This window comes from Haliotis asinina, chromosome 3, assembly GCF_037392515.1.
Source record: "Haliotis asinina isolate JCU_RB_2024 chromosome 3, JCU_Hal_asi_v2, whole genome shotgun sequence".
NCBI classification, from domain to species: domain Eukaryota; kingdom Metazoa; phylum Mollusca; class Gastropoda; order Lepetellida; family Haliotidae; genus Haliotis; species Haliotis asinina.
The window spans coordinates 78,436,371-78,508,459 of NC_090282.1; the positions used below are offsets into that span (position 1 = coordinate 78,436,371).

At 39.8% G+C, this 72,089-nt stretch overlaps 1 protein-coding gene across 3 annotated transcripts; it reads left to right on the forward strand.

Moving 5' to 3' along the window:
• Nucleotides 1-10,299: 10,299 nt before the first annotated feature.
• Nucleotides 10,300-36,826, forward strand: LOC137278518 (uncharacterized). Of its 3 annotated transcripts, none has more exons than XM_067810896.1 (5): nucleotides 10,300-10,368; nucleotides 31,068-31,167; nucleotides 31,625-31,822; nucleotides 33,206-33,442; nucleotides 35,629-36,826. In XM_067810896.1, exons 1-5 carry the CDS (start codon nucleotides 10,339-10,341, stop codon nucleotides 36,201-36,203), a joined length of 1,140 nt encoding a protein of 379 aa, XP_067666997.1. In that variant the 5' UTR covers nucleotides 10,300-10,338; the 3' UTR covers nucleotides 36,204-36,826. The 3 variants fall into 3 exon arrangements, with proteins under 3 accessions (XP_067666997.1, XP_067666999.1, XP_067666998.1); XM_067810898.1 differs by lacking the exon at nucleotides 10,300-10,368 and adding an exon at nucleotides 24,054-24,168; XM_067810897.1 differs by lacking the exon at nucleotides 10,300-10,368 and adding an exon at nucleotides 29,186-29,230.
• Nucleotides 36,827-72,089: the final 35,263 nt, after the last annotated feature.

Consider the following 72,089-nt stretch of genomic DNA (forward strand, 5'->3'; position numbering starts at 1 on the left):
CCACGAGGAGGTGGCAGTTCACGGGTGCCCCATTGATCTTGTGAGTCATGTTACATACTTTGGGTATCGGCCGTCATGAATCTGTTCAGGAGACGTAATTCCGGCATATTTCGCATGTGTTTCTAACATGTACGCTTTGCATTGAACAGTTTAAAGGCATACAAGGTATGTACCATAGAACTGCGACGGAAGTAATGTTCTGCTGTTTTCCCATGCCTCCCTTGCTAGCTTGCAATCATTGTCAAGCCATGTTATAAGAATGTTAAGATTTGCAGAGGGCACAGGAACACATGCATCAGCTATTTTATTCAGACAAACGTTTCATAGGACCATAAACATTAGTTACAAGAGCAAGTATTAATTTGTATGATGTTTCTTTTTTAAAAAAGGGCCAGTTCAACCATGCTGAAAGAGGGACATGCACAACAGAAGTCGTCAGCAGAGCGGAATCTGAAAATAGATAAATCAAGAGACGAATACATTCCTCTTTCTGGGTATAGATAGGTTTTATAATTATCATTGAAACTGCACAATTCAATATGTGAAATTAAATCCTCTGATATCTTCCCTTTACTGTTTGTATTTGCACTTCCCCAATGCGGATTATGTTCATTTTGGTCGTCCGTAATGAATATTGAAGGCTTTGGAAGCTGATCATGCAGCGCCTGAAATTCAAGTTTAATGGCGATTAAAAGATGGGGAAATATTACCGCTTGGTCCGCTTGACGTGATCAAGTGATATTACGAAGGGGCGTACCTTTGTCAGTCAACATGTCCGAACAGCCGAGACAAGATCGCCGTTTAACATTCTCTGCTCTCCTATATGTCGCAGTTAACTCGACCTGCCGTTAGTGTGATTTGACCTTCCGGGTCATGAATATGTAGAGTAGCTCAGCATGTCAAACTGGACAAGCTGTTAAAAGAGTACAATGTAAAGACAAAGTGCACTGTCTCATGTACAGAAATATATTGAAAGTGGAGTATTTAGTGGAACTTCAACTCTGGAGGATTCCATGTTTCACTAAGACCGATTCACCTCTTGTTGTAACACCTGGTGGTGAAGAGAAATTACATCAATTATACTGTCGTACATCCAAGTGATCGGTAGGCTTCAGATACGTTTCTTGATGGCAAAATGTTGATGGCCACATTTCTGTACAAATAACTGTAAGACATTAATACTAATCTTAAGCCCTCTGCAGATCCACTGAATATTGTCAGAGGAGCTACTCACGGTGGCACGACTGGTGGTGTAGACTGAGGTGGAATTCCTCAACCATGCATAAGCTCCATATCAAGAAGCCCAAATGAGTTATGGACCTCTACATGGGGTGATTAAGAAGACGGAGCCTTCAAAGTTTTGGGCTCTTGGATCGTCTCTTCAGTTTCTTTCCCTTTAGCATTAATTGGTGTTTATTTCTGGTTCTGTGTCAGATTTAGTAATCTTGAGCTTTGAAACTAAGGTAGAAAATTGTGGATCATTGTAATAGTGAGTAGTTTCCTCAGATGTGGTCTGTTCGTCTTTCACCCAGGATATGATTGTTTGGCAACATTTCGAAACAGTAAGAACTCTGTGAACACGAGCTCGAGATGAGACTGTGGCGAGATGAGACTGTAGCAGTATTTGTTTTCGCAGAAGTAGTTAGTGATAGAGGCTTAAGCAGCCTCTTTTTTTTTGCTTCTTGGTAAGAAATATTTTTGTATAATATATTTTGAGAATGTTAGATTCCTGCACATATCGACAAAAATGTTTCGATGAAGCAGCGTGGCCATTTTCGCAGTTTGCACATTTGGTGTTCGTTGTTGCCACACAACCATAAACATTATTCGTGGAACATAACGACCACATTGATAATACGTCGTTCACATCGTTACATTAGTTGAGCTGATGACAATTTTATGACCTCTGTTACGCGTTTGAAAAATATATTTTCCAATATTTAAAACTTCTGTCAATTTACTCCTAAATTAATTATAAACAGATCGATTTAATATCTAGAAAAGTATTGATGATAAAATCATCCATGTGTCTTTGAACAATGTATTACTTTTATGTTTTCTTAATAAATAAGGAACAATGTCATATATTATTTGAAGATGCAATGCATGTTTACAAGATGATTATGGGCATGGAAAATCTCAGTTTTTAAAACCGACATGTTTCCATTGTCATACCATGAAAGTCTTTCACATGTAGATAAGGATGCTATATATATTTATTAAAAAAATCCATGAATGTTTAATAAAGATCAAACTTGCAAATAACCAAGTACCGTAAAATGGAGGTATAGTGCAATAGGTACAAGCATAACTGTTGCAACCTGTTATAAAACTTCCACTGTGTTTTCCCCTTGAGCAAGGTCATGACACTGCAGCAGGTGATGACAATATCCATTATCAGCTACTGAAACATTTGTCTGATCCATGTCTAGCCACACTTTTAGATATATTTGAAAAAGAAATATGGACATGTGGGAGCTTTCCGCCTTCATGGCGTAATGCCACTGTAGTCCCTATACCCAAACCTGGCTGGGATCACACTAATCCTTCCAATTACAGACCTTATCTTTAACCAGCTTAAACCTTATCTTAAACCATGGAACGAAAGGTAAACAACAGACTGATTTGGTATCTTGAAACCAATAACCTCATAACGAATATTCAATGTGGTTTCAGAAAAAAATCGTAGTACCATTGACACCACTGGTACCACTGGAATCCTTTCCAAAAATGCAATAGTAAATAAATATACATTATCAATATTCTTTGATCTTGAGAAAGCATATGATACTACTTGGAAGCGTGGCATTTTAAACGATTTTTCATGATTTCGGTTTGAGGTGTAGTTTGCCTACTTTTATATCGCAGGCAATTTAAAGTCCGCGTGGGTTCTGTGCTGTCTGACCATTACTAGCGGGGTCAGGGTGTTCCAAAAGGCAGCATTTTATCTGTGACTTTATTTAGCGTGAATCTCAACAGTGTGTCCAAGATTTTAACTGATTCAGTTGATGGATCACTTTTCGTGGTGCATACTATCTAACGACAACTGCAGTTGTGTTTGAATGAAGCAAATAAATGGTGTCTTGAAAAAGGTTTTAAATTATCTAAATCCAAAACTAGTTATATACATTTTTGTAAGAGGTATAAACCGCATAGAGACTCGGAACTGTTTCTCAATGGTACTCCCAACAAAGTTGTTAAGAGGGCAAGTTCTGTGGTCTAATTTCTTACTGTCACTTAACGTTTCTGCCGCATATTAAATCCCTTAAAACTAAATGCCTGAAGGCAGTTGACTTGTTGAAAGTTCTTTCCAATTCTAAGAGGGGAAGGGGTCAAGCCACTCTCCTACATCTCTGTCGATCACTGGTCCGTTTCAAACTTGAGTATGGTTCCATAGTATAAAGCGGAGCCTGCAAAAGCAACCTAAATCTTTAGATTCTGTCCATTACCAAGGTCTAAGGCTTTGTCGGGGCTCCTTTAGAACTTCTCCTGGTGACAGTCTCTATGTAGAGGCAGATGAACCATCTGTTACACAACGTCGTCGTATTAAATTGTCTCTGCAGTATATAACAAAACTCTAACGAGACTAAACCTGATTTGTACAGCAAAGTGCCTTCTCTTTTTCTGCCTCTTAGTTTAAGAATTAAACCATTCATTTCTGCTGCTGGCATTGAGCTGGTGAATATGTAGCTCCATCCAGTCTTCTTTCTTCTACCCCTTGACTGTTGGTGAGGTCACAAGTTGACCTAACAGTTACCACTTTCATAAAATCAGAAACCAATGACTTACCATATAAACAAGAATATAATCAATTAGGAGGTAAATTTACATTCAAAATGTTATTTACAGAATGATGGGTCCAATGATGGTGGTGAGGTGACATGTGCAACATCTTATCGACTACCACATAAGAGCTCTGTTTTCACAGCAGAAGCCAACGCTGTATTATCAGTTCTTAAATATATTAATAAACACATTTTTCTGATTCTGTTCAATGGCTTCAGGTCGTTAAAAATCGTTCTTGTGAACATCCACTTTTAATAAACATTTTTTAATTGTATAACGATCTTACTACTGGCCAATGTGAAATCGTCTTTTGTTGGTTACCCAGCCATGATGGCATTTCTGTGAACACAATAGCCGATTTTGCTGCAAAGGCAGCTTTCAACAAATCTGTGATGCCTCTTCTGACACCACAACTCTCTGTTTATCTCCTTACACGTGACTTAATCAAAAGTCACCAATCGGCTTAAAGATCGCCTCATAGTGCAGAAATAACCGTCAAATGTGTAGACCGTATGTTGACAATGGACATTCTGATGTACTTGTACCCCTTGGTTTGTCCGCTGCCTTTGACACAATTGATTCTACTTCAGCGTCTGATGAATGAATATGGCTTGACAGATACTGTTTTTAACTGGATGATATCATATGTCTCAGACAGAACTCAATCAGTTCATATAGCGTCATCGGTGTCATAAAGTCATACTCTTACGTGCGGAGTCCCCAGGGATCTGGATTGGGCCCATCCTCTTCAACCTGTATACGTAGCAGCTCGGGAAACACATTTCGATGTATGATGTAACATACAAGTTCTACGCTGACGATTCACAACTTTTTGACTGTTTCCAATCATCTTCAGAAATGCACCTCCAGTGCAAGAGCAATTTAGAGGCATGCCTGTCCAGTACACGATCTTGGATGTTGGCAAACAAGTTGAAACTGAATGATGAGAACACTGAAGCCATGGTCATCTCCACCCCTGTCTGACAGCATAAAGTCATCATCTCAGATATGGCTATAGGACAGTCATCTATTTAACTCTCTTTGGATCCTCAACTTAACATGGAAAGCAAGTCAGTCTACTGATACGAACATGTCATTTGAATCTAAAAATATTGGCACAATTCGCAAAGCTCTCCTTGTTCAAACTCTCATTCTATCGGGTCTGGACTATTGTAAGAACTTGCTTTTCGGCATACGTTCATCTCAACTTCACAGGCTTATAAAAATCCGAAATAAAACTGCAAGAATCATCATGCTTACCAGTCCTTGCTCCCACACCTCAACAGTTATGAGGATTTGTATAACAAAAAATGTCCTCTTGTTCCGTCTCTTGGCTTCAGAAATAAACCATTTATTGCTGATTCCGGCATTGAGGTGGAAACTATAGCTCCTTCCCTACTTCTTTCTTCTCCTCCTTGGCAGTTGGTTAGGCCACAGGTTGGCCTAACATTAACCCTTGTTATTGTGGCTTATGCCACTGTCATTTGATCCAGAACAGTTATCACCGGATAACAGCTCTATTTTTACAACTGAAGCCAAGGCCATATTAACGGCTCTTAAATATATTCAAAGACACCCTAATCTTAAATAGTATATAATCTATTCCGACTCTCTTTCTTGCCTTCAGGCTATTAAAAATATTTCTTGCTAACTGAAATCATGAATCGTATAATGATCCGGCTACTGGCCAGTACGGCATCGTCTTCTGTTGGTTATCCAGCCACGTAGGCATTTCTGGTAACACAATGGCCGATCTTGCTGCCAAGGCAGCACTCAACAAATCTGTGGCACCGCTTCTTATTCCATACACTGATTACAAAACTAGCATTAGAACTTACATCAGTGATCTGATGCAGAAGAAGTGGGACAACCAAGTAGGTATAAATACTTTACATGAAATAAAACCTTATATTGGTTACACCAACTTGGGCTGTCAGTCCAGATTTGAAGAGCTTATTTTACGACGATGTCGTATGGCCATACAAGATATGGCCATGCATACCTGTTAAAAGGTGAGGATCCTCTGTTTTGTATCCCGTGTGATAATAGAGTCACGGTCAAGCATATCCTGCTTGACTGTGTTGAATTCTCCATCACAAGGGATAAATATTTCAGTGTCAAAACTATTAAGGATCTTATTAGCAACGTTAGTTCTCATTGAGTTATTGTTTTTGTTTTCAAAAAAAGAAATTGATTTCATGGATGAATTTTGATTAATATGTTCTGAAGATAGATGTATTCTTATGATTGGTAGTTCATATTGAATTGTTAGTGGCTGTACCCTCAAAGGGTGTTGAAGTAGCGTAAAATTCTTGTCCTCCTGAGAGGGTATGTAAGTCCCAAAACATTCAAAGCCAAAGTAAACTTACCAGGATTTTTAAACGTAGTATGTTTGCTCTTTTAATTTGGCTAAAATTTCTTACAGTTGCCAACGACTGAGGGGATGGTGTAAATCCAGCTAGGATCCATGAAGGTAGCAAAGGTACTGTAAGTCCCCATCGTCCCTAGTGTGGTGATCTACCTTCTGTTGTTGGCGATCTATAGCCTACTTTTATATTGATAAATATCATAAATATTATAACTAAAATATTTTAGATTTAATTACTAGTTTTACTAGTTTTCGTCGAAAGATTCGTAAATATGCATATATTCCATTTAAGTCTTAAATGTTCTCGTCAAGATATGACTGAGATGTTGCCGATGTAACGTTAAATATTAACTCACTCACTCTACTGACGTAACGGCATTGCCAACCCTCACCTCTTTCAAAGCACGCTTCACGACCCACCTTTTTCGAAGATATCAATGAGATATCTGCCATTATTTCCATCCCTGTAGATTGTTCTGTTACGCTCAGGTAGCGCTTTGAGCATGGTCATGTGTTGTGGAATTAGCGCTATATAAATACCCTACTACTACTACTACTACTACTACTACTACTACTACTACTACTACTACTACTACTACTACTACTACTACTATTTATAATAATAATATGATGACATGTGTCAACCAAGTCAGCGAGTCTGACCACCCGATCCCTTTTGCGACCAGTTTGCATTACTGGAGGCGATGTCTAAACCGAATGTTCACTGCTCTTTAAATAACTAATATATAATGAGTAAAATGACCATACAAACCCTTCTTCACCCAAGTAGGCATTAATGTGACGCAGGGATATTTTATGAACGCTTCACTTGTTATCATGTTGGTGGAACCACAACAGGAGCAATTTGCATCCGTTTCGTGTGAAGATAAGATGATACTTTTCAGTTAGGCAATATCACTCATTATCTTAATGAATGCAAAGCACACTATATAGATTCCGTTTTCTTTTACAGAGTACAATCATTATAGCTTCACGGGACCAGATCTTAGCTGCACATATGTTACGGAAGTTATGTACCACATTGTGCATCTCTTAATTTTCTAGCCGATTTCTTTGAAAGTGCATCATCATTTCTTGGGTGTTTTGGGTGGTTTTGGAAAATGTAAGTAAGCATGGGTTGCTGCAGAACAATACTAACCCGGATGTTCACGGCTGTCCAGAACTGAGGATTCGATAACGAAAACATATTTTCATATGCTTACAACTGTAAGCTGGCTTGGTCATGTTCCGGTTAATAGATGAGCTATGGGAACGGAAAGAGCTGAAGTGAAACCCACTAACGTGCGTCTCATGTTCACAAAACATGGAAACTGTAGCTGAGATAAAACGTTTTTGGCTATATTGATCTGGATACATTTCCTAGGTACTAGTTTTAGTTCGTGTTTTTTCACTCTACTATGCAGACACAATGCAAAATATCTGCATAGATTTGGCGATATGAATAATTCATGTTGAACAGTCCGGCGTGTGATGAGACAGTGGCCGTATATCATTATGTAACGTTGCTCACAACTCGTCGTTACAAACCAGATAGACTATCCTTATTATATGAGCATTAACCATAAACCTTGATTGTATTCATTAAAATACTGATTCACTGCAAGCATAAACGACAAAAGTCATTCTCATCACACGAATGCGAAAGCAACTGTCCCGTAAGCTGGGGAGAGACGGTGGAATAGCCGGGTTCCATTCCCTACATAGGAACAAGGTGTGAATCTCATTTCTGGTGTCATTAGCCGTGATATTGCTGGACTGATAAAACGGCTACTCACTTACTCTTCACGTGGGGCCACAAAGCATGATAGGAAGTGAAGCGTTAATAACATATGTTATAGGTGTTTATCTGGACAGTCCGACCTGTGTCCAAACTGTCAAGTCTTCTATTATGTGTTTGTATTTTCTTACATGCCTTAATGGGCGATCTTTTTTTAACCTACATTTCCTTCACCATCATGCCCTTGTCCTCTTAACATTAATATTTCTTGACAAGCATGTGAAAATGGAATAACATTTATTAAGAAATACTGTGATGTCGATTTCACAAATGTCATTTCATTTAATATTATACAACAGTTGATGCACAAATAGAGCGTTTGTACTTTGGACAGACGATGCTATTTGACGGGGTACCAAATGCAACGGGTCGGCCGATATTTGTGCCAAACAGACAGGAATAGAGATGCGCCAGGCCGACTATCTCCTGTGCTTTGAAGTAATTAAAGTCAAATATTAATATGCTTTTGAGAGTTTGGGCTTGCCTCATCATTTGGGGGAATCTACGTTGGGTTTGAGTTCACGCCGTTAGTTTAAAAAATATACGTGTTCACCACTTACTAAATTTACTTTGGCTTGAGAGCAAATGACAGGGATTCTTCAAGATATGACAACTGTCGACAATTTATGATTGTGGCAACACCTGTGTAGTTGAGCTTCCCGCCCATTGAATACGTCTAAAAAACAAAAACATACAACATCTGCCACCGAATTATGCAGAGTATCAGCAGTGTCCGACAACAGTATCGGAAGGCCTAATCACAACGTCAGTACAAGCTTAAGCCTTCAATCAACAGAGACCAAGGATACATAGTCAACTGATAAGACAGACCACTTCAGCCACCATCTCTAATCAACTTTATTCTAATCAGTTGACTTCAACCAACAGTTACTGTAAACACAAATATCCATTGTTGTTGTTAATCTCTTACGTGAATTCCCATTTGCTATTTTTGTTGTTCCTAATTAAATCTATGTTACAGTGAATGTGTTACAAGTCAGACAGATTGGTACAGTCTTCCACAGATTGGTACAGTCTTCCACAGATTGGTACAGTCTTCCACAGATTGGTACAGTCTTCCACGGATTGGTACAGTCTTCCACGGATTGGTACAGTCTTCCACAGATTGGTACAGTCTTCCACAGATTGGTACAGTCTTCCACGGATTGGTACAGTCTTCCACAGATTGGTACAGTCTTCCACAGATTGGTACAGTCTTCCACGGATTGGTACAGTCTTCCACAGATTGGTACAGTCTTCCACGGAGAAAGCGTAATACCTCCAGCTGATGGACAAATGGAATATTCAAAGGCTGATCACCGACATGTTTGTGACTTGAAAAGTTGGATAACGATGGCACCTGACGTTAGCTCACAGATTTGTTACCCATGAAAGTCCCGGGGTAGAATAGGCCTTCAGCAACCCATGCTTGCCATAAAGAGCGACTATGCTTGTCGTAAGATCACTAACGGAATCCTGGTGGTCAGGCTCGCTGACTTGGTTGGCACATGTCATCGGTTTCCAGTAGCGCAGATCGATGCTCAGGTTGTTGATCATTTGATTGTCTGGTCCAGATTGGATTATTTACAGACCGCCGCCATATAGCTGGAATATTGATGGGTGCGTCGTAAAACTAAACTCACTCACTCACAGAGTTGTTCCATCCTCTTAGAACCAAACTCTATCTGAAACTATCATTCTTGTTATCACAGTCTCACTGACGAAAGGCCGACATTATATGTTACTACAGATATCAACAACTGTGTCATAAATATGCGCACGAATACATAATATGCATAATGTTCGTCAAAGACTGGAGTGTAGAAAACAATATTCCACGTATATCACAGTTACAATATAAAACATACAAATACGCTCGCGTGTACTTTCTATTATGGGCACATGTCCGTGTTTATCAATTGACATGTACTGTAGTATCCACACTGTGTCGGGCATGGAAAGAACTGCGTAAATCAAAGTAATCAAGCCATTCCATATATACAAAAAATGTATAAGAAACTCTGACAAAAGTGCAATCGATCGTACCTCACACACTGCAGCATGAACAAGTGCACTGATGCACAACATCACTGTACTGCACACTGTAAGATAACTGTGACGGATATGAAACACATAACGGATCTTACTAAATGAACTTTCTGTGTTTGTGAAAACCTGGAATTGTTTTCCATCGACCAGATCTTAAGTCGCCTGGCAGAATGAATGCGTAATTTTATATTTAGTAGTTATTGATTTGACAGACATATTTACAGGGACTCAGGGGTTCGTTATGTGTACGAATACATAGAAATGCTGGTGATGTACTCAGCAGGTGCTCTCGTGACGTAATTAAACATAACTGTGGTGAGAATCTGAGGAATTGGGAATGGACGGATATAATAATTACTATCTTACGGTAAGCAAGTTTGCAATCCCTGTGATTGAATTATTGATGATTATTGAGATGATGGTGAGATATGAGGTAATGACACGGACGCTGGTGAGCGTTGTTATTTGGCAGCATTAGACGTAGGGACGTGGTCAACGTAATGCCATTCATAGCGAGTTTGGAAGTCGGTCACAAACTTTCACTCCAAGTCTCCACTAACAGAAATAATGTTGTATATTAACTCATGGTGCACGTCGAATAAGAATAGAGATATTGATGTTTGGCTTGAATGTTGTTCACTCAATATAGGAAAACTAAGACTCTGGTGCACTGTTCAGAAAAAAGACTAAGAATTTTTAAACAAAGCGCTTTCTGCTGCCTGAAGAACAAAACCAGATGCTCACCATCCAGAACGCGAGGCTTCAAATGGTACCGAAAAATCTCGACTTCCGCATTACTGACAGACGTATAACATCATTGATATAGTTGATGTTAAGACAGTGACGGCTCACCTGAAATATCCGAACAAATGTTTACATGTCATCGTGGTTGAAATAGGATGATACAAGAGATTAATAGTGGGTCAGCATCATCTATGAAGACCTCAAGTAAAGAAAATATGGATTAAGGCAAATATATACAAAAGTGTGAAAGAAATATCTGCACAGTACCATGGGAATTAGAACTGAAACAGAAGTAGAGGTTTAAGTCCATGTTTTGTTATCCGCCCTTCCTTCTCCAAGTTCTAAACGTGTCTAAAAGATATGCTACCCACCAAGAAAGGTTATGGACTATACTTACCCTGTTGACGTATATCTGGTTTTAATACAGTTGGTGTGCTAATGACTGGACCCATTGTCGATGAACTATTAATTGGACCATTATAGTGAATTCTGTATTATCAGGCCATACACTTCCAATCGAGCCCAATAAAGCAAGTGCCAGTTGCTGAAGGAATATACCATGTATTATTTTACACACAAATCCGTTAGGACATGGGTTAGAACATTCTCTTCCCACAGAGGTTACTCCTGTCATATCTTCCTACGTAACCTCTGTTCTAATACGGCCCCTTCATGGTTCGAGTGTTCAAGACTCGCGATTGGAGGCGTTCAGAGTTAGTTGTGCAATCAGAGACGTTGTTTCAAGAGTGATCAGACGCAAGATCTTGGTGATTTCCGAATGCAACGGGAAAACTTGCCACTGCCAGTTTTTGTTTCTACATACACATCATGGCGATTGATCCCTTCACTCTCTATTGCCAGTTTCTGATTTTCAGTTAAACATGAAATACCGAATCTTTCCTTCGCACGTCGATGAGCCAACTCCATGGGGGCCGCCATATTGGAGCTAGGTCTTTTTAACGCGTGATATGACAGGAGTAATCTCTGTGGGAAGAGATGGTGTTAGAATTCTGCTGCAGTAACTCATGTATGTCGTAAGAGGTGGCTAGCGTGATCGAGCGGTCAAGCATACTCACATGTTGTTCAAACATGTGATCGTATCCCAGTTGATTAGATCGATGCTCATGCTATTGATCACTGGTTTGTCTGGTCCAGTCTCGACTGTTTACAACAAATAAATAACAAAGATCATACACAGAGGTCATAATATTAAACGTGTATATCTAGTACGTGAATACACAGCATACAGTGTGTGTGTGTGTGTGTTTGTGAATGTGTGTGTGTATGTGTGTGTGAGAGAGAGAGATAGAGAGAGAGAGGGGGATTCATGTTTGCTAAAAGCAGAGGCGTTTGTGCGTCATGGCAAGTCTTAATGAATCACTATGAAATACTGATGAATTCTCGTATTCGAAAATGGAGAGCACATGCTGCCCCACCGGCGACAGTAGTTACAAACATGCAAAGGCTAGTCAGTTCCTCAACCGAACAAATCAAATCAGATTTAACTGGATAATTGCATAGGACATTATTTCGATTTAGATTCTGTAAACTCCAGGTTCCCCATGAAACGTTTTAAAGCTCCAACAAGCCCTCGACACTTCATTCAATACAATATATTACATATACCACACATGCATACGTCCGCACTTACAGATCGATCCTAATATCAGCACTATATCGATGTTTCTAGGTGATTTAGAGTGTCTGTAAGTGATGGAGTATTTTGTAATTCAGTTTGCTGAACTACTTCTAGTTCCGGAAAATCGATAGTTTGTACCAGTCTATAAAAACATCGAACCATTGTAACATGAGAGGAAAAAGGGCAATGGGCTATTAATCAAAGTTTCGAACAGATTACACGACAAGGTACTCAATATTCCCAAGCAACAGTGATTGTCTGTAATCAATAACACATCGGTAATTGCAGGGACATTATTTATACAAAACACAACCTCCTCAGCTGAAAACACAAACGGATTTCGTATTAACTCTTGGAAGAGTGAGTGAGTGGGTGGGTGAGTGGATGAGTGATGTAGTGAGTGAAAAAACAAACTGTATTGATTCCTTGAAGAGTGACGACATAACTGAGTGAGTGACGCTGCGATTGAATGAAGCCAGGTACAGCAAACACCTCATCAGAAGGTATTAGGTCAGATGCTTCGAGTTATTCAACAACACTTGAAACAACGAAGAGAACGACCATACAAGTGAGTTACTCAATAACTCCAAAGTATCATTGAGTGTATATTTTCAGTAACACATCTGTAATTATCTTACCTCACACGTGTATGTCGTTTCGTGATTTGTTCAGCGCTCTTCTATTATTTTCAATGTAATCCGTTTACAAGCGAATAACATTTCTGCGTACAATATTGAATGCCGAGCTCTTTTTGTACTTTGTGGAACACATTCTTTATCTTGATCCCCACATGGGTACAATGTGTGAAGCCCATTTTCTGGTTTCCCCCGCCGTCATATTGCTGGAATATTGCTAAAAGCGGCGTAAAACTTAACTCACTCACTCACTCACTATCTTGAATAACACTTAATCAAACATGATGTACGGAAGCTACCGAGTGTAAATCGATGGAATGGAGATAACTCTATATCTGTTTTTCTTGTCTGCAAACTCTAGCGATGGCTACAAAAAAGGTTTTGTATACATGCTTCCAAAGATTAAAAAATAACACTGAGGTGTCCGGTAAGATGAACACGTTGTGTTCACTGGTCCCGCGAGCCCGTGGGTTGATGCACCATCGATGTTTCTTTATGGTCATCTTGCCCTTCGAGGTCACGGAACATATAAAAATATGGAGGGTACATCAACCCATTTCCCCCTCGTGACCAGTGAACAGTTTAATTTGTACAGATATAAAGCTTATGCAGACAAGAGCATACAAAACCCAATGCATTTTGTAGTAATAGTAACGGCCATTTTTGCTTCCCATAAAAGTGAGTGAGTTTAGTTTTACGCCACACTCAGCAATATTCCAGCTATATGGCAGCGATCTGTAAATAATCGAATCTGGACCAGACAGTCCTGTGATCAACAACATGAGCATCGATCTGCGCAATTGGGAACCGATGACATGTGTCAACCAAGTCAGCGAGTCTGACCATCCGATCCCGTTAGTCGAATGAAGGCCTATTCTACCCCGGGACCTTGACGGATTGCTTCCTATAAAAAGTTTACATTCAATTAAAACACTCACTATACGTTACGTGTGTGTGTGTGTGTGTGTGTGTGTGTGTGTGTGTGTGTGTGTGTGTGTGTGTGTGTGTGTGTGTGTGTGTGTGTGTGTGTGTGTGTGTGTGTGTGTGTGTGTGTGTGTGTGTGTGTGTATGTGTGTAACATTGATTTCTTCACTCACTTGGGGAAACTAACTGTAAGCCTTATGCAGATTAATTACACGTAAAACGTGGGCAAATATCGTGCATGTGAATCGCTGCGTTTTTTATGTAAATTATATTACTTTAAGAATGTGTCGATTGTTTTTTTTATCCTTAACTGAACTCATAACAATAATTCTTTCACCGTTGCGAATCTGTTTTACAATACATCAGCCCAAGAGTAAACTATACCTTTAAAAATTATGGAACATTTAGTTGCAGATGCATGTAGTGTGTTTAAACTTTTGATGCCAAGTATATCTCAAAGCAGCATATATTTTCTGTTAATGTATGGATTCCAAACTGTATTATATAAGACATTTGATATTATAAATACATAGAATTCCTCGTCACGTCATTGCAGGGAGTAATCCCTCAACTTTCTAGAGATTTCACCTTAAATGACCATCCGTTCAGCCGCATGCGTGCCTTCATTTTGAAGAAGTCGACTCTCAAACATCTAGGCATAAGGCCTAAAACACACTGGTTCCATCCAAGAAAACTACGCCCAATCGAAGTTAACACCGAGAAATTAACACTGCTGGGATAAGCAACAAAATTAGTTGTAGCAATATTGAAATACAATATTTAAGGGAAAACACTTGCATCCTGCTTGTACAATCAGAGCGTGCAGCCGCCTCTCCAATTGCCCAGTGTTTACCCGCAGACCATCGAATATTGATGGCATCACGCTCATTTCAATATTTAACGAATGCCAGGTTGAAGTGAAGAAGTCCTCATTTCTTGCTTCCTGTCTCGAGCAGTAATTAACACGCACGGCGTTCAGCATGTGTCGAGCATAGTGGGGTAGACGGGGCTATAGTACCGGCTGAAGGTTTGTACGCGCTCTTGGGTACAAGGAGTGGGGTGTGGTGGGGAGGGAGGTGTGCATGAAAGTTCCCTTGAACAATAATCGTTGCTCAATCAGGAAGTTCGCAAGAGTGTCAAAGTATCATGCTCATATATTTACCTAATATAGACATTTATTTGGACTTAATATACTGTTTCTAGTTCGGTTTTACCTGCTTGCGTTATTGGTTACCGTGTGTGTTACATGCTCACATATATGTAAGTTTTCCAGCACTGAAACCACGCTAAATGGTTTCATGTTTCTTTAAGACAAAACCAGAAATACTCCCGCCATGATTACCAAATAACAAATTAATGCATAAAGCGTGATGCTGAATGTTCCACTGCAGCCGTGGGCACCATTTCACAAAGCTCTCGTAAGCCTAAGATCTCGTAACTTCCTCGTAGCATTCGTAACTATTATACTGTAACATAGGAAGTACGAATGATACGAGAAAATGTACGAGGTCTTGTGAAACGGGACACTGAAAGGTATTTGACCACATCTGACCTGAGCATACATGCAGACTAAGAGTTACGTTTCTGGAAGAATACACGTGTGCCAAATTCAAACTTAAAGTTATTTTCTTAATGCTATGTTTTTAGGTACATTTTCGTCCTCATATTCGGTGGTCTGACACGATAGGTAGGTATAACGTGAGATAGGTCGGTGTAAGGTCATTATTGAGACACATGTAGGTGATACTGAGCAGTTTGATTTGGGTCGTAGCAGGAAGCCAGTCCAGCGCCCCGAGTGGGTATCGAATTACGATTCTTGATCATGGTCTGCAAAGTGTTCGTAGTGACATTACCAAAGAACGCTGTCATTCAAAGCTATATGCCCGGACAATGACAAGAGGGAGAGAACTTGTTTTTTGTATGTGTTTTTTGTTTGGTTTGGTTTGTTTGGGTTTTGTTTGTTTGTTTGTTTTATTTAAACTGGAGGCATCCGCGCACCGCAAGGACAATGCACAGGTGGAAAGAGCCAATAAAGACTTCTGCCTTGTATCCCTGTACTTTATATGTAACAGACACCTCTCCATGGCGTAGCCTGCAGTTGTTTGCAGTTGGAAGTACCATAAGGTGTTAGACGTTGCCTTTTTCGCGAGCCTGGCATCACGTTCACGTATTCCATTCACGCATCCATGCGACATAACGCCATTCAAACTCACATGATACCAATCTGAACAAAGAAACCACACAGCATAAACACTTTGTGGGACCCAGATTATACATGAGACCAACATCTGAACGCTATCAAATTATGAATAGAAAGCGTCTAGAATGGTTCAACTGCTTTAATGTCCATTCTGCATTTTACTGCGGTATATTTTGATTGTCCTATCAACACATATATAATCTATTTGATTGGCAGTTTATTAGTTGATGAATACTATGGAAGGTGTGATGCGTAATGGATGACAACTTCTTTATGAAATTATGATGCGACGTTTCGGTATAGATTCTTATACCGTAGACAAGCTGGACTATGTGTATAATGTTCAAAGATAATTACTACATGAACGAAAAATAAAAAGAAATTTGAAATTGTTTCCAGAGAAACAACGTCAAATTTGACGTCACGTAAAGTGAGAGTCAATTACTGGTTGACACCTCCTGCTCACAGACGCAGTCATACTGCAGATGACAGCCTGAGGAATTGTAGCTCACTCAGCCGTCAAGGCGACAGTCAGCTGCTGTAGAGACTGAGGCTGTGGTTGAAGCCGTCACAGACGTCTATTCAGTTCATACAAAAAAAATGCTCGATTGGCTTTGGATCCGGGGATCTGTAAAGCCGCGACAGACCGTTGATGTTGTCTGCTAGGAAGGCTGTGGTGATGCGTACTGGATGAAGGCGGGGATTGTCCTGCTTGAAAACAGCACTGACATTGACCATGGTGGGGACGACGTGCAGACGCACGATCTCATCGACATAGCGCTGTGTTGTCAAGTTCTCCCTGATGTGCACCAAGTTCGTGAACGATTTCTGCCCACATCATGACACTCAACTACCAAATCTGCCCTCTTCGTGTATGCAGTTTGCTGCGAAGCATTCACCTCTTCACGGGTCTTTGCATCTTCTCTACAGAGTATGAACCATACGCGTCTCCATTGCCCCAGAGCCCTTACCCTGTGCGCTCGATACCATTGATGTCATAGCTGGCGATGCTGCATGGACAAAATCACATCTGTAACGGGACGTCTTGGTCGCAGCCCTGCCTCACGTAGACGGTTTCGAACAGCCCGAAGATCATGTCGCGGTACTGTGGATGCAGTTGAGGTAGCAGTTGTCATCCTTTGGTGTAGGTGCCGCAAGCGGATGTAACTGTCTTGGGCTGTCGTGTTGACACGTGGTCTACGTGCTATTCCCTGCCGCTCGAAGTGATTTCATTTCGATATGGTGCTAGGAAGACATTAAGAAACTTCGCAACCTCTGATCTTGACTTTCCTGCTTGCAATCGTCCGATGGCGTTGTTCCGCTGTGCTCCGTTCAGTTTTGGCATTATGAAACCTGTGGTGAGAGTTTTAACCGAAGCAAAGCAAAGTTAAGAGCTCTCCACTTTTATCGTGCTTGTTGTGCCTTTTGCAAGTGCAAACAATACCCATCTGGTACAAAGTCATCGATTTAGAGATGATTATGGCGATTAATATTCATTTTGTAAGCTCAAACATACACAGGGTGCGTAACACCACGTTTCCACATATCTAAATTTATAATTAAGTTTTCACTTTTGCGTTACTATTTTAAGAGTATATATTAATTTTGGTAAGACGTTTGAGCTTTAACTATAACAACAAAAGTATATTCCACCTTGTGTCAGCTGGCAATCCTTGGTCGTTAATTAAAGTCTAAACCAGTGTATGCAGTTGCATACAGTGTGTCACGCATGGCCTTTGACACGCACAAGGTTGGGCTTAACATGTAATTACCAACAATTAGATTCATTTGCCATTGTCATGACATTTCCAGTGACTGTGATTGCTTTGTCGACCTTTCCACCTCTGTTTGCATTATCTTTGTTTACAAATTGCATAAGCTTCTAAACACTCCCGTGGTGAATTCCTATATGCTTCATGAGGCTGTCAAGTCAATTTAGTCTAATTATGATAACCTGTTGGTTCTTCAAGGGGGGTGGGGTAGGGTGGGGATAGTTATGAGAGGTAATTGGAGTGTGGGCTCCATTTGGGGAACTGAATAGGCACAAGCTTAAGATTGATATGGTTTAGTTAGTTTGGGGTACTTTTGATATCTGGTGGTACATTGATGCTCTGGGCTCCATCAACAACAATTGAAATCCTTTGTGGGTATTACTTTCAAAGATTTATTGATACTGTGAAATCTATAGCAGTACTCTCACTGTCACTCAGTCGTGATGTCAGTGAGTTTGAACACCAGACTTAGCTACCAGCTCTCAGTTGAACAAATGAACAAATGTAAGATTCAAACCAACGATCAGGGTGTGCACTTAAAGAACCGTGCCACGAATCCGTCTGTATGTATGACCAGATGGTGGCCGGGTGAATACGTGCGTACACCTTTTTGCGTGCAGTAAACTGGGACAAAGTACTATGTGTCCCAGTCCACCTGTGAGTTGTGTACCTCGTTAGGATAAGAGAACCACATAAACACGGTGAGCCTAGCGACAGTAAGAGTTGTATACTCCCCAGGGAGTACTTCGGTGATACTCTAAAATTCCTCTTACATGTGTTTCAGTTTAGCCCATACGTGATAAGCCTGTACTTGCTTGATAAAGGTGTTAGTGCTTACACCGAAACGTCGGATCTATTGCAACAAAGTCGACTGTCCATAGAAGTTCTCTGAATTTGTCCTACATCCATGATATGTATTGTCTAATGTATGTGCTGGTCTGACTGGTGTATTATTCAACATCGGTTTGGGGAGGTATTCGTTTAAGAAAGACGTGACACAAAAGAAGTAAAAGTTTACAATATAGATGACCAGTTGTCGCAACGCATGTACATTCAGGAGTAGTTGCTAAACAATGGTTGTTGATGTAGCACTGTAAACATTTGGTTGCGTGGTCAGTGGTGCCTATCCTATTACAAGGGACCAGCTCAAAGGTTTAGTGTCAGAAAACATCTTAATTTCTTGTGTTAGGTGGAGAAGGACGTGTAGGATAGGTAGGTATTTTAACTCCCGTACTATCAAACTGATGTTTTTCACCATGAGATCTTTGAACGTTCATGTGCACGTGTCGTTCCGTGACAAAGTCTAAACATTTCAGAATGACGTTCTTCTTATTATATTACATGCTACATACACACTAAAAATATATTTTCCTTCTTCATCACAGCATATACCTGAGTATTTCTTGGAACTCAACATTTCGTGGATAGAGATATGCGTGTACGTCTCGAAATGTAAGCAGGTGGGTTGTTTATCCTATTTAAACTTTTGATCTGGTCCCTAAGACCCCCGATGAAACCTTACACACCTATAAGCACTGGACAATCTAACTGAATGAAAGGTGACAATGGAAGACAAACGCTCACCTGTAAAATGACCGAGCATGTATAAATCTTAAGAAAACAAAATAATCTTAACTGAAAATTTACCCAGGGATTAAATTCATGTTGTCGCATTAACGATTGAATTCAAGCATTACAATCCATGACGGCATGAAGGACTTGACTAACTCCTGGACGTGCTAATGCATTTTATCATAACATGTTGTGTACAAGCCATGTGGTATTCGATATCTATGCCGCTGCCATGTTTGGATTAGGACATCGTACTTTTATTATGAAAATTTCAAATGTATGGAATGCGAATTAATTTAACCCTCAACATTCAATTACAATAAAATATGTACAGGAATTATACAAAAGTTAAGTAGCTTGTGCAAATAATAGACGATGAGGATTATAACTGCATTCAGATATCATAAAAAAAGATTTAAAAAACATAAGCGACAAAACACTTTTCCGTACTAAAAACAAAGTCATTTCACAATCCCAACACTACCATCAATATGTGTATATAAATCACTATCAAATCAGTATTATAGCTAAAATAGATAGAATTATCATTAAAACTTCCGCACGTGTTCAGAAATGAACGGGCCACTGTAAGTTGATAAAGCCCACAAAATGCTTGACGACGGGCCATTATCAAGTCCTTTGTTAGGTGACGTCATAAGCAGCTCAGCTGTTGAAGTTCAGTCACCTACGACTTGTTTGAACTTGGGTTCATTATTGACGATATTTCTGACTCACATTGGTCACATGTGCCTGTGTCATGTACGTGCTTGCCGATGCCAACCATAACAATTGCACCATAGATTAAAACATACAGCTATGAAAACATGCACTGGAAGTCTAACGTTGTTGAGCGCTGAAAACAATGGCGGCCGGTAGTATGGGCAAAGGTCAAGGTCGAATGTCGTCACTCTCAATAATAACATATGTGTTGTTCTATGACTTGTCCATATTTGTAAAAAAGTGTGTCAGTGAACTCCGACGCTTATTGTGACAGTAAATGCCTCGAATCCAGTGTCGCTGCTTCTATTGTTATTTCATTAAAACTTCCATCCATTTTACACTAATAGCTATATTTCATTGGGCAGTTAATGAAAGACCTCGGGCTCCTGCAAATGATAATGCCCTGAAAAACAGCCTTACCCTTATAGTGTTTTACACAACGTCTTCGCTAAGATGTGTACCGCCCCACTTGTGGCACACGTCATAACACATGCAGTGGTTCGTCAATTGTTTAGGTTACAAGTCAAGAAAACGCACCAGAAATTGCATCAGGCATCCTCTTTGTCAGATATCTCTATCTATCTAAAATATCTGCATGCAATCGATGTTTAAAACGGTTAAACACTGCACTAAAGTGTGTCAGTAATAGCTGTCACGTGTATCATAACATGTCTATCAAGAAGAGATATCGTCAATGGTAACGCAGTATCATATCAACGTAGGCAACAATCTGAGGTAATGATATAGCAGTATCATATCAACGTAGGCAACAATCTGAGGTAATGATATAGCAGTACCATATCAACGTAGGCAACAATCTGAGGTAATGATATAGCAGTATCATATCAACGTAGGCAACAATCTGAGGTAATGATATAGCAGTATCATATCAACGTAGGCAACAATCTGAGGTAATGATATAGCAGTATCATATCAACGTAGGCAACAATCTGAGGTAATGATATAGCAGTATCAAACGCCACATACTGAAAGGCAGAGCAATGCAAATTTTTATGCTACTACAATCAAAGGAAGTGGTAATATATTCTTAGCGTTAATGCATATGTATTGCAATCGGGATCAAGTGACACGCGGATAACCGTCTTATCTAAGAGCGTGTAAACTTAGTGTTATGTAAAAGCTATCGGGACTCTCTTCGTCCCAATATGTTCCGTAAGCCCACTCAGACTGTGATTTATTTTCACTTGCTAAGGAATACCTCCGTTGACATATTTTGTCGAGTGAGAAGAAGGCACTCCATACCAACAAGAGGCCAAACGTACCCTCTTTCATATTCTGACAGAATGATTGATTACTTTGAACGGATCTATCGCGAGCGCCACAGACCCTTTCTTCAAACGCGTCGAAGCATGGGATTCACAGCTATGGCCTTTCAACAGCATAATGGCTTACTGTCCCGTACAATTGGAATTAAGACATAAGTTAAATTTGATATGGCCGTAAACCCAGCACACATAACTTCTGCGAACGGTGTATTTATACTTTTAGATAAGTATGGTTGGTAGTTTGTATGGAGGTGAGATCGGTTGACGCTCACACATAGGTTTCGGACAGTCCATGTCGCGTTCGTCGTATGTCAGTGTATTAGTTTCCATTTTGTGTGACAAAGTCAAACTAGATGTCAGCACGCCATGTTAGAAAAACAGTTTGCAGCAAATATGAGTCAAATGGAAAACAATTTATCCTGCTAAGATTTCAAAACTGTCAATTCGGGACTCTTTTAAGTTTTCATTTTTAAAGGGCAACTGGTAGCTGAAACGTTAATACCTGGGCAACGGTTGCTCATAGCATCCTAGAGCTTGTTGCTACGTTTCCACCGGACGTAGTCTAAGAGAATAGGTGTGGTATAAATAACCCCTGGAGTAATCTCAGAGGTTGAAGCAGATATATCTGATAGGCTCAGTTGTTGACAAGCAGAAATACGTCGTCATTTCGAACACGAAACTGGACCCATTCGACGTAAAAGGTGCTCTTCCAATACACAGACTTAACCTGTAATAATCAGGAGTCGTATGGATAACAACCGAATAGCAGGTGATTTCAATATGCACCTGCTGTTTCAATACACGTGTGAGTGTGTGTCTGTGAATGTGTCTGTGTGTGTCTCCATGCGTGTGTGTTAAATAAACAGGTGTAGACTCAATCAAGCCTGGTGTAGTCTCGACACATCCAGATGTAGTGTCGAGGCATCCAGGTGTGGTCGCAAAGCAATATCAATAAAGATGTGAAATTTGGAAACACCCAATAAACATCCAAACCCTGCAGAACTTGTTAAGACGTAGTCTCATCAATCATGTGTAGTGCACACAGGCCTTGTCCAGAAAAAGAGGCGTAGTATTCATAAACATGTGTAGTCTTCATGGCGTGAGTACAGGTAGCAAACACTCAAGACTGTATAAACTGGTCTGTAGAATAAGAACGTAATTTCCCTTACATGCTATGTACGTCTGATACTTCTGTTCTCATATAATATATCGTTGTTGAAGTGCTTTTCCGGATGAGAAACCAATAAGAAGAATACCAATAAGCATTGCAAAAATTTTCCACAAGCAAACCTATAACTAATTTACTCATTGATAAAAATAATAGAACCCATTCTAAAGGCGGGTGCTTACAAAACATGTTTGGAAGTTGGAACAGGGAGTTTCTGTATCTAACGTTAGAGGCAATTTATTACATGCAGTAAACAGCTGAACACAACATGTAGGTAGTGAAGTACATGGGGATAATTACGATACAGCTAAGAGAGTTGGATAAAAATAAGGAATCATACGTCACTATGCATGTACCTGACCTTTGTATGAATCTCATTGCCGCATGTCCTGGCAAAATGTAGACTTTGTGATAATTACCTTGTTTATTATAGGAATAAGAACGCATGTTACGAAATAAACAAGAAAAGAAACTAACAAGTCTAGTCAAGGATAAATATTCTTTCACAGATCAAAGATAAACGGGTTATAAGTTGCAACATGTACTGTTTTCAACATTGACATAAAACAGCGTGTTGAGGAGTGATTTCACAAAGCCTTTTGTTTGTTTTGTTCAACAGGAACTTGTGTACGTAAGGTGATATTTCACTCTGGCGTAGTAGTGAATGCCGCTGTCGCCAAGAGGCTATCTCCTTATCTAACCACCCTCGACTGTCAAGATTCACTCTCATCTTTCACTGTCATTGTACATAGCCACAGACCACTGCAACAAACAAGGAACATTTCTGGGGTCAATTATCCTTTGTAGGAATTCGTGTGAGTTATACAGCTGAATCTATCCAAAGTAAGGCAATAGTAACACCATGTAAATATTGTATGGAGTTATAACAACAGGTTATTAAGGTGTGCTGTTGCTGTCCACCAAGGAGACATTCCTGTTGTTTATCCATTAAGTTAGCACAGTACGGTACAATAGTGTGTAGAGTTTTACGTTGTTCCTGGTATATCCTTTCGCGCTGGCCCAAACTGCCTGACAACAACTGATAACTTCATACGCACAAAATCAACAAAATAGAGTGTGAAGAAGTTGTACTAGTGGTAATATATGATAATACGTATAGATGAATGGTAAATACTGTTCATTATCAAATAATAAGAGAATCAATCATTCTGTATCGTAACTGACAGAATATTAATTGAACACGAGCATATTAATTGAACACGAGCACCTCTCAATGATGACGTGGTACACATGGCTCTATAATTAATGCTTTACATTAAGAAATGTCTGAAATTAAATGATTACAGTAACTATGTGTTTTGAGGGCCCATGTGAGCAAAGACGGTGAATGAGGAGCGTGCAAACCAAGGTGCTGTAGGTTATTGTAGTGTGTCATGAAGTGGTTGTTCGGGGTGGAGCTTCGGTCGATACGAGTCTCTTATGTCCCAGCGAGCCGCTCACAAGGAGACAGTCACACAGCTACAACCGAGATAGAACACTGCACCAGGTAAGTCTGCTAGTATCGGGTCTCTCGCTGTCACAAGGGATTTGTCTTAAAGGACGAAGTATTTGAAACAGTGGCTAGAGTACGTTTGGTCTGCTGATGTCTAACTGAACTGTCTTTTTGAGAAGGGGACACTTGGGTGATGGTATAATTTCGGAAATTATAACCCAGTCTGAGTTATTCTCTACTGCAACGCTGTATTCGCACATCACATTTGAAATCTCCTTAGCACATATTCATGAACACATGAGGGTCGTGCAATTGTTTATAAGGTCTGTTCGTTATGGTTGCTGCTTGACACATTCAGAATAACAATTAGACTTGATGGGACGAACATTTAATAAGATGTAAAATCAATGTAACCCATACGGTAATATATATGAATTATATAAAGGACGAGTTGGGAGGAAATATTATGTCGTTAATGTCGTTTTGCTGACGCAGTTGTCACCAACAGGTCACATTATTGTATGTGACGTGATGGTGTAAACCGATAGGGATGTGATCAATACATAATACTGCATCTAGCTCCGCTTGCTATACTCGCTGTAGAGATTACGTGACAAGCCTTTGTATTGTCTGGTAGGGCATCGTGAGCTTGTCGGGTACAGCGCCCTGTTGTTGGATAGGTGTCCTCCCGCCTAGCCCAAAATTCGATTTCCCCTATTCACGCCTAGCCCAAAATCTATTTTTCCCCATTCCCACTAGGTCCCAAGCCGAAAGGAGCAGTGTTGTTACACGGGATTAATGCTCTGAGGTATAGCCTGTTTCCCCGATATCTTGAGTGAATGTTCACTCTTTGTCATCCACTAACTTGGATAAAGATCTTGTCTTGTGATCTTTTGTGTTCAGTCAGTGTCAGCCAGTTCATTGTATAAAAACTCAGACAACTTAGACAGCTTCACTCAAAATCGTAAACGCACAGGTACAAGTTGAATATATTGATGACCTTAAAGGTTGACAATTTCTAGTCTACAGACTGAGATGTCAGTGGCTTTCAATTCGGCATACGGACACAGTAGACATCATCCCATGGACACAGAACGCTGCCTTAGTTAAGTCAGACCAGAAACACAACCACCAGAGTGACCGTCGTTCTACTGAAGTTACCAAAATCGTGAATCATATATTTATGTACCCTTCTGCAATGTTTTTCTCGACTTTGAAAATGCAGCACTGAGCGCCCACAGAGGCATTCCCGATTCAACAAATTCATCAGACATGCAACAGTCTTAGCGCTCGTGCGATTAGAGAAACTAGACGATGTATGGGTTCAGGCCTTGGAAGACCGACCATCTTAAGTAACCGACCTAGATGCGGACTATGTTACTGAGAAGTGGGTTCAGAAAGGTCACGTGGAACCATTTTGACACCCAGGGTCCCCGTACAACAAACCATCGTGAAGGGTGGCACCATAAGCCCACTACCGCCATCAAGATACCCCATCCTAACCTGTACAAGTTTATCAATGTCATCAAAACCACGCAGGCCAAGAATGAAATTTCAATAAACCATCTCCAGGCCACAGGTGACTGAAGTACAAGAAGAATAAGTATCGAGATCTGCAGATGCAACTCCAGACTCTGAAGATCAGATACCATTGTTGCGAAATTGATGTCATGTTTGCTGATGCTTCTTCCTACATAATAAATGTCGACTTATAAATTATAAAGTGTATGTTCAGATGATAATCTGAAGCAGACCAAATCAATCTGTATAGAAGTTTGTGTTTATTTAGTACGACTAATCCCTGAACCCAAACGTTATAACCATTCCCACATAGCCCAACGTGTAAACTTGTTTGTACAACAGAGTAGATACAGCCAGTTTTGGGCTAGGTGGGCATGAAGCGTTGGATAGAGCTGAACATGTTCTTGGACGGAGGATCTCATATTGTCGGTTATGGTGTCATGCTTTGGCGAGTAGAGCAGCACATGCTCTCGGATAAAACATCTCATATTGTTGGTTAAGTTGACATACATTGTTGAGTGGAGTGGAACATAATGCCGGATAGAGCATCTCATATTGTCGGTGAAAGGTATCATACATTGTGGAACAGAACGGCACATGTTTTCAGATAGACCATCTCATATTGTTTCGGTTAGAAAGTCATATCAAATACAGCGACACATGTTGTCGTATAGAGCACTTCACATTGTCAGTTAAGGTGCCATACATTGTCGAACAGAACGCCAAATATTGTCAAATAGAGCATCTCATATTGTTTGGAAAAGTATCAAATAGTGCCATGTAGAGAGTCAGATATTGCTAGGTATAGCGTCAAATTGTCGGTTAAGGGGTAATATAATGTTGTGCAGAGCTGCCCATGTCAATAGAGCATCTCATATTGATGGATAGAGCATGGATAGAGCAGCTCATGGTATCGGATAGAGCAGCTCATATCGTCGGATAGAGCATCTCATGCCGTTGGACAGAGCAGCTCATATTGACGAGTAAGAGTATCATGCTGTCGTATTGGGCGCACGTGGTATTCATCTTCCGATCTTGTTGCATTGGACAGTCATCGCAATGTCAGTACGTCACATATGGTGGTGTAGGACGTTCTAATATTGATGGTTCCATGTAGTTGTGAATAGTTCAGATATTGTCCGATGGACCTGAACATCTGAACATGTGGTCGGGTGGAGAGTCACATATTGTTGAGTAGAGGATGCACATTACTGGGTATTGCGAGGGAACATCGTCACGATGTCGGTAGGTCATTTTCAGATAATGTCTGAGAGAGAGAGAAAGAGAGAGAGAGAGAGAGGATGGTGGGGGGGATACACGCAAAGAAACATACACAAGCAGAAAACTCACATGACCACACTCATACACACATTCATCGGCGCGCGCGTTCGTGTGCACAAGAGTAAGTCTAGAACATAACAATGAGGACATCAGCTTCAGGAGTACACGGCACTTGATAGGTTTGCGACCACATCATATAAATATACGAGATCTTGTTTTCCCAGGTTTACACGGCCCTATCACTGACATGGCCATCTTTATGCTTGAAGAGATCATATACAGTTATCAGCTGCTGTTACCCACTGGTTTCACCTATGATTTATTGTGTATCTATTGAACACTTTCAGCTTACTAATATTTTTCAATCAGATTTCCTGGCGTCGCATTCAAGTGGGTCTTCTTGTAAACACAATTGGTATGTAGGTCAGACTATCTCAATTATTGGTTCTCAATGCCGAACACTACGCTTGGGCGGCATGTTGTCATACGAATTAATACCAGACTGTTGACAAAAATGTTCCTTTGTGTGCACTATACAGACCGTTTACTTGTCCCTACAACAAACAAACACCTCCAGTATAAAATGTAATAAGTGGCACCACAATGCAACGTGTCCAGCAGAGCAACTGAGTACACCGAACGTGTTGGTAGATATACAGACGGTGACAAAATACTCAATAAACATTTCCTTACATTATAGGCTTGTCAACCACATATCAGACACTCACACTGAGGTATTTGCAACACCGTAATGTTGGGTTTGTTCAATTTATAACAGCTTGAACAGTAATATTTGCCATATTTTATAATATTTTCATGGGAATGTCTTTGATATTGAGCGTTGATATTGAGGAGATTGACAGCTGATCATGATCAATGCATTACAGAATGGAACCACACTTCATTTGAACTATGACAAGGATAATGTATCAAACCTTTGGGTGAGTCTCCAATATTGAAATACGGTACATTTAAGAAAGCCAGTTGAGTTCAGAATGTTTTCCATATATAGTTACGCTAGTGACTGATATGCAGAACAATAGCTATTGATCCGATGAAATACAGTAATAGCTGACACCTGGTGACCTGGGCGTTCGTTAAGGATATACCTCACGAATATCCTGCTGTGCAAATTAGAAAAAAAGTTTCCAATAATCTACCTTAGCTATTTATAAAGGACATGTTTTATAAGAACTGTTGACATTGAAACGCTCGTTCACGTTTGAACGTGTGCACGCTAGACAAAGACCATAGTTCACTGAAATTGAGTACAGCTTTTAGGGTGACACTCTACTTTGAATCGCGCAATTTGCTCATAACGCATTAGCTATATAAAGGCTAACAGCTGAAAAGAAGCGTCAGTGCAAAGGAATACCCTGTCCTCAGACATAAATTCCGTTTGATGTAAAGGGAAAAGTTGTTTTGAATGAAATCTGGTATGGCAAAGTATCAGATTTGATAATCTGGCTCTGACATGCCCTGACAGATTAGCTATGGTCGCATTGTATGCTGTTTGAACAAAGATGATAATTCGGTGCCATCGTGAGATTAGATTGCACGCAAGCGGATTTAAGGAGGGTTTAAAACGCAGATGTGTTCACATAAGATACAACGTCAAGTCCACTAAACAATGTGCAAAGTCACGATACAGCATACAACAGTGGTACTAGCTTGAAATGATCATCTGGTAAAAACATTTCCAAGTTACACATTACCTATGTGATATGCTATGCACTTTGTTAATCACGTGAATGCATTAGCCGAGTAACATAATCAACTGCACATTCAAAATGTCGATTACTGAAATATGACAACCGCAGCTCCGTCACTCTTCCTGAGAACAGCCTGTTGTATATTGAATTCAGAAAGAAAGTGCCATACGGTACCTTAAATGGAATCAATTATCAGTTGTAAACAGGATGCTGACACTACCTGTATTCTAGAACCATTTCCTGAACCTATCATAGGTTAACTAAAAATTGAGGATATTGGTAAGGTGCATCTCTTCCTGAAACCTAGATTGTATTGACGTCCGAGAAATACCATCTATCATCCGCAGCCACTTGGTCCACTGCACATCACTTAACCAATCAGACAGCATTTACCGAACCGTTTACCATCATGGGGAGGGACTGATGCTGCAAACTGATATCTATTATTATGCATATTCTTAGCCAATCAGATGCAGTGATAGAGACAAACATCTGATTATGAAGACCTTTCTGTATAAATGCAGTATTGGGATCAGCATTTGACATTTAGACCAGAACGCACCAACACCAAGCAGCTGTTTCACTAAATCACAGGCATCATGGTGAGTTACTGAGATTGTTTGCTATATGATAAATAGGTTTATCAAATATTAGAGGAAAACCGTCGCCATTACTCGAATATAACGTACATTTAGAATGCTTTAACTGAAAACTAATGTAACAATTGTATTGTTCTAATTAGCTGATCACAAGATATATCTATGGTGTAATTTGCATATAATCATGTGCATAAATGTACACTTGAAAATACACACCGTCGACAAGACATTATATCATGTTTGATTGCTGACATGCGTCTACTTCTCTCAAAGCATTAATTAAATTGTGAACATTTATGGGAAGAGGTCCTCTTGTTGTGACAACAGTCAAAGACCTATATTGTAATAGTCACTCGACTATCTCTAATACCGACTGTCCATGCGTATGAACTGGCATTGAAGTCGACGTCTGTGCCGTTTCAGTGGTGTTTCTGTGTTTGATTGTGTTGAAGTCACACTTGAGACTCTGTATGTGCCTGTAATTAGTTGTGTTTTGACAAGACTATACAGTGATTAACACCATGAGCAAACGGCATAAAATGGTACGCCTGACCACTCTAAATTCGCTGGTCAATACTCACGACCAGCATTGGTTACTTGGTCAATTCTACTGCGTAACTTCATGGTGCTTTCATGTGTAAATTTAAGTTGTAGACAGTGTGGCCGAGTGATTAGTGTGTTCGTGGTGATGCCACACCTATCTTAATCACGTGCACGCCACTGGTTAGAACAGCTCTCACGGATTGTTTTAGGGAAAGTAGGCACGTGGGAATACTAACGTTTTGATTACATTGTGGGTTAACAATTTGTGTAGTGTGAAGGTAGACACTCACACAGACAGTGACCATTTGTTAGTATAGGAAGAAGGTTATCAAACATGCGGTCCTCAAGGCAGTCACACGTAGGTATATTGGTTTGCTTATGAAGTGATTACTATACATTTCTTGTGTTTTATTGCACGGTGTTGAACATGTTTAGGGGGAAATTCAAAGTTTTGTACGTAGAGTGGAGCTGGTGTGTGTGTCTTATGTGGGAAAAACATTTTCTTTGCATGGTCTTTTTGCTACAAGGCTGAAGCCAATATTAGATGACTATGTACACACGTAAGTATGGACAGTGAGGAAACAGTAGGATGGTATTTAGTTATGAAAGGAGGAGGTTATCTCAATAGTTAAAGCGTTGGATGCTCGACTCGAGTGCGGCGTGTTTGACCCATTTTGATTTCCCTCACCATGACATTGCTGAAACATTTGCATTGCTAAAGTTGGCGGAAATGATACAGTTCGTTGTTATCTGAATGCAATTAGCTGATCCCATCATGCCTGTGTACTGTACGCTTGGATACCATGCTACTGATATTGCCTATTTATGCTTCACTTTGGAATCTCATTCAGCGCTTTGGTGACAGTATAACGGTTAAAGCTTTCTTGGTCGGTGTAGCAGCCCACTAACTAAATACCTACAGACATGGAGTCTCTGACACAGCTTTGATACTATGTACTTTGAGTCAGCTAAAATCTAAATCGGCAGTGTTCCAGTCGTATCGTGACAAAGAAAGCTGTAACTTTATATCTGAATAAAACAAATGGACATAATATAATTACTTGTCTTCAAAGGACAATACAACAACTAGAATAGTTATGAAAATCTAAACATCTTAACTATGAAAGAACAACATAATATAAAAACACGTGACTGAGGCTATATACATTGCAAAAGCATTAAGTAGAAACTATGGGCCAGGGGGACTTGCAGTGCCTTGGTTATCTGCATGGACACAAACTGGACTGTGTACTTTGAGGAACAGTAACCATTTAAACACACAAATATTGAATTTCAGTTCTTGAACCACCTGGTGCACCGGCGTGGGAAGATGGACGTAGAGGAGGAAATACCGGACACCAAGGATGCGTCCAGGCCCTTCCTCACCAGAAACACAGGTGAGTTTTGGAATTTTGGAGTCTATCTAGCTATCTAGCTATCTATCTAGAAAGTGTGTGTGTATGAGTGAGTGTTATATTGCTATTATGTCTCAGTAGCATTTCTGCGACACACGCAGTAGTGTTCAACAACTTTAATGATTGGAGATGTGCGATACAACTACTCGGCGGTGATATATTAGTCAGTTAGACAGAGACATTGGGCTTATCTCGGTGATATATGTATTTACTTGGCTATATCAGTATCAACATTCAATATAGACGGAAAAAAGCAAACGAGCACGGTCACTGCTTTGGGGACTGGAACGCGTGTTGTGCATTGTAACAAATTGCTGTCATAATGAGTGAGTACGGGAGTTAAACATTGCAGCCATATAGCGATGAGAACCATGATCACAACGAACTAATCTTGGTGGTCTTTGAGATCATTAAAACCGTACCTTTCTGCATGTTTTAGGTGAGGTTGGGATCTACATTGACCCAATTGATGCTCAGGCAGTTAATCCGAAAGAGTTTGGCCTGGAGCACTGCTTCATGATGGCAGTTAGGGACAGTCTGCTGGAGTACCTGTACGAGGTCGACCTGGTCAAGGTGAAGGGCGCCCTTGAACGTAGGGGACTGTTCAAGGGAGTCATCCTGGAAGAGATACGGAAAGGTAGGGCATCACAGAAGATGTTAGATTTACATAGCCAGTGATTTCTGTCGCGCGCCTGCGCTCAAAAGCGGACCAGTAATTTACAATCTAACCCGAAAACTATTAAACAGAAAATACCCAATCAAACGCTGATCATAATCAAAACATCTTTCCAAACCCGTGAGGGTTAAGCATTTGTTTCCTAAAATAAAAGAAGTTCTTTAATAATCTACCTTCAAAATATTATTTACGCAGTTCACTATTTGTTACAGGACTAACATAGAAAGGGCTTGTTTTTTATGATGCGCGTTTTAATGGATATCTTACGTTTATTAGTTTTCGCGTTAGACTGCAATTCATCGGTCCGCTTTTGAGCCAAACTGACTAGAAGAACACAGAGATGACTTAAGATTCATGTACTACCCTTTGATAAAAAAGTAGAAAAATAGGCAGTGAGTGAGTATGATTTAGAGCTGCTGTCAGCAATACTCCACACTAGGCTTCATACATTTTACCCATGTGGAGAACTGAACAGGGATTGTGCCGTAACCAGAGAACGCTTTATCCCCCAGGCTACTAAACCGTGACAGTAGCAATTCAGGCTCTCGTTTGTGTGTTACACGGAACTCATGACTAGCAGTAATGGCTTATATGAATGGGCAGTGTCTGCATACATGGTTGTATTTGAATAGCAATGCATACCGTTATAAATGTACCTTCGTCAGAACATCACACTCCCACAAGTTGTATGACGTACTGAAATCTGTACCGTACACCAGTATGCCTACCAACAGAATATTCTAGCATTTTGGTATATTTGTAGTTTTCTGTCAGTATATATGCCATACCAAATACCGCTTCCAAAGAATCCCCCTATCAGGCGCTTCTCTTAGAGCGAGAATACAGGAATCGCACTGCTTGTGATACCCATCATCGTTACGTTAAAACGACCTGCATCGATTTAGGCTTTCATCCAGTTATGTTGACATGTGTGAAGTACATGCATTTCTAAAGGTGTGTGAAACCAACTGGCGCACACACGTCTTAATTCAATTGACTTCTGTCTTCCACTCCAGGTTGGCATGTATACAGACCACTCCTCACCGCAGTTTCACATGCACTACACAGTTGACCACTCCTTCCTTCACCCATGCGAATTGTCCGACCGCATTTTATTTAAACTTAAAATGAACCATTTGCTTTGTATATTCCTTAAAGCCACACTAAGTAATAGTCATGATTTATATAAATAATCGAACCATTGATTGATATTATGAAAAAAGGTCAGGACGTGTTGTGGTAAGTGACCCAATTAGATAGGTCGCTCTGTTAATTATTTTTTATATTGTATTTTTGTTCCTTAGTAAATAAATGCCTTGGCAATGTATTTCGGTTTCCTTAAAGGTATGATCTTGATAGTCACCTTCGATGATCTTGAGGGTCTTGACAGTCTGTGGAGGCTTTGGGAGAAGGACAAATTGTCGGCATTGTTCCAGGAACTGTTCGTCACCTGCGACACCCTGAAACAATGCTGTGTGACCCGACTGACTATTCGCGCCAAAATGTGGGAGGATGAATATGTGGATTGTAAGGAAGAGATTCTCAACAGGTCCAATGAGCGAGTCAGCATTGCCAAGTTCCGTGAGTAACATCACCCCTGAGTATTAGCATATCAGGTTTTTTTATTCAACAAAATTGGATACTGTTTGATTATTTACTCTCTCCTTTCCATTCACCCCATCTTCAATTCTCCATCTTCGTTTACTCTCGGTCCATGCATTTACATTAAATATTCACATCTCAAGTGCCTATAGCTATCTAGCTCATAAACCTGTGGCATCCACTGCATGGTTTAGATTTGTCTCTTGTCATAGTATCATCTCTTGTTTCTTTAGTTTCACGAAACTTTGTTGTACTACAGCAGTCTGAAACGATGGTGGGTAGCCCAGCAGTAGTCAAACCAGTTATACTGGAGTTCTCTCGTTGGACATAGGGGATGTTTTTCCTTGGTTCTGAGAAGGTCGAACTATGCTTCACCGAAGGAGAAGTTATTTGACTGACCCCCCAAAAGTCCGCTCAAATGAGTCTGGATACATAGGTCTCATATATTTCTAGAAAGTCTTTCAGATCTTGTGTCATCCCATGTCAGCACCAGTAATGTTATTTACATGAATGCATTCAGGATCTTATGTTGATGGTTAGGACAAGTTGATGGTTAGGACATGTTGGGGTTAGGACATGTTGATGGTTAGGACAGGACTACAGGAACGCATGGGATTCTGTACCTCACGATTTTGAGGTCACTTGACTGACGCCAAGATTCAATTCCATTTGATGAAGAATATTTCAAAGCGGCCCGTTTTCTCCCGTGTTTTTCTGTCTGTCCCCAAATCGGTTGAGCTTTGTGCTAAACGCAGATTCACCTGCTTTACACGGGTGACCATAAACTTCTTGGCAATGGAGAATATACACTGAAAATGAGAATCGAGTCATTTTCAAATGATATCGGCCTGTCTTTTGGGCTCGACAAATGGAAGATTCTTAATCTGAAACGAGGCAAGATAGGAGACGGAAGACCAGCCAAGTCATATGGGGGGAGAAGTTACTGAGTAGATCAGGGATAGTACGTAAGGTTGCAGATTGGAGACGACATATGGAACAGACTCCGGGCAAAATGCAAATGCAGACTTCAGAAAACCTGAATTTCAGGGCTGAATGCTCGAAAGAGAGTCAAAGCGACCAAAACTTACGCTGTGTTCCTCCTCTCATATTCTTCACGTGGATTGGAGAAAAGAAGTTAAGAGTATTAACACTCTCATAAGATGTATCGTGTGAGACAAGAGACCCCACCGCCCTATGGTGGGGTTGATTACCGTTGAGACGCTTCATGACAGAAATTGTGTGTTTACTTTTGAACCGAGAACCTCTCGGCAGAATCTCATTGTGAATGTCGATTTATTGACGGCACTTTAATGCTGGAAGGTACAGAAAGAAGTGTCAGCCAACCAAGGTGCCGCGGAGCTGCATATAGTAAATGACAGACTGTTTCAACCTTTCGTGTAGTGTGTCGAGAGGAAGAGTAATTCTGTTGCATCCTTTGCTTGGATGAAGATGGTAAGACTGAAAAGTAAATCAGACTGTTGTAGTTTTGCTTCGCAGAACCAGTCACTTCCTAATTGTATCCTTCTCGGTTTGGAACATCCCGATCTCTTGGCTATGTTCTCCAGTGTGCGAACAACCCTTCTGCCACACTGGGTAATTACGAAGGCAACAGTGTTCGGAAGTCTTCATATTCTCCGGAAAGTTCTGGGTGGGTTTGACTAGGCAGCCCTGGGTGAGGTCACATAAGCTTTCAGGCCTGCGTGTAGCGAGAGCAAAGGTGTCTGAGCTGATAATATGAGTCTTACCAGTCAGTCTGACTGCGCCATGACCTGCCAACCTCTCTCTGCTGCATTTTAGTCTGATCGTAGTAAGTAATGATGGTCAAATGCGTTTTGTACAGGTTAATGCATTCAATGTTTTTTTTCATAAATCCTTCCTTCGTCTTTCTATTGCTTATCTGTTCACTATGCTGGAGTCATATTATGAAGGCAATACTAGTACTAGTATTATATCGTAAAGCGTTTTGCTTAAAACTTTTACCTAAGTCATTCTGATACTTGTAACTAAATAAGTCGTATATATTTGTCGTAAATACCATTAAAGCATCTGCCAATGCCCATAAAACAAAATATTTTAAACCTATGTTGGGGTATGACTCATCTGACCAGACACGTTTCACTTTGTTACATCCAGGCAGCTGTATCATGATGATAATTTCGTTGCAGCTAATGACATAAAAATCCTGAAGGAGATCCGGGATTGCCAGAGACAGCTTGGCGAGGACACCACGAGGATGAGGGACATGGAGAATGATTTCGAGCTAAATCTGGACGACTTCATGATCTGCGTGAAGCGCATCTTGCCAGATGATGTCACGGTGATCCATTCACTGGGTGATTTCCGCAACTCTGTCAAAGTAGCTAAGGGCATCCGGAAAGCAGGATTTGAATCCATCGATATATATCTTGATACCCTTGATATCATTGAAGAAATCTTTGATAATTTGGAGAGGGTTTTCTGCTATCGTCTTTCCCAAATTCACGGAGTGTGCCAGACGGAGGAACAGAAGGACAAAGTGGCGACGATCAAGGCAAGCAGGAAGGACATGGAAGAACTCCTTAAACCAGACCACAGCCTTCTCAAAGTTCGGTTCAAAGACTGGGAAGCTAAGATTAATCAGCGTGATAAGAAACTTTTTGTAGGGCTAATAAGTTTGATACCAATAGCACTGGAGAAAATCATTGATGTAGATCATTATATAGATGAGTTCATTACCGCTTTCCCGGAACAGATCGCATAGAGGATTCATGCACACATTGTCGTATCTGTCAGCAGATGTCTGAAGAAGACATATCGGTGTACCGACGAAATGACATCCGCTCTCTTTATCATGTCAATTGATTCCAGATTCTGATATTCCCATACTGTTGCAGTTTTAAGTCACTCATTCCAAATACATGTAATTAAATTCAGTACATACCCATATATACGTTAATGTGAGATTAGAGAAGCATTTTCCAAATCTATGTGTATGTATTTACTCATGAGATTCTACATGTGTATGCAAACAAATACGTACACCTTATGTAGGTAGTTGTCCGCTGTCGAATAGTCTGTGTCTGTGTGTTCCATGAAAACACACACATTATATTGGATACAGTTTTCTGTTAAAATGGAGGTCGAACCTCCAAGTATCCAGTAATATTTTATTTTGGTTAATCATATATTATTTAGTTACCGTTAACTGCATTAAGTGTGTTGACTATGTAGCTGTAGCCGTCAAACGGGAATGTGCCAACAACCATCGTTTGTTGGTCATATAATGCTCTCTGTCATTCTTCAATATCACTACCAGTCCGTCCATCTATATGTTAATGTGCTATATGCCTACATATATCCCTTACATTAAATCATGCTCACAAACATTGATTTTGGTTTCGTTCAGGCGGTAAAGGAAAGCCATTGTGCTCACATCCCTTGTACATGTAGGGTGATCTGATGTTTGTTCCACTGATACAGAAACGATAGAGAGGTTGTTACCAGTTTCTTCTACCAAACAGTGTTGAACAAATAGTAGCGTGGCTATCTCTATTTACAAGCTTCAGATGTATCAGGAACATGAACAAGAAGCACCCTGCTTACACCCCAGCTTCCGTTGTGAACACACAATGACTCTTAATATCTTATATAATAATAGAGTGCTCACAAAGTAATGGAGGATTTCATACAAAGTAGATCAGCGAGAAAGCCGATGGTGAGTGGGTTAATATTTATCGACACATCGGCAATATTTCAGCCTTACCATGACGAGAACAAAGGTTACCATAGAAAACATCAATAAATTTAGAACTTAAAAACCTGTTGACGACGAACAGGAGAAATACAATATAATATGAAACAATGTTATTATAGAGAACAATATAGTCAATATAAAAACGGGGTATGCATCACCAGCAACTGACGACAGATCACTATGAAAGCTTATGACGTGTCATCTACGACCCAAAGCAGATCATAACTGTGTTTATTTCAATGCAAGGACATGTGATGCATTGATGCATATTAAAAAAGCACGATACTAAGACTGAGGTTACAATTTGTCTGTGTGGTAGGTAAGTGTCCGAATTGATGCACATGGCGTTTGTACGCCAGTTGTAAGTTGAGCCAAATACACCGCTTCTAATTTGAGCTTATTTATGGTACAGATTCTTACAACATGACGTTTAGATTATTAGTATCTCACTTGTACTGCAGAGGGATTCATAATCAATACATACACCCTTGCAGACTTTATGATTTCCAAAAACTGTATGTCAATTTCGAATTATTAAAAGAAATGATCTGTTCGAAAAGCTATCAATAATTTACAAATATACCTATCACGAAAAGATAAGCAACACAAATGTTTAGTCTCATTACATTTTCATTTACTGAGTGTGCAAATCATGTACACATTAACAAAATGAAATGAAATGGTATTGAGCAAAAGTAGACTTTAAAAAATCATCAAAAGCATGTACCTATGAAACAGTCGTGCAAAAGTTCCAGTCAATTTTGGATAGTGAAGCAGTGTTCAGTAACGCGCGATCATCATGCACACGGGTGCAAGCTTCTACACGCCTTTGCATTGACCACATCGGCCCTTAAAGTTGATGTTGTGGAATGTTCTGCCTTTCTCTCTATTCACGTTCGTCCAGATTCTGGGGGTGAACATGGAGACCTAAACACAACTTCCAGTTATGTCCCAAGCATGTTCAGTGGGATTAGGATCAGGTTACCTTGCAGGCCAGTTCATATATGTGACAATGTTTATCTAAACTAAACCATTATCAACTTCTTCTCGGACATTATCATCCATGAACAGGCATTATCATTCAAAACAGTGAAGTTAAGACCCCTTCGTTGTACCATGGGAATGATCACAGATTAGATGTTTCTGGTTAAGCTGCATTTGTGAAATGTGGAGCACCTCCATGCCACTTATTCTGTATGTTGTTTCTGGTGGTGGTTATGTTCGGGTGATGTTATCAATGTTATCAGATAAATAATTACAATGAAAACCTTCTTGTAATATCCAGGTTGAGGCCAAAGCAAAACCAGAAATACTGAATTCCGATCATCATTTACTCATGTAAGACAAGTAATTATATAGTTACAATACATAAGTATACCTATTCTATACAAACCACAGCATGCTGACATGCGAAAGAAGTCCCTACAAATGAGTTGGAACTTTATTGCATGAATGTACTGTTATCACAAAAAACAATTATTAAAAAAAGGTTTCTTAACATTATTTTATGTAACACAATGTAAAGCGCTGTTTACATTCCAGCGCACAAAGATTTCGCCGCTGCCTACTTTAGTAGCGTCTTTGAAGCAGAGTAGCTAAAGCTGATGTCTGTCTTCGCCTCAACGTAACTGTGGTAAACAGGTCTGTAGAGAGCATTTATGGACCGTATGTGTAATTGTTTACATTGGCAGAACTTTCGTAACTTTATGTTGCTGCAGAGAGATTTCTAAAATTAGAATTTGCTATTAGCTTGTTTGTAGTCATGTTTTGGGTTATCAATCTGACAAAGAAACACCTGTGCGATGAAAACAAATTCGATGTTAATGCTATAGTATGAGAGAGAAGGTAAAACTAGCAGGTAAGCATAAAACAATATTATTATAAGAGAACACGACATAACAATGGACGATAGATCATCAGCAACTAAAGGCAGATCACCATACTATGGACCATTGGGACTTACATTTCTTTTGCTACCTGCATGGACCCTATCGCTGACGATTGTAGGAACAAGTTTGCCGAAATTTAAAAAAACACATCAACAACAACACAAATACGACGTTTAAAATGGGTCAAGCTTTAGTTTCACTGTGAAAATTTTGGGACTTACGTATCCTCTCAAGAGGACAACAATTTTACGATACTTTAACCCCCTTCGGGGCTACAGCCACTAACAATCTAACTTCCTACTTTCTTTAACTTTAATTCACACGTACCACCTGAATACATCCTCGTACCTTTCGAAATCCTAAACAGTGTAATGTAAAGTTTACAAACCACTTAGACATATCGCAGCTTTTGTGTCAGAATAAGTTTTATAAGAAATGCTCACTAAGAAACGAATTTAGCACTTTTACTCAACAGTTCCGTGTTGGCCAGTATCTCTCCTTCGTTCGAGAGGTACGTGTATGCACGTTCGGTGTTTAACCCTACACTAACTGTCAGTAACAATATGCGGCGTGTGGTTTGTAGTGCTCCCATATGTAACCATAGTAACGGTCCTGGAGAGCGACCCAATGCACATTCATATTACTTAAGTGCTGTTTAAAAGCTACTTTTGCTCTCATAATTATGACAATAATGTCTTTCCTTCCACCCACGAAGCGCTGCAAGTGCTATTACGCTCAAGAAGCTGCCTTTTCAGAATGTTTCGTGGTGTGATTATATATCATTTCATGACTCATACAGAAAAACCATTACATGTGAATATCTCTAAGGGTATTGTTTACACACTGTAAACACATGTAAACAAGCTCTTATGTCATCATGAAGGGGACATTAACACGTTCACAGGATCCATTGTTTTCTAAGACTGAATGAGTGAGTGAGTTTAGTTTTATGCCACACTCAGCAATATTCCAGCTATATGGCGGTGGTCTGTATATCTAAACCTGAAGGTATCTTTTAGGACTATAGAGGGCACATGAAACACAGACTTTATTACAAAGACATCCACTTATTTTCAACTACAATAGCGTTGATTTTTCCCCACATGCCCAACAATAAATATAATTGTCTTGAGAGGAAAGACATTTCACAAGCTGAATCGTCATGGTCTGTAAGCACAGATATACAGAACACCTCCTCTCTTGTGCATGTTTGACACATAATCACAAGGTAGGAAAATTACTGTTTTACACAAATAAATATTTCATCAGGTTTTGAATTCATTTTCCTAAGACGACGGAACTTCCGATGTGCATCTGAGTGATGCAAGGATGGAATGGACATTTGGTCCAGTCCACGATTAGTCTACACGTCGTTCACATCCTTTATCGCTATAGCTGTTTCGATACCATCACATACTAATGCAGCTTTTACTATAACATATTCGCGCCAAAGACAATACACTAATAAACGACGTAAATAAAACAATGCACTCTGAATCGGACATTTAGGCCAATCTCCCACAAATAATCAATGTAATGACAGGATATTATGATGTGTTTCATTCAGAGTAAAGGAATCTAAAGTTCACTGCTTGCGTTCCTCATAAAGCCAGGAAAAACACAAAATCCGGCTTAACCCTAGGTTATTTATATTCGTACAAAGGTGATTCAGTCACGGAATTTGCGGGCGACAGTAAGGAATACGACAATGCACAAGTGTACAGATTCAAAGTTTGAGAAGTACATCGGGCTATCCTTCAGACTGTGACTCACATTGTCTTGTCATACTGCACGCAGTGCTTCATGTTGTCTTGAGCAGCACGAATATGCTTACAGCGCTAGAGAGTGTGCGGTAAAATTAAAGGGCGACAACTCGCGTTGCTCTGTTTGGCATAGACATAGCATACTGAGACCCACTGGTGCGCTCTACGAATCCGTATTGTATCAGGTTTCTAATACTTCACAAACGAATGATATAGAAATCACCTTTTCAGGTCAGCTGTTTCACTCCAGCGATATAAAACATAATACCATAGAAAAAGTAAATATTTTAGATTGCAATGACAGAATTGCTTCTATACATCATTTTTCCGTTAGTTCACCTTCAGGACGAGACTATCCTGTCTTCCAAGAAATACACAAAATGCTGTTCCTCCCAAAAGAAATATGAAGGATCAACCCTGTTTCAGGTTATGACTTGTAATGCAAATTGTTGAAGTATATTTTCGTTTAGAAAAATATTATAAAGACCTTTCCAGATTCACACATGCCTTATCGATTACTCGCGAGAACTGGGTTGATCAAGGTCCTGATCATAGCCATTGGCTAATAAATAGTTGGGTCTGAGGCGCTTTAGGACACAAAACCTCAGACTGTTGGTTTGATTCCTGGTTTCGCCAAAGTAACAAACTCTGTATGGGGAAGTGTATTCTTAATGTTACATGTACTACATTTGATCACCATCAAGAAGGAATTTTTGTGCATTCATGTAATAGCATTGCTTTGATGTCTGAAGCTCAATCATAGATTTGAAGTGTTCTCGCTTTGTTTCAAATGTCATATGGCCCAATTTAATCGTGTAAGTAAATATGCATCTGCCCTGTCTATTTTAAATCAAGTTTCAAAAGTCACGTTAAGTGCTATGTCATTATTCGATGACAAGAAAAGCGTATACCAGTAGGGCAGGAAACGCTTACAAGTTTCAAACGTCACGTTAGGTGCTATGTCATTATTCGATGACAAGAAAAGCGTATACCAGTCGGGTAGGAAACGCTTACCGTTTTGCGAATACGTTGTATCACCAACACGATCATGAGCATGCCTTTCGCACTGGCTTCTTGTGAGACAAGATGCATTGTGTCATAACTTCTACTGTGAAGGTCTGTGTTAGAATATTGGCCTTCAGTAACCCAAACGTGACGTAAGAGGCGACTAACGGGATCGGGTGGTCAGCTTCGGGTGGTCAGTTGACTTGGTTGACATATGACATCAGTTCCCAATTACGCAGATCGATGCTCGTGTCGTTGAGCACTGGAATATCTGGTCCAGACTTGATCGTTTACAACTCGCAACCATATAGCTGGAGTACTGCGGTACGAGGCGTAAAACTAAACTTATTCACTCATAGCTTTTTAGCTGTCAAGTCAAAGATACTTACTGTCCAAAAGGCTTCCAGGTTCCTGCTCATATACAATGGAGTTTTTTTCAAGTAAATCGTTACACTCTATTGCGTCTCTTATAGCGTCATGCTTACAACATTACCCGCTAAACGAATTGTTTATGGTTCAAAGTAATGACTTGCAAAGACGTAACCAAGTTTCTCTTGTGACCCTTTTTCGGTGACTGTGTCGCAGTAGACCTGGACTGGGCTCTGCCTACTTAGTGGCGATACTCAGGAAGTGCATCAGACCCCTTACTGCCCTTAATTCCATTATAGCTTTAGAGTATATCACCCGTTCAGAGACTACTATGTGATTGCCTTTTAGATACTACTTATCTTACAACGAGGTGCTTCCAAACAAACATTGTTTACTCTGATGGAAAGATAACAGTACACGACTATAAAGAATGCAGTATCGTACACACCACGCAAATCACACCATATTAGCATAAACACAGCCATGGATTGATTTAACTAAAGCTCTAGTACGAGAAACATATCATCTAATTCGAACGTCCTTCATATTACCTTAGGACCATGGGTCATCACCATTGAGAGGCCGATCACGGACATGAAAGTAGATACACATGCATATGACAAATTCGAATATCATTAAATAGAAACCGAGTGTTATGTATATGATACGTGCGCACTCACAGAAATAAGCTAAGAGGTAAATAATTGCTATGAGTAAGATGACATGTATATGAAATCTTGATTGGCACTACAATTTCATATCTTTAATGATCTGTCTATTTTGTAATGAATAAAAGTTTTAAATGTACTTGATGGCTGTGATTATGGCTGTGGTTGGAAAAGTGCAGTGAACTATACCGTCAGAAGAGCATTTGTGCTGTTTCTTCAAAAACGGCACACTCAGCAATATTCAAGCGGTATGGCAGTGGTCGTTACATAATAGAATTCAGACAATCCAGTGATCAACAGCATGAGAATCGATCTACGGAATTATAACATAAGGTAAAATGGCTTCTGGCTACCAGGTCAGCGGGCCTGACGATCAGATACCGTTAGTTGCTCTTTGACAAAAGCAAATTTGCGGAATACCAATTCTAGTCCGGATCTACAGGGGCCTCAGAGGAGGAGTGTGTTAGTTATTTCCGCAATAGCACGGGACATATGAAATACATGTATCCATGTGCGGAATCATCGAACGACTTAATTATTTGACTACCCCACCGCACTCTCAGAAGAGGAAATACGGATACGAAATATGGGTAGAGATGTTACACCACAGACCCATCATTTATCACTCTGACTTATTTTCTGTGTCCGCAAGTGCAGACTCATACAAGACGATATATAGCAATGTGCCTTTTGAACGATCAGTGCACAATTTTCTGACTCAGTTAGATATTGCGATGCATGACTATGTTTTCATCTCGCTCTGGCGATAAGTGGTTTACATTTTTAAGGAGTTTAAAGGGACTCAGACTGCTTCACGTACCATATGTGGTGAAATCCCTGGGCGGAATATGGCTCCCGTCCCGGGTACTTCTCGTCAGACATTACGAAAATGGGGATCGCATGCACAGACTATGTGACTCTGCTCTTTGTAATGCTATTCTCATGCTCAGTGCCACAGGTCTGTGTGATAAAGACTTGACTGTCAATAATAGAAGACCGCAGTTAAATGCGGCATTAAGCAGCATTCACACTCACTCGACACAAGTGTCATTTTAATCTTTCTCATGATATGAGAATTGAGATATTCCCAAACATAAGACTGACACTCTCCCCGCCGCTGTTTTTTTTTTTTAAAGTTTTATTCATTTTAAATGCATTGATCTAAATTTTGCGTTCATTCCCAAAAATGACTTGAGGATTGTTTACTTCGCTCACCAACCAAAATCACGTCTGTGGACAAGACGCATCAATATGAAGGATCACTGCATGATGTTCAAATACGGACTCATTGAACCGTGTGCTTGCTTTCTCAATCAATCTGAACCTGACCTGTGTCACCCTATAGTCCGAAGGTATAGGATATATTTTAAGGGTGCATCTATTTGATCTGACCTTAGTTTGTACAGTGTTACGGTTAAGAATTTGCTGTGACAAAAGGTATAAGATATCCCCTGTGAACCAGCAAAACAGAACAAAGACAAGTCTGAAACATTCAAATATTGTATTATTAAACAAAGAGAGCAAGTTATACATTAAGTTCTATATAATGTAACCCATAATAACTAACACTAAGACCTTCAATATTGTGACCAGGTTACAAGTACCACGAAAGAAACGGAAAATGCACTTTTGTAACAACAGACATGCGCCCAGATGGACAGATTACTGGTAGTGCTGCAAAAAAGTTGGGCAAACTGGACACTACGGTGTGTGCTGAATCTGCGCTGCTTTGTCCTTAACGTCTTGGCCTAATCAATTATCAGAAGTGTAACGTCGTGAGTATATGGCATGATTTCACAGTAAGCCGTACTATAACTGATTCCCCAGGAAATAACTAGACAATTCTACATGATCTCCATTTAACCTTTCGTGCTAATGGAGTTATTAATGCACACAACAATGAGCAAATCCACGTTTCACAAAGTGTGTTACCCATACCTCAGTAAGCAACACCGCAATCGACAAATATGAATTTGCTGTAAATATTTACGGAAGTAGAGACATATAAAACGTTAGGCACACTGTGAAATAAAATCTACGCTACGCAAAACATATACATGCTGAAATCTGTGCTCTTAGTGGGCGTTCTGTATTTAACCAATCGGATTCTTAAATTCCTGTTGAACAGAATAACAGTTACACCCTCCTCCCGACATTAGATACATAATATATCGAACACTCTTGGATGCCAAGGCTGCCACGATACAGTGGCAATACGGTATTAAAAAAAAGTAATAAGTGTGAACTATGACAAACTTATGTATTAAACAGCCAACAAATACTGACAGCCAGACAACATGTGCACCAGTTCTACAAACTAGTTTCGACAACGTTCTCCATTAGAGAGTACATGAACCACTCTTCTGAGTGTCGTTTTTGCAATGCAGCCTCTGAAAAAAGATAAACGAAAAACCTCTACGATATGTGTCCAATCTTCCTCCTGGAAAGACATTCTCTAAACTGACGCCCAAGCAGGAAATAACGATCATCACTCTCTCCTATGTTAGCAGTGTTGAAATAACCATGCAATATTAGAGTTTTTAACCGCAGAAACCTCACAAGTTTCTTTGAGTTATTCAGGTAAGCAACTGGATCACTTCTTGACAATTTACAAAAAGGTTCAGATGTGACCTGAATAGCAGGAGAAGGGGCAACATGGAGGAACGTAATGACATGCAACTCAAAGTGGTTTTCTCTCACAAGTGATGAACATACTGCCAGTAATGAAATGTTGGAACTGTTGTACCTGAGAAGGTCTTGCACTGATACCCTTGACGTACTCTCTTATCTACATTATCACAACAGGTTCAGTGAAAGGAAAGAGGTCTCTCAGGCTCTAACAGTAATGCCAATTCATGACGATTCGATGCTACAGGGAGAGTGTACTTTGTTTGATTAATGCTGCCCTGCTCTCTCAATGTGCGTTTTATGTTATTATTTTATTATTATTATTACAGGATATTTATATATATCCATGCACCTAGTGCTCGCTCGAGGCGCTGGTATATGCTACCTACGACCACTGGATGTCAGTCTCAACGTCACATCGTATTATGAATCACAACTCCCCGGGGAGTGTACAACTCTTGCTGCCTCTAGGCGCACCGAGTTTAGTTGTGTCACTCTCAACCTAACAAGGTATCCAATTCACAGCTGGGTGGACTACGACGCATAATCACAGTACTTTATCCAAGTTCACTGCATGTTGCTGTACCCGCAACTAGGTGTATGCACGTATACATGTGGCCACCATCTGCTCATATACCAACGGATTCGTGGGTTCTTTTAAGTGCACAGGGTTGTGTACTGCACACTAGGGGCTGTGACAACACTGAAAGAGTCACAATTCTGACTCCAAGGATCACTAGCCTGGCGCTTTAACGCGTATGACCACCGCTCTCCCCTATATGACTATGTCTGTATTCGTGGACTGACTGCGTGAGCACTGATCTGCACACTTACACCGACGTACAACGTGTACTGATCACACGTGTCTCAGGCATTGCTTCAACAAAGACAATCCATCGAAATATAATCCAGTGATGAAATCAACCTACATATAACAGGTATTCATAATTATATAACTTCTGTTAATTTCCGTCTCGCGCAGAACATAAACGTATCCATCAATACAAGATGATTCCTTTAATCAGTACACAGGTAGAAATAAGGTTATGTGTGTCATTGATATTATTTATGTATTCACATTAATTTTAGTACATTTATTATAAACGTGGATCATTCTGGGACATCAAGTCAAACATTAGAGCACACACCTTTCCCCATTGAGATCTGACAGTACTGCTAAGTACGGCTCACCTTCAGAAGTTTCCTCGCTCCAAATTTACCAACATGTCACCTTTAGTCACAATGTTTTTCCTTTCATGGAATTTGTACACTACAACCCATTATAACTGACTGGAACTTTTAAGAACTAAGACATATAGTTTGTACATCTTGTTCAGCTTGACCCGAGCTACTCGCGATAGGCATGACCCGATTGTTCCGTTCACAGAAACGTCAGGTCGAGTTAACTTCATTAAATGTGGGAACTGAGAATGTTCAATAGCGGCCTTGTATCGGCCGTTCGGACATGTTGACAATTAACCGACAAAGACGCACCCCTTCACAATAACAGACCCAACCAGTTGTGACACGGTCACGCAATTTATCAGTATTCACTTGATCAGGTCCAACTGAACAATCAGTAGATATCAAAGGCATAACGGCAAAATCGCATTTACCATACCATTGTATGGATGTTTTCCTGATAGTAATGTAACTGTGGCCGTTAATCAAATCACTGAGGCATCACGATGTACCTGGGTATCGGGGCAATACACGTTTTATCCTCAAACATATTAACATAGTGGCCTATGAAGACCTCGTCACTTTCATCTATGCCGTTCACACTGACCGTGTATCTTAATTCCGTTTTTAGCGGAATATGAAGCTTAGTTCTGAGGTTCTAGTGACAGGTGAAATGCCTATTCCGTGGACGATTCAAACTCGTTTCCAACTGCTTACCCATAGTGTATTCCTAAGATTTACGTATCACAAATTGGTCTGTGCTGCAGCTGTAGTGGGTGTCTCTTGTGGTTGTGGTTTCAGGTGGTACGAGGAAACAGTGCAGTGCTTCTGATTATACGCGAATCACCCTTTCTGTTATCCCGTAGGGTGATCGATCACCCTACTATCGATGTACTATTGAACATGTGGAGGTATGTTGATCACTCCCCATGTTTAACGTGAGAAATGCCGTTTGAAGGAACATGAACATGGCAACATCTTAAAAAACGAAACAAGGTTAAAAAACAGCAACCAAAAACAAAAACAAATTAAAAATACCTTATAAAAACATAAACAAAAAACAAACAAAAACTGAATAGAAGTCCAAATCGATTGGCTCCTGATGCATGTATCCAATGAATGAGCCTGAAAAACGAATGGGTTTAGTGACGGTGTGCTTTATCTTGACTGCCATTTGGTTGCACTTCAAGACTAATTACATTGTCCTGCAGTATGCGTTACCACGACGACGTATTGCGTTTTGAGGGCCAGTACTAGCATACGTGCTGTAAATCAACATAGGGAAAATAGATCTAGATGGTTGATGATTCCGCGACACGTACGAAGCTGGTGGTATAGAGGCTGTGCTTGATGAATGAAGGAATACAGTGGCGAGAGGAAGAATGAGGCCCTACGTCATTAAAATCCTTTTGTTCAGATGTTTCAGAGCCTCCCGTTTAGCAATCAGTCTTGGCTAGACAAATCTGAAATCCTTGTTCCAGCATCTTACCAGTCGTTTCTGAGAGTAAGGATGAATGAGATCTGCTTGATCCTCCCCTAACTTGACAGTGTTTGATGATTTTCCGTTATAGCCGGAATTACATCATTTCCGACTAATTATGTCCACAAGTACACTGCCTGGGGGATAATACAGTCGATTAACCGTCTTGGTCATGCCAGGATCTGCTGACTGTTAATTCGCTATTGAGGCAGAATTCAACATGTTACAGGTGAGCACACACAAAAGGTTTTGGCCTGTTAGTAGGAACTCACACGACACGGGGATTTTAAAAATGTATTTTTATTTCCCACACACATGTTAAACATCACATTTCAACAAGTCAAAGTGTTACATTTTACAATGTGAACTTCTTTTCATGGTTACTATGACCACGAATCGTCTAAAAGAAAAATCAGTATACATAAAAATCCGTTTTAGCCGATGGGTAATTGGAGAGGGTGTACATGTTTTTAATGTTGAGTTACAAGTAGTATATATATATTACTGTTATAGAGACACACCGAGTGGCCATGATATTTGAACAGAGTCTCCTTGGGTTTTGTGACACACTCTCGTTTAACCCTATCCTTTTTCTTTGCCATACAAAGATGAAACATATTTTTCTGAAAATTTTGTATTAGGCCGCGCCAATTCAGTTTCTTGTTGTGCGGATTTCTTTCCTCAGAATTGCGTAAGGCAGGTTAAATAAAAATCACCAATCAAGGAAAAGCCCACAGTCATTTCCGGTTTAACTCTTTTGGTCTGTTTATATCAGCTGAAAGTGAGTTAAGGTTTCTCACTTACATCATTAACACTGTGGTGTGTGATGCGGTGAAACTCTGAGTTCGCAGGAATGGCTGTCCATTTATTTGAGGTAAGAATGACAAATAGCTTTGAAATAGAAGGGGTTGACATACTCTTAACACACTCGATTCTATAAACGAAATAAAAATTGCAATTGACATACTTGATGATTGTAAACGGTTAAGGCAGAACAAACTGTTGACACTAAATCCAACATAGGATCTCTCTTTAAAATGAAACAAAAAATGCTAAAACGAAGTAAACGGGGTAAATGAGATAAACGTTCATAAACATTTAGTTGAGTTCTTACACAGCTGCTGCTAGCACGTCTGAAGTCTTTGATAATTCAGCTGCTTCTTGTTAGACGATGAAGGGGTCGGATGATAATACCCGGACTAGTAGTGACAGAGACTTGACATCATTTAACTAGGAGGTTGAGGTGGAGTCAACGACATTATAGCCTGGTTAAGCTGTGACGATTTTCAGCATTAAAAATATTTTGGCAATTTGAAGTTGGACCGCACTCTTCATATCTGATGGCGGCTGCTTTAGTCTAGGATAATAAGACCCTAGGATGACTTCGTCAGCATCTGCCCCATTCGACACGGCTCCGGCCGCTCTACGTTTCACAGTGCTTGCACAGAAATCAACCAAGACCTTTTCTACACCACCGTGTTCTTTGATGTTTTGTTTACCATACGTCCGTGGGTCACATGCTGTCGGAGAAGGTTTTCTGAAAGTTAAAGATCGTGCACTGAAACTTGAGGTCTTTTCACTGTGCGACGTTCGTCGCTTCTGGTTCCGACACTGAAAATAAATCATACTGATTATCAAATAATGTGATCTTTTTCATTTCAGATTTCTGGCAACGGGAGAATCGATTGCATCACTGGCTCTAAGCTTTCGGCTGGGAAGAACAACAGTCTGTTTCAACAAAAGTGGCAGATTATGAGATTTATGAAAAGCATTTCTTGAAGACACCCATTCACCTTGTTTTGGAAATCGTTTTCTATGAAATCCGATATTCCAAAGAATACACAAATAGTTTCACTCGTTATCACAAACTAATGTTCAGTCAAAGAGGGTGTTTGACAAAAATGACGTACACAAACTAGAACCCTGTCTATCACACAAGTTTGACACACTCTTAGTATCCAAAGTTAAATCCACAAATGAAAACACCGAGAAAACAAATGTCATGGGTTTCTTATCCCTTACTTATGGCGGTCCCATTAATGACACATCACTTATCACGACGTTCCATCTTAATATATCAGTCTGCCCTGTTGACACATAATTATCGTCCCAGACAAAATAGCCACCGCACGTTTTTTTCCACCGTGAGTGGTTCTTTCCATCCATTGGCAGTTTTTATTGCGGCATGGTTTAAGTCAAAACCCTTGTCGAAGTTTTTCCTCTGTAAGTTGCTATCTGTACGCATCTCCAAAACACGTGATGAAAGTTTCCTCGGAATTCCAGGAGCATCTGCGTGTTGTTACCAATAGGGTTAAAAACGTTCTGTCGGTCGGCCGATTATGAATTTGATCATAATTTGGGCATCTGATCTGCGCAGAGCGTTCTGTCTTTGAGATTCTTGCAAGACGATACAAGTTTGCCAAGTCCATCCTTTACGCATTTCCGACGGTCATGTGGGCGACTGTAGATACTGGGTCTTCATTATGGGGAATGCCGTATGCGAGAAGGTTGTTAGTACGGTTTGTTTATTTTGGAGCCCGAACCCCTATTAAACCTTAACTCCAAATTATCTATCTATCTATCTATCTATCTGTCTGTCTGTCTGTCTGTCTGTCTGTCTGTCTGTCTGTCCATTTCGGCTCTCAGTTCCGACTTCAATGCCTCTAGCTCGCGTCTGCTTTTGTCATTTGAAATTGAATTTAAAGTTATTGAACTGACAATTTCCCTTTTCAAGGAATAGCAACGATCTTGAAGTATTACCTCTCGACACGTCGTATATGTGGTGTTACCGGAGGTCTGAAACAATGGATATAAATAACGATGTCACCTTCGTTAGATCAGTATCGTACCATTGCGGAGTGCTGAATGTATAATGTTATTTGGTCAGAGAAAAAATACCTGCTGATCGTGTGTGGGACTACATATGGAGATTTCGAGCTGTTCCAGATCTAACACAGCTGTATCTCGGATGTACTACTCGGGTCCCAATACTAGATTTGTTTTCATCTTTTCTAAAGTTTATTGTGATATACTTGATTACCATTTAAAGACTCACACACTCATGTAGCCACTTCCGGCAATACGAGTAAATACAGTTAGCACAAAGCTTGATCGTTAATATTAACACATTCACGCGTCTAAATAATTCAGAAGACAGCATCAGTGTATAGAAACTTTCTTCTCGATTCTACCAAGCTCAGTTGTAACACGTCAAATTGAAATATTCATCACACATAGTGGTTAGATATTGCTCAGGTGCCTGCAACTATTCATTTAACAAACCTTTTATTTTACCGGGCTTTTGCAAACTATTCAATAAAGTGCCACGAAGGTAAAGTGATTTCGCCTAAATCTAAATGAAGTCTAAATGAAGAATGAGAGCTCATTGTGTGTGGCATGATCCGTTTGACTGATATGTTAGAAGTGTGGTGAGCAATGAGAAAGTAAGATTTTGTTATTGCATATTATGACACGTTTCGCTATAGATTCATATACCGTTGTCAAGCAAGAGTGATATTGGTATAAGAATCCATACCGAAACGTCGCATCGCATACAATAAAAAAGTTGTCCAGAAATAATATATATAGAGATGTTGGGTTTTGTGAATACGTGCTCTCTTCATTTGCGTTCCAGCCAATCAACAATTCCATAGATGGTGAACTACTGCGTGACTGGAAGCTGACGTTCGTCCAAGTACAAAGCAGAACTTGAAACTGGCAATCTGAATTTGTACCGGTTTCCGTCTGATCCATTCATCTGAGAAAATTGGATGCAGTTTGTTTGCAAAGCATAGACATAATAACATGTCATGTGTACAAGAACCACACCTGCCTGTAATGTGACAGAATGGTGTATAGCCTGATAGATGTTAAGTGCAAAATGCATGTGGCCAATGATTGAAGTTGTTTATTGCATAATGTCATTACCAGACACGCAGACACATAGGTGTTAATAAAACAAACATTTAGAGTTGTCTGTGATAGAAGCTGCATGTCACAATCAACATGTCTTTATGTGTTTCCATAGACAAGATTCAAAACATTTCAATGTTCAAGCTGAGCAATTTTGTAATAATGAAATTAGTATTTCTCATCCTATACTTTCTTGAAAACTTGGTTTGCACGTCTGCAGGGATGGGACCAGTGTCATTTCATTACTGCAGACCCAAGATGCCTGTAGTCACCATACAAGAAACAACTCTTGTTCTCCAACTTCGACCGTAGCGATAATAGTTCAAGCCGCGCGAACTAAATCACTGCTCACTGGTGCAGCGATACACATGGCGTTATTCTTCAAATGTGTAAGTTAAATTTGTTACTGTGAGTCCATATCAAAAGGAATCTGAATCCGCAAAGTTGTGTTTTGCGTTGCATGTGACGTCATTCAACTGTCTGTCTGATACATTTTTAAGTCAGGTCCTAATCGCTCAAATGATAAGGGAACATCCATTTCAGTCAGTTTAAAATAAATAGTCTGTTTGCTGTGGTGAAAAAAGATGACTCACACCTAATGCCCTGGCCATGCTTAATCTGTACGACTTGACTGTCACATAAATCACATGACACAGGCTAATGGGCGATCTTTTTGAAATTATCTTCCCTTCACTAATACGCTAGGTGCGCTGATCCGATCGGCCCAACCTTAAATGATAGCGCATGTCCTATGCGCGATGGCAGTTGTACGTCTTTCTATTACTCTTAGAGACAGGTAACCAGTACAGCCTTCACGGATGACGTTCACGTTATTGTATAAAGATCATATCTTTTCCCTGTTACGATGACATATCAAGTGTTACGCCCTGAAATTCCGAGATCAAAATTTTCATATATACAAATGGATACGCAGTCATATAGATCCTTACTGAGGACGATAGATAATTTAAGTTTTAAGAGTGAGTTAATGAGTGAGTTAATACTTAACGTCACATCGGCAATATCTCAGCCATATCGTGACGAGAACATTCAACAATGAAAAAGAGCATATATAAATCATAAAAACACGTCAACGAAGGACAGTAAAACAACTAGAATATCACAATTTCAATTACAACTAGCATGGAAAGTTAAAACTAATAGCACTATTTAGACAATACAATATAAAAACAGACTATAGATCGCCAACAACAGAAGGTAGATCACCACACTAGGAACCATGGGGACTTACAGTACCTTTGCTACCTGAATGGTCCCTAGTTGGATTTACACCATCCCTTCAGGTGCTGGCGATTGTATGAAAAGTTAGCCGAAATTAAAAGAACATGAATGCTACGATTAAAATCCTGGTAGACTTAAATTTACTGTGAATGTTTGTGGACTTACGTACCCTCTCAGGAGGACAATAATTTTACAATACTTCAACCCCCTTTGAGGGTACAGTCACCAACGATTCAAGTTACTAATTCAAACTACCAATCATTAAAATGCATCTATTTACACAACATAATTTTCAAAATTCCACCAAAAAATCAATTTCTTTTAAAAAACCAATGATTAAATGACAACTAAGGTCCTTGATAGTTTTGACATTGAAAAATTTATCCCTTGTGATGGAGAATTCAACACAGTCAAGCAGAATATGCTTGACCGTGACTCTCTCATCACAAGGGAAACAAAACGGAGGATCCTCACCTTTTAACAGGTATACATGAGTGTATCTTGTATGGCCAATACGACATCGTCGCAAAATGACTTCTTCAAATTTGGACTGACAACCCAAGTATGTATAACCAATGTAGGGTTTTATTTCATGTAGTTTATTTATACCTACTTGGGTGTCCCACTTCTTCTGCATCAGATCACGAGTGTAAGCTCTAATGCTAGCTTTGTAGTCAGAATAAGGAATACGAAGTGGTGTCACAGATTTGTTAAGTGCTGCCTTAGCAGCAAGATCGGCCATTGCGTTACCGGAAATGCCAACGTGGCTGGGTGACCAACAGAAGACGATGTCGTATTGGCCAGTAGCAAGATCATTATACAATTCAAAAATATCAATTAAAAGTGGATGTTTACAAGAAAGATTTTTAATAGCCTGAAGACAAGAAAGAGAATCTGAATAGATTATATATTGTTTACGTTTAGGGTGTCTTTGAATATATTTAAGTGCTGTTAATATGGCGTTAGCTTCAGCTGTAAAAATAGAACTATTATCTGGTAATCTAGAAGATATTGTTCTTGATCCAATGACAGTGGCACAAGCCACTGCACCACCGTCCTTGGACCCATCTGTAAATAAGGATTTATAATTGCTATATTTATGTTTTAATTGATTATATTCTTGCTTATACTGTAATTCATTAGTCTCTGATTTTTTAAATGATGTCAATGTTAGGTCTACTTGAGGCTTGACCAACTGCCAAGGAGGAGAAGAAAGAAGACGGGAGGGAGCTATGTTTTCCAACTGAATCCCAGCAGCAGAAAGAAAGGGTTTAATTCTATGTCCGAGAGGCGGGACAAGAGAAGACTTTTTGTTGTATAAATCCTCATAAAGGGGATTAAAAACACAGTTATATGCAGGGTTAGAATGTAGTAATGTAGAGTATAATTTAGTAATGTACTGTAAAGCTAACTTTATACGGCGCTGCTCAAGAGAAGGTTCATGAGCCTCAACATAGAGACTGTCAATAGGTGAAGTTCTAAAGGACCCAAGACAAAGTCTCAGACCTTGATGATGGACAGGATCAAGAAGTTTAAGATTGCTTTTGCAAGCTCCACCATATACGGTGGATCCATAATCAAGTTTACAACGGACAAGTGATCGATATAGATGGAGGAGGGTAGCTTGATCACCTCCCAATTTAGAATTTGATACCACTTTCAACAAATCAAGTGCTTTCAGGCATTTAGTTTTCAGAGATTTAATATGAGGCAGAAACGTAAGGTGTGAGTCAAAAATTAATCCCAAGAACTTGGCTTCCTTGACAACTTTAATTGGCGTGCCATCTAGAGATAGTTCAGGGTCTTTATGTGGTTTGTACATACGACAAAAATGTATGCAATTAGTTTTCGATTTAGAAAATTTAAAGCCGTTTTCAAGACACCATTTATTTATTTTGTTTAAACACAACTGCAACTGTCGCTCTATGGTATGCATATTTTTACCACGACAAGAAATATTAAAATCATCCCCAAATAAGGATCCATCAATGGAATCGTTTAAAACTTTAGATAAACTGTTTATCTTTATACTAAAAAGTGTGACTGACAAAATACTGCCTTGTGGAACACCCTGATCCTGATTGTAATGATCAGACAGGGTAGACCCCACACGGACTTGAAATTGTCTGTTATTTCAAAATTTGCCTATGAATTGAGGCAAACGACCACGCAAACCGAAATCATGTAGATCTCTCAGAATGCCATACTTCCAGATTGTGTCATATGCCTTCTCAAGATAAAAAAAGATAGACACAGCATGTTGCTTATTAATCAGCGCGTTTTTCACAAATGATTCTAAACGCACTAAGTGATCGACAGTACTTCTGTTTTTACGGAAACCACATTGTATATCTGTGATAAGGTTATTTGTTTCCAAGTACCAAACAGGTCGATTATTTATCATGCGTTCCATGGTCTTGCAAACACAGCTAGTTAATGAAATCGGACGATAACTGGATGGATCCGTATGATCACGTCCAGGTTTAGGTATTGGTACCACTATAGCATCACGCCATGAAGAAGGAAATTTCCCGGATGTCCAAATATCATCAAATATTGATAAGAGCGTCTCTAAACAGGATTCTGGTAAATGCTTCAGGAGTTGATAATGTATGTTATCAGCTCCTGTAGCAGTGTCATGAGCATGATCAAGAGCAGTATGGAGCTCATGAATAGAAAACGTTTCATTATAATCTTCCCCATTATCAGAATTGAAATTAATAGTTTTCTTTTCTTCTTGTTTTTGATACTGGAATTTAGGTACATAATTAGAAGAGGAAGAGTGTTTAGCGAGGGTTTCACCCAGTTTATTCGCAATATCTGATTTATCTGTAAGTAACTGATCTCCATGTTTAAGATGATGGACTGTAGATTTAGTACCCTTACCTTTAATTTTCTGGACCATGTTCCATACCTTGGACATGGGTGTCCGAGAATTTATTTTGGATACATAATTTTGCCAAGATTGGCGTTTGTTCTGTTTAAAAGTACGCCGTGCTTTAGCATTTAAAATTTTAAATTTATTTAAATTATGCACCATAGGATGGCGACGGAAATAATGTTCTGCATTTTTCCTTGCCTTCCTAGCTTGTTTGCAGTCATCGTTGAACCATGGTTTTCGAATATGTGGAACTGCAGAGGACTTTGGTATACACTCATCAGCTATGGAATTCAGTTCATCAGAAAAACATTTAATAGCATCAGGAACGTCAATAAAACGTTCGGGTTTAAGTTTTTCAGCACACAGTGTTTCATATAATGCCCAGTTAGCCTTTTTAAAATTCCGTCTCGATGATGGAGGAACATCGGATGGAGTTACAGGTTTTAATATAGTAGGAAAATGGTCACTTCCACAGAGGTCATCGTGGACTGACCATTCGAATTCATTTAGTAGTTCTGAATTTGTGAGTGACAAGTCGAGAGCAGAATAAGTCCCTGTCCCAGGGTGTAAATATGTGCTTGAACCATCATTATAAATACACAAATCATTGTCAGAACAAAAGTCCTCCAACAATTTACCTTTAGTGTTTATATTTACACTACCCCAGAGTGGGTTGTGCCCATTTAAGTCTCCCATTATAATACAGGGCTTCGGGAGCTGATCATATAGAGCTTGAAGATCAGTTTTGGCAAACATTGAAGACGGTGAAATATAAAGAGAGCATAGCGTAAACGCTACATGTAAAGTAATTCTCACTGCAACAGCCTGCATATTAGTATTTAGTGAAACAGGGCTTTGAATAACGTTTTGTCTGACTAGAATGGATGATCCGCCAGTGGCCCTATCGCCCGGAGGTGAAAAACAATGATATGCATTAAAATGACGAAGGTCAAATGTATCTGTTTGTTTTAAATATGTCTCCTGGAGACATATCGCTGAAGGTGTAAAATCTTGGACTAATAGCTGTAATTCATGTAAATTAGTCCTCAATCCTCTGCAGTTCCACTGTACAATAGTATTGGACTAAACTATCTTTTGGGGGGATTTACTGGGGATCTACCCCGCACTCGTTTGGAGGGCGACAAGCTATGTGCCCTAGAATGGACGTTTTCAGAAACGTCCATGTCTTCAAGAGACCCGTATTTATTGAACAACTGAATTTTGTTCTGTGACCCTTTAGGAGCTCTGCCACTTTGTTGTTTTGAAGCATCAGGCTTTGGCTTCGGTTTACTTTTTACCGTTTGCTGACTATCAGCTGTCGACTGAGATTTTGAGTGTGACTGAGATGATGATATTTTGTCATCAGAAGAAGACTTTGAGGTACTAGGAAGTGATTCCTCAGTCTGAGATGACATAGTAGGAGATAAAAGCTGTGGAGAGTCGCAATTTACCCAAGTCAAGGTAGTTTGGCAGCCTGTAGATGATTTTGTTATTTTAGATCTGGACTCAGATGGTGGTTTTGCGACTGTAGCATAACTTTCTGTAAGGTCAGATCTCTTTACCATTTTTTTTGCTTCAGAAAAAGAGATGTTTTGGGTATATTTTATTCTGTTTATTTCCATTTGCTCTTTCCATATTGGGCACTGTTTTGACGAAGATGAATGGTCGCCTGAGCAGTTGGTGCATTTTCTAAAGTCACTGTCACAATCTTCTGTTGTGTGTGTCTTCTCACCACAGTGAGCACACACAACAGACAATGTGCAGGTAGATACACCGTGTCCATATTTCTGGCATTTAAAACACCTGAGCGGGTTGGGGATGTATATATCAACCTGAATATTACAGTAACCTGCCTTCACTGATTTGGGTGCATTTGGAGAGGAAAAAGTAAACAGATACGTATTCGTTTTGATGGTTTCGTTGTTTCTCCGGGTTGAAAAGCGTTTGACGTAGAGTACACCTTGATCCTTCATTTCTGATCCTATATCAAGTTCCGACATATCGTCAAACAATCGGTCTCGATCCCTAACGATACCTTTGCTTGTGTTCAGGGTTTTGTGAGCAGACACTGTGACGGGAATGCCCACGAAAGATTTGATGTTCATCAGGTTGGTGGATTGTTGTTTTTTACTACATTCGACTAACAGTGCACCCGAACGTAATCGTCTAATGTTTTTCACATCTCCAGCAATACCTTGAATACCTTTGGAGACAGCAAAGGGGTTAAGCTTTAGAGGTGTCTTGTCAGGAGTCTCAATCACAACGAAACGCGGCCAATACTCAATCAATGCAGACGGTCTATGGTCAGTATCATAAGGGTCAGTTTCAAGTAAACGTTTTGTTTTCTTGGGTGGAATTTCATAAGCCATGGTTAGTTTAATTTGGTTCATCATCCGAGCTCCCCACCCACCACGGAGTATCACAAGGACAACGCTAAAGCAAGCGGGCCTCCAGCCTGCAGCACCAAGGATACCCGGATGATATACTCTAGTAGACGAATTAGGAAATTAATCTACCAGATTGGCCCTTGAGCCATCGCCTTCTGGCACAAGACTCTAGGCAAAGTTCATATGATCATAATATACAATACTTAAATGTACAGATTAACAATAGTGCCAAGACCAAACTTCAAAATAATTCCAAATCAGATTTCTGCAATGACACATATGTAGTCTATGCACAGGGCTAGGCATGACCAGCCGATTGGTTGAATCGGGCCCATTCAACCACCCGTCTAGGTGAAGTAAGGGCCGAAGTGGTGTGTTGGGCAAATGGAACACAGTTAAAAGCCCAACTGCCCTCAACCACCAGGATCCCGTCCTCCACTGACACGGGACGCAACCCACAGCCAACAGGTTGCCCAATTTAGTCGCCTCTTACGACAAACAATGGGGTGCTGTGGACACATTCTGTCCCGGGTCCACACGGGAGTAAGTTTTAAGAGGTGTTCGTGCAACTCGGCCCATTTACACCTTGCCAATCACAAAGGTTTGCTAATTTCCGAAACGTTTATAAAGTATTAAAACTACCACAAGCTTTGATATAGGCAAGAATCACATTCTGAACATCAGTGCGGGCGTTATTCCGTGAACACAACAGTCCAGTCAAGGAGATATCAATATTAACTGATGTAAGTGATTCAATCATCGCCTTACGTTGAGTGACATACTTTTGGCAATGCAATAAATAATGGGCAACATTGTCTAGCTGATGACACACAGTGCAATTTGGAGAAATATCTTTATTCATAACCTTTAGATAGGCACCAAGACCACAGTGCCCAAGACCAAGTCTAGTTAATATCACCTCTTCTCTACGGTTGCCTCTGGATAATTTTTACTTCGTTAGAAAATGTTCGATGCCATAGAGATGGCCTCCGTTAAAGGATGAGGACCATCTCTGTTGCCATTTCGTCTGAACACAGAACTTACTGGTGGTGCAGAATTCAGCAGGAGAGGGCAATATAGACTCATCTTGTTCTGATCCATCAAAATCTAATTCAGCTTTAGCCAATCTGTCAGCTTTTCATTTCCAAATATCCCAACATGAGCCGGTATCCATGAAAATTCAACGTCTAAAAGATCTTTACTTAAGTCACCAAGTATAATATTGATCAAATCCTGCCGTGCTGGGGAGGAGACTGCCCGTATTGCTTGTAAAGCACTGACAGAATCACTAAAAATGACTGCTGATACAGGTTTTAAAAAATGAATCCAACGCAAAGCTTCAATGATGGCCGCAAGTTCAGCAGAAAATACTGACAAGTGATCAGCTAATCGGAGAGAAATCTCTCTTTGATCAGTAGCTATGAAGATACCTGCACAAACATGACTGGACACTAGGCACTTAGATCCATCAGTGTTAATCTGCATAGCAACAGTCTACTGTAGACTTCGGATATGTTCCTCAGCAAGAGCTTTATATACGAGGAGCTGGCTCAGATTTAGATGCTTGTTTAAGGACATCAAGATAAACGGATGGAAGTTCAAGCAAACATGGTGGCCTCTTAGGCAGAACACTGACATCATCTATGGCAACATTACGTACTTGATGATGAAAAGCAGTTCTCTGACAACGCATCCCATAAGGCCCCATACCGTCTTTCCAAGGATCGAGAAAATACTCAACACAATCTCCCAGAACTGCTGACGTCGGGTGTTTCAGCCCAAAACATTTCAACTTCAGCATGTATCTAACTTCTAACAGTTCACTTCTGAGATCTAAAGGCATTTCACCCTATACAACACGTAGAGCCTCAACAGAGGTAGTTCTAAATGCTCCAAGACAGACTTGGAGTACGTTTGACTGAACAACATCTAGTCTTGCCTTTTGTGTAACACATGCAGATCCATAAGCTTGACAGTCGAAGTCTATACAATCTATACGAGGTTTCCAAGTAAGCCTCTTATCAAACCAGAGTTCCAGAGTCACCATATCCACAAACTCCAAAGGAGAACTTACCGAGAAAGCATTTTCAAAGACATTCATCTCCCAAACACAATAATGACACCCTTAGGATCTGCACGGGATGCTACTGATGATCATGGGGATGTGCACAAAATTTGCATGACTTTCAATTTGAAGATTGGAGCCAGTCTCGAGCACAATTTTGAAGCGAAGGCATCAGATTGTCAGTGGTTGAAGTCGTTATTCAAACAGAGACCATGTTCCGTCTAACACAATGAGAGGTTTTGTGCCCTTGGCATGCTTCGGGTTGGCACAACACAGATGGTTGTGGCAAGGACAATGAATGTTTCCCAGTCTGTCATCAGCAGATTATGGTCCAGACATCGTGATACAGGGTCTTTTAACGACAGACCACGATCTGGCCGACCAAGGGCGACAACTCAGACTCGGGACAGATTTAACTGCACTATCGCCTTGAGAAATTGTCAGGTAACAGCGAATCAGATAAGGCATCAACTTCAAAGAGATACTGGTTTGGTAGTGAGTACCCAGACCATCAGGACTCGACTGCACAGACGTCACTTACACGCCCGACGTCCTCATGTCATTCCCTGTTTGAGGGACCATCACATTAGGACAAGACGCCAATGGTGTCGTGATCGTCAACACTGGAATAATCGCCGATGGAACAACGTAATGTTCTCAGATGAGAAACTTCTGTGGACTTCTTGGACAAGCGTAGGAGGATTTGGCGCCGATGTAACGAACGTTTCCTTGATGTTAACGTAATTAGACATGATCGATATGGGGGTGGATCTGTAATGGTGTGGGAAGCATCACTGCTGCCAGCAGAACGGACTATCATGTTGTTGTTGGACGTGTCACAGGGCAGTACTACTGGGACAACATTTTGGCACCCCGTGTTGTGCCGTTTGCACGTCGTCATGGCCGTCGTTTCATTTTCCAAGATGACAATGCCAGATGTCATAGGGCCAGGATCGTTACAGATCACCTCCAACAGCAGCATATCACCACACTACCATGTCCGGACCTTTCCCCAATCGAGCATGTCTGGGACATCCTTGGACAGCGGCTACGCCAACGTCAACAACCTCCAGCCAATGTTCAAGAACCTGCTGCAGCGTTGCGAAAGGAATGGAATTACCTTTCCCAAAATGACATCGTTAGGAGTGTGCCACGCCGAATTCAAGCTTGTCTAGCCAAGCGAGGGTGTTTTACCCGCTACTGACTCTGTTTCAGTGTGATGGTAAATTTGCTGCTTGACCCTGTGTTTGTGTCTACCCTTACTCAGGAAAATCTGTGCTTCACTGACTGTACCCATGGTTTCCAATAAATTGACAAATGTTCCCTTAATGTTTTTCTGTAATTTGTTTCCTTCTTGACGTCATGATCTCCATTTAATTATTCTTGTAAATCCAACGTCCCTTACTGTTTTGAATAGTATAATTATCCTGAATTAAGCTACATATGTATTTATTTTCTTTTCAAGATTTGAATAGTAGGAATTAATGTAAAAATATTCATTTAAAAAGTTCAGTTATTCAGACACAGAGGAAGCCACAACTTATTATAATTCTACATATTCAAGGTCACGTATCAAGTTACATTTTCAAGTTACATTCTTAAAATAAAATAAATATACTTATGTTTATAATTTATTTAAATCTCTATAATTCATGGCACTGTCAAGTGCTGTAAACATCACACGATTACTTACGATTCATATCTATGAGATGATTACAATTAAGGTACATTATGAAAACAAATTGCTCGGAATCAAATGGATCATCTGCATTGTTGCCACGCATTTCGGCTTCCTTCAAACCAGAATGGAAACCCAGAACCTCACGTAATCTGACATTCAGATTAACTACTTGATTTATCTACTTTATTTCCATTTTGGGCAATGCCACACACCTGAAAAGACCGGGTAAGTGTAGTTGCCTGAATGGCTTCGACTGCTTTGGACGCCATCTGAATGGTTTCCTGGCAGGGCGGCCGTTTTCTGTTAATCGTCGTGGAAACGTTGAGGGACTACAGAACTTTAACAATGATTACAGAGTTATGACTGTGAGCAAGAGTGATGAAGGATTTGCTAAACAGCTACCTCGTGATTTCAGCTCACTTTCGATCCAATTAAGTATGAGCTCTATGGGTCATAGAACCGCCCTTTGACACGTAGCATGTAAACGTAGCATGGCCTTTCGGCCATGTTGAATTCGATGTTCTTAGACAATTCAAGAGCGAGTTACTCACAACTGTGCAAGTGATGTTGTGATATAATGTTGATCACTTTAAGATCACAATTATGTTGTTCCCCGTGGCGCGTTATTTTGCGTGAAGTGATGGAATGTTGTTGACAAAATCGAAAGATCCAGTGATTAATACATTTCAGCATCCCCTGTTTCATAGCAAATGATGCAGGAATACTAGACCTCCACGTGACAGATGTGAAAGTCTGGGTAGAGTGTCATATACCTGCAACTGCATGACTCCTTCTCTTCTTACAAAGAAATTACATACACGGCTTCGCTCACTCGGAATATGACCACATGGTTCAATTTAACTGCACCGCATGCACATCATATGGGTTAAAATGATCAATTTCTGTCTGTAAAAACTGCCCCAAATGTTACGTAGACTTGCTAACCTCCCTCGACACTACTGATGTTGAAAGTGTTGCCTCCAGGAATTAATTCCAAATTCTTTCCACGTATTTAGGCCCATGGGCTAAAAATTCATGTCGTGTCAAGAAGTTGACTATAAGGCAGGAAAACCCATGGCCGTACCATCACGGATGTCAACAGCATCGAGACAATACAAAAAGTACGAGAACGTTTTCGGTCAGATTATAATAGACTGTGAGATGAATAGTATTCCAGCAACATGAATTCGTTATTACTATATGTTTGTTGTTGAAGTAAAAGTAAAAAGCTTTGTGTTAAATGCGTGCAGAAGCCGAGAGATCTCACACATTTTTCATGCCGCTACAACATATTATCGCGGTGGTGTTTCACATGCACTAAGGTATATTTCAGACGTGATGTGATCACCATAAACTGGCTTCAGAAAAGAGAAACATTTAGAAAACAAGCGGTGAGGAATTTTTCCCATGGGATTTCTGTCGATCACTACGAAGGGCTTAGTGGTTGTTGGTGCAGCTGAAAATATTCGAACTGGATCTGACAATTTCGACGTATGGTATTATATCACCAACATTACCTTCAGCTACCCATGGCCATGGAGAGGTGGTGCAACATGATTTGATAGCGTCACTGTCTATAGCTTCATGGTGTCTTCCACGTGAAGCCTGTGCTGACGTTTCAGTACTCAGTAGTCGAACAGCTTCTTGTGCTCTCAATTGTAAATACACGGAAGAATTTGGAGTGCCAAGGCAACATCAAATTCACCAGTAACGTCCTGTCCATGACATGGTATTGGATCTCTCCGCGTAAAAAAATTCCAGTGGTTCTCATACCACATCATCAGATTTTTCTGTTATCCTGTTGCGGAATCAAACATTCTGGCTATATGGTGGAATTAAAAAATCCATAAACTGTGTTCACAGAATATGGAAAATGCCTTTAATAGCTTTTAAAAGGTTCTTAAAGCTAAAATCTAATATGAGTATGTGCATATCGGTGATCATGACACAGGGATAATGGAGGGTACTTATTGGTAACTGCTTTCTCACTTAAAAAGGAGAACTAGGTTCATTCTATTATGCGTCATGGCGCTTCAGCTCTGCCGTATATATGCATTCAGATCGCCAAGGAACAACATTGACAAATCGTGTACTCTAACCTTTCATTGTTACGATGTTTGTACAGTGACCAAACGCAATGAAGAGATAAAGAACATAGTGCTACGTGCGTTTATAAAACTATTCACAAGCATTTAAAGTATTAATCGATTTTTAACTAGTCAAACCAGAAACACATATTCCTGTCCATGATTTGACATGATATTAGGACTGACACTCCACTGCCATTTTGGAGCAACACAGACAGTTGCCGTGAATATGGATTAACGAAATCAGTCTTGACTCTCAGTCTTCCACTTCCCATTATCATCCATCGTTCACATTTGTAAGACAATGGTGCGAAATGGGGTCTCTTGAATACTCGGGAAAGTGGAGGTACAAAAACGTCTATTTGCATAAGACAGCCTACGTTTTGATCTGTTCAAGTAAATGCAGAGCAATGAATACTCATTATTAGCTCATACCATCTGGATATACACTGTCAAGGTTCAAGTCATCGCAGTGCTGCGTTCCCTACTTACGCCAGGATCATTTACTAGTCAGATCTCACAACTCCGGTGTTGCACGTGTAACAGCATCGTGGATGTGTATGTATCCACGAACATTGCGGACAGAGAAACACAGGGAATGGAAGTAAAAAAATAGGGAAAACACTTACTACGTGATCACAATGTTACCGCGTGGTGTAATTAAAGTTTACAACGTATGTATGGTCAGCCATTTGACTTCTTTGAATGCCATGTTTAGAAGTGGGTGAGTGAGATAAGGGCAATTTCTATGGATGAACAACACAGATTCTAAATCGAGTGAGTGAGTTAAGATTTATCGACACATTGACAATATTCCAGCTATGTCGTGACGAGTACATCTATATCGTGGCGATTAAGTATAAAACTTCATATTAATTAATGGCACGTTATAAAAACCTGTCAACGAAGGACATTAAAACCAACTAGAATATCACATAGAATGTAAAACTAGTAATTAGATCTGAAACAGTTCAACTATAGAGGACAATACAATATATAAATGGGTTATAGAATGCCAACAACTGAAGGTACATCACCACACCAGGGACCATAGGGACTTACATTACTTTTGCTACCAGCATGGACCGTAGCTGGATTTACCCCATCACTTCTGCCTTTGGCTCTTATGCGGAGAATTAGCCATACATTAAAATGACAAAAATGCTACGATTAGAAACCTGGAAAACTTAAATTTACATCAAAGGTTTCTGGACTTACGTACCCTCTCAGGACGACATTAATTTTACAGTACTTTAACCCCCTTTGAGGGTACAGCCACTAACAAATTGAATTACTAATTTAAACTTCCAATTATAAAATATTTATCTATATACAAATCAGTTAACAGATCTAATTATTTTAAAAATCCTATAATTAAATGAGATCTTTCAATGTTCTTGATTTGCAATAGTAGTCTCTTGAGATGGAATACTAAACCCAGTCAAGCAAGATATGCTTGACTGTGATTCTTTCATCACAAGAGATACAAAACGGAGGATCCTCACCTTTTAGTACGTATTCGTGTGTGTATCTAGTGTGACCAGTGCGACATCGTCGCATGATGACCTCTTCAAATCTGGACTGACAACCCAAGTAGGTATAACCAATATAGGGTTTTATCGCATGTAATTTATTTATACCTACTTAGGAGTACCACATCGTTTACATCAGACCACGGATTAAGATCTAATGGTGGCTTTATAATCAGTGTAAGGAATGAGAAATGGTGTCACAGATTTGTTGAGTGCTGGCTCGGTAACCAACAGAAGACGATGTCGTATTGGCCAGAAGCAAGATCCTTGACCGTACATTTCAGTAATTTCTATTAAAAGTGGATGTTTACAAGAAATATTTTTGATAGCCTGAAGGCAAGAAAGAGAGTCTGAATGGATTATGCACTGTTTATGTTTAGGACGTTTCTGAATATATTTAAGATTGATATGGCGTTAGCTTCAGCTGTAAAAATATAACTGCTGTCTGGCAATCGAGAAGATAATATTCTGGAGGTGAAGGTGTCACAAGCTACTGCACCACTCTCCTTGGACCCATCTGTAAATAAGTACTTGCAATTGCTATATTTACTTTTTAAGTGACGATATTCTTGTCTATATTGTAATTCATTAGTTTCTGATTTTTTAAATGTAGTTAATGTTAGGTCAACTAGAGGCTAGACCAATTGCCAAGGAGGAGAAGAAAAAGGTCGGGAAGGAGCTAAATTTTCCAGGTCAATGCCAGCAGCAGCAATACATGGCTTAATTCTGAGCACAGGAGGAGGAATAAGAGAAGACTTTTTGTATTACACACATCCTCATAGAGAGGATTGAAGGCACAGTTATATGCAGGGTTAGATTCGATACAGAAGAGTTTTGTGATATATTGACCTAAAGCTAATTTCATACGGCGTTGTGCAAGAGATGGCTCATCTGCCTCGACGTAGAGACTGTCAACAGGAGAGGTTCTAAAGGACCCAAGACAAAGTCTTAGACCTTGACGGTGAACAAAATCTAATAGTTTTATGTTGCTGTTGCAGGCTCCACCATAGACAATGGACCAATAATCAAGTTTAGAACGCACAAGTGATCGATATAGATGGAGAAGGGTAGCTTGATCCCCTCCCCATTTAGAATTTGAAACCACTTTCAACAAGTCAAGTGCATTCAGGCATTTAGTTGTAAGGGATTTAATATGTGGTAAAAACGTTAAGTGTGAATCAAATATTAGAGCCAAGAACTTGGCTTTCTTCAAACTTTAATTGGTGTGCCACCTAGCGATAGTTCAGGGTCTTTGTGTGGTTTGTATTTTCGACAAAAAGTGTATGCAGTTAGTTTTAGACTTAGCAAACTTAAAACCGTTTTCAAGACACCATTTATTCATCTTGTTCAAACACAGCTGCAGTTGCCGTTCAATGTCATGCATATTTTTACAAGAAATATTAAAATCATCCACAAATAACGATCCATCAATTGAATCGTTTAAAACTTTTGATACACTGTTTATCTTTATACTAGAACGTGGGACAGACAAAATGCTGCCTTGTGGAACACCCTGATCCTGATTGTAATGATCAGACAGGGTAGAACCCACACGGACTTGAAACTGTCTGTCATTTAAAAACTTGGCTATAAAGTTGAGGCAAACGACCTCGCAAACCGAAGTCATGTAAATCTCTTAAAATGCTATATTTCCAAGTAGTTTCATATGCTTTCGCAAGATCAAAAAAGATAGACACATCGTGTTTTTATTAATTTGAGCGTTTTTACCAAATGATTCCAAACGCATTAAGTGATCGACAGTACTTCTATTTTTACGGAATCCACACTGTATATCTGTTATGAGGTTATTTGTTTCTAAGTACCAAACAGGTCGATTATTTATCATGCGTTCCATGGTCTTGCAAACGCAGCTAGTTAGTGAAATTGGTCGATAATTGGCTTTTGGTTGGCGACGGATCCATATGATCACGTCCAAGTTTACGTATTGGTACTACTATAAAGCCACGCCACGAGGAAGGAAAGTTACATGATGTCCAAATTTCATCAAAAAATATTTAAAAAGAATTTTTCTAGACAGGATTCAGATAAGTGCTCTAGGAGCTGATAATGTATGGTATCCGGTCCTGTAGCAGTCTCGTGGGCTTGGTCAAGAGCGGTATAGAGCTTATGAATAGAAAATAGTTCATTAGTCTTCCCAATTATCAGAATAATATCGAAATTAATAGTTTTCTTTTCTTGTTTTTTATATTGATGGAATTGAGTTTCACCCAGTTTATTTGCAATATCTGATTTATCGGTAAATAATTGATGTCTTAGATGATAGACAACAGATTTAGTAGATTTACCTTTAATTTTCTGAACCATGTTCCATACCTTGGATATGGGTGTTCAAGAATTTATTTTGGATACGTAATTTTGACAAGACTGGCTTTTTTTCTGTTTAAAGGTACGCCGCGCCTTAACAATTAGAATTTCAAATGTATTTACATTGTGCATCATAAGATGGCGACGGAAATAATGCTCAGCTTTCTTCCGTGTCTTCCTAGCCTGTTTGCACTCATCGTTGAACAATGATTTTCATTATGGTATAAGGAACCCCCATAAAGTGTTCGGATTTAAGTATGTTACTACATAGAGTACGATAAAAATTCCAGTTAGCTGTTTTAAAGCTCCATCTCGAGGATGTACGAAAGCCTAATGCTGCCACATTTGTAGCATAAGATATTTTTTTCAAAGACAATTCTCGTTACTTCAATTATTTACTCGTTGCTTCGAGTATTTTCTCGTTGTTTCAATGATTTTCTCGTAACTTCGAGTATTTCTCGTTATTTCAAATATTTTTTCGTTGCTTCGAGTATTTTCTCGTCGCTTTAAGTTTCTTTCAAGAACTTGAAATTTCGAATATTTTCTCGTTGCTTCAAGTTTCAGTCGAAAACTTGAAATTTCGAGTATTTACTCGTTGCGTCGATTCCCTTTTCTTAATTTTTAAGTTTGATGGAGGTAGCATGTATATTTTAGGAGATCTGCCCCGAGCAAGATGACATCCTCATAGTCACAGCCTAAGTCACGTGTCCATGGATACAGCAAAAAATAAAATTCATATCTGAGTATAACCATCAAATGGCACATCTATGGATCATGCTTGGTATGTGTGCCAAATTTCATGAAGCTAGCATGTATAGTTTAAGGAAATTTTCTCCGAACAACATGACATCCTGATATCCACAGCCTAAGTCACATTTGGGTGGAAACCGCAAAAGGTTCATATCTGGGTTTAAACCCCAAATGGCAAACCTATCTATCATGCTTGATACGTGTTCCTAGTCTGATGAAGTTACCATGAATAGTTTAGGAAATATGCTTGGGACGGTATCGACCCCCAAAAGACAGACCACTAAAAACAACACATTTTATGGTTGGTTGCACAAGGTTTAATTAAGCTGTGTCGTTGAAAATTGTGGTATGTGTCCTGATAAAAAGACAACATTAGGCTTAGAAATGGTTATACGACCTCTGGCCATATGAAACTTTAAGTGTTATTGAAATTGTTCATTTAATATTTTCAAGAAAACTGCTTCGCCACATGTTGTATGTGGAGACTGGAAGCAAACCAATTCGTACTGATATTCATAGCAAAATGACATGCTCTTTGAGCAAATTGATTTCAGTCAAATCCTCAAAGTTATCGAATATATGGTATCATTTCATATTTAAGTCTTATTTGCGGTTCACTCCAAAATGACAGACCTCCTGTAAGATAAATTCAGTGAGTACACTAATTAGCTCAGCCATGCTCTCCACCCCTATTCCATTAATGAGTTCACTTGGAGTCAGTGCATAGTATACAGTCTGTTCAATCTTGGAATTCAAGCAATACTCAGTCATCAAAAGGATTTCATTTCACAATGTATGAAATTGCACTTATTCCAGAACCTTATCTTAAATTAACCTTACAAAGTAGAATTTCACTGACAACATTTAGGACAAGAAATCACAGGTTACCAATGGAAACAGGGCGCTGTCTGAATGGTTTGAAAGAAAGCCGACATTGTAATCTTTGTAGTCAAGCCATATGTGACGAATTCCATGTTTTACTAATATGCCCACCACTTGTCGAACAACAACGAATATCATTTTCAACAAACTATTTCTGTGTGAATCCCTCTACGTGTACATGTATTTTTCTCATTGAATGTGATCAACCACTCACTCTCAAATTATCCAAATATATGACACACTATGCCTTTTCAAATGACATCATGTAAATACATTAATTATATTCACATATACATGTATAGTATTCCCAGAAATTATTGGGAATCATGTTGCGTCATGTAACCCATTACGTTTATTAACTTCTGGCGTTTTACTTACATAAACATGTTAAAACATCATCCTTTTACAGTCTCAGTCTTGTTTTAGTACTTTGTTAGACCTCCTCGCTCAGCAATGCATGCCTGAATACGCCTAGGCACACTACCCATCAAAGTTTGTAGGTAATCGTGTGACAGGGTATCCCAATATTGGACCACCTCGGCCTTCACATCTTCAATATTTCTCAGTCCCTTTTGGTTTATTCTGTCCTTCATGACTCCCCACACATTCTCAATTGGGTTTAGGTCTGGGCTGTAACTGGGCCAGTCTAAAACTTGAACATTTTCGCCCCGACAACCACTGTTTTGTGTAGCGCGCAGTGTGTTTTGGGTCATTATCATGCTGGAAAATCCAATCATCTTCATACAATGTTTGTGCTGTCGGAAGAAGGTGACCATTTAGAATGTCAATGTATCTTTCTTTTGTAAAACACACAATGGCGTCACTCCGCGAGCCGATATGCCACCCCACATGTGAAACTTCGGGCTATGTTTTGGTCGCTGGTAGATAGGTTTGACAGTATCTTTGGTCCAAATTTTCACACAATTAGGGAAAAGCCAAACAGAACTTTCATCCGAAAAGAAAACATTATCCCAATCTTGATTTTCATGAGCCCGACACCAGTTTAAACGTTTTTCCTTTTGTGCATCTTTCATTAACGGCGAGGGAATTCCACGTTCTTTCACCCAATTAAGTCTCTGTAATTCCTGCCTAACTGTTTCATTGCATACCTGAGGACTTCCTCTGCTAATCATTTCATTTCTGATGTTCTCAACACTTTTCAATTTGCCCCTACTCACAATCTGCCCAAGTCTTCGGCGATCCACAACACTGAATTTCCTAGGCCGACCTGTCCCTGCTTTGTGCTCTATCCCAGTTCCTGTTTGAATATTCTTCAAAGTTCTGTATACTGTAGACAGAGGAATACCATGTCTACAAGCCAACACTTTAGCATCAGCCTCACCCCTTTCAAAATCATCTAGAATGAGCTTTCTTTTCTCTCTTGCTGTAAATTCTGCCATGTCAACACAAGAAGCCGTCTGCTCAGACAAGGGAGATAACTCTTGACGTAATGAGCTGCCTTCTAAGCCTTCAAGAGTTGTCACCCCTATTTAGTATGCTTAGTGCATAGTGAAAGCCCTTTTTCCAATCTTAGCATCATTAGAAAAAAAACAAAGATTTTCTCAATAATTTCTGGGAACACTGTATATTCTATGTTTCACCTTTTGTGTTTTTGGGAAAAGAATGAAAATTCTGTTTGTTCTTCTACCAGTCACTACAGAGAATAGCAACAACACATTTCCATCTGTCTTAGTTTACTTGTAATTAGAGTGAAAAGTAGTCGAGAACTGAGTTGCTTGAGAAGCTGAGAATGTTCTCAAGCACTTTTAATATAAACAGTCTTAATATAAAAATCATAATTCATTACATGAAGTAAAAGAAAGCATAGTTTCCATATCTGGGCACATGTTATTATTGTCAGCTTAATGAAACCTTATGCAAGCAACCTTAACGTGTGTTGTTTTAAGCGGCTTGTCTTTTGTCAGGTCTGCTGTATGGGAAGATACCGTGGTTGCAAGGGTGCGCATCCTCCCTATTGAACTGAAAGTTTGTTTTATGACCACTGAATCTCGGGTGGTGTAGGGTGTAGCTTGTAGGGTGTGTGTGACTATGAGGATGTCATCTTGCTCGGGGCAGATCTTCTAAAATATACACGCTAGCTTCATCAAACTTAGAAATTAAGAAAAATAAAATCGAAACAACGAGTAATACTCGAAATTTCAAGT

Coding starts and splice junctions, on each gene's coding strand:
- LOC137278518 (XM_067810896.1), top strand. CDS start 10,339: ATGGACGGATATAATAATTACTATCTTACG. Junction 31,823..33,205: donor CCTGGAAGAGATACGGAAAG/GTAGGGCATCAC, acceptor GTTTCCTTAAAG/GTATGATCTTGATAGTCACC. Junction 33,443..35,628: donor AGTCAGCATTGCCAAGTTCC/GTGAGTAACATC, acceptor ATTTCGTTGCAG/CTAATGACATAAAAATCCTG.